Genomic DNA, 72,089 nt, shown 5'->3' on the forward strand with positions numbered 1-72,089 from the left:
CATCCTCAATCAAAAACCAACCAAATGTGCAAAAAAAAAAAAAAAAAAAATATGTAAAATCAAACCCTCATATTGAGATGAGAAATCTGCCGTGAGGTTGAAAAAGATTTGATATTTAAAAACTGTAGCCAAAATCAAGGAGTCGCCGGAAATGGAGAAAATTGAAGATTTACAAGAAGAAGAAGAGAAAATGAGAAGTGAAGAAGAAGAAAGACTTTGAAATTCTTATGGCAAATTTGTAATTTCTTTTCTTGAAAACTTGAAGAGGTCCAGAAATATAAATTTTTCAAAAATGGTTTAAAATTCCAAAAATAACCTTGAAAAGGGTTAAAAATGTCAATTACCCCTTCCTTGAAAAACACTTTTTTTATTGAGTTATTACAAACACATATTTGTCTTCGAAACTTCTACATCTATTGACTAACTATCAACTAAAAAGATTATAATTTTACGTTAATTGACATTTTTCTTTCATTGACGTCGAATATCCAAATTTCAATACTCTCCTACTTTATCATTTAAAATCTTTTTAATATTCACCCAGGGAAAATGTTTTAGTTGAAATATATTAAAATATATTTGATTAATTCGAAACTTTTTGAATAGTAAAGCCTGAATTGAAAAATTAGCATCAAAATATAAGGAAATAAAATATAAATGCAGCCTTTTTTACATGGTCATCTTACTCTTTACGCAATTTCGTACGTGTATAATACATATAATTTGTATTAAAATAGTAGATTGACTTTAAATTATAAATAAACAAACCACGTGATGCACGTGGCAAGGATAGGCAGTATTTTAGAAATTATTGTTATTATCATTACAGATCCATCCAACGTCCACATATTATAATAATTAGATTAAAAGTCATTTCAGGTCTGAATTTTTGTAGAGAATAATATAGTCCTTTTAATCTTTTTGCAAAATTTTTTTATTATATTCAGTGCTAGTTAGTTATCGACCCATAAATAATTTCATTAAATCTTAACCATCCGGAATAAAACATGTTTGGTGAAGAGTCATTTGCATAAAGACAATTCAATAAATTGCTAAATATATGTTCTTTCTTAAAGTACGAACTACTAAAAATATTTTTTATCCTCAAATATTTGGATATTTTACAATCTAATCTCTTACTTTTTGAGGATTTTCAATTATACCAGTTTAATTAGTAAATTGTTAGCTTATGTGAGTATTGAAAAAAAATTAAAATGAGGAATTAAACCACTTAAAACATGAAAAATAGAAAATAAAAAAAAAAAAATTGCTCTTATATAAATCTCAAAAGAAAAATTTAAAAGTTCCTTGTTAGACAGTATAATTCGTCACCTTAATTCCTATCAAATTAGTAAGTATTGTATTGCATTAGATTATCCAAAATCAATTTTAACATTCGCCGATAATAAGAATAAAATCGGAACTCTTGATATCGAAAGAAATGTTGAGACCTTAAATTTTAATGAAAATGTTAACAAAAATTTAGTACCATGAAGACACGTTTTAGTCAAGTATCACGTGGGATGGGAAATTAAAGGAAGATTTGGGGAGCACTTGGTAAAAGAGTAGGAAAACAGGGACTGAAATGAAATTGTTTCAACAAATTCAATCGGGTTGTCTTTTAGCGCCGTGAAACCTGCCAAATAAAAGTCGCAAGAAATGGCTTGGATGGTAGTCAAATACAGAAGAAACCGTGCTGATTTGGGTCGTTTCTTCTCCAATTTCTTTCTACGTTTAATCTGTAAGAAACCCAGATTCTTCCTCAATTGTTCTGCATTTAAATCGTCTGATTCTCTAATTTAATCGACTTCTTCAGTGTGAATTGAGCTTGATTTTTGTTTGCAGTTGATTGTTGCAGAAATGGCTTCGGATCCTAAGGTTTTCGTCTTTGATGAAGTGGCTAAACACAATCACCAGCGGGATTGTTGGCTTATAATCTCTGGAAAGGTCTGATATATGTAACAATCGCTCTTATTTGTTGGGTATTTTGTAATCTCCATTTAGTAAAATTGTTTGGTTAGAACTTAATCGTATTTCCCATTGGAACAGTAGACTCATATGTGACCAGATTGAGGGATGGGAGATTAAGCTTGTTTGTTTCTTGATCTTCCTCCTACCCATCTTCACAAATTGATAATCAATGTATTCGATTTAAATATTATTTTGATCCGTGTACGGTTTTGACTAATTTCAGTCTACGTACTTTTAACTTTCCTTCATGTTGGTCACTGTAGATAGGAAATTGAATGCACAGAAAAGCTATTAGCTAGCACTGTAGAGACTGATTTCCTTTATTTCTGAAACAACTAATATACATTGTACTGAAAACAGACAGGAAGTTATTTCCTCATCTTTTCTTCTACAGTGAAAACAATTGTTCAGGATTTAGATATTAAACCTATGTAGATGTGAGACACATTTCATGGAACTCATTTAACAAACACTTGTTGGCAAGACTCTGGTATTGTTAACTTTGCAATGAGTAAGCTCCAACAATCAAAGAAGAATGTTAGGGCCTTGAAGTTATTTGGAGTTTAACTACATAATATGAATGCATATTCAAAACTCTGACCTTTTAAAGGTCTATCTTTAAAAGTCTATCTTTAATTTAAAACTCTGACCTTTTAATAATATTAGTGATTCTATCTTTAAAGGTCTAGGTGAACAGAAAGTAATACTTGAAGAATATATCCCAAAACTTCAATTAACGTATTCTGTATAGAACATTGAGATTTTTTTATGGATCATCGGAATACCCTGTTCAATGCTACAAGTCTTGGGGATGGAAGACACATTGCAAGCCATGGCAACATATCACTACAGAGTGTAGTGAAGTTGCAGTTTCTGAAATTGTTTGTGCTGTTGTTATATCAGTACTCATCTCCCAGATATACATATAATCAGACCTTTCCAACTTGGGTGCATATATATATATATATATCCTTACTCCTTGATATTGTCATTGTGTTTCATTGCTTTGTCCCTGTGCATTTCCCATTGTAGGTTTATGATGTCACCCCTTTTCTGGAAGAACATCCTGGAGGTGATGAAGTCTTGTTATTAGCTACTGGTAAGTTTTGGCTCAACATTTTTTTCCCAACTTGACTACTTGTTACTGTATTTCAACATATCCAGAAAAGGTTATTGCATCAAGTTATGAATGATTGGAAAAACAATCTTGAATCTTTGCAGAAAAAGATGCAACCGATGACTTTGAAACTGTGGGTCACAGTTTATCTGCAACAGAGGAAATGGAAAAATATTATGTTGGGAATGTTGACATGTCTACGGTTCCAAAGCCAGTCGATTATCGACCAGCTGCTTCCCAATCAGCAAAGGCATCAGCAACGGCAACAATAACAACGTCGTCAGCTCAATCTTCAGGATCTTTGATAAAAGTATTGCAATATCTGATTCCCCTGTTGATTATAGGTGTTGCATTTTATCTGCAATACTATGGCAAAAAACAGTAATCGAATTTCTCAAACCATAAATGTCTTGAGTTTTGCAATAAGCCAGAGCTGTGAAGACATTCTATCACTTTCTGTTGAAGACATTCTGTGTCATCTAGGTTTATAGGTTTCTTCCTAATTTTTTAGCAGAGAATTTCAATTTGTTTCTTGTTCATTCATAATCCTGCTTTTCTGTCTTTTGTTCTACAATATTCGACTTTCTGTGCATGATTTAACACAATTGACTCATCAGATATATCAGGTTGAATGAAGATGAAATAATGGGTTGTCTGAATTGAGATTCTTTCCCACTTGCCAACCCTTGTTGAGGGAATTATACTGGTGTTTTAATGAAGTGGCTTTCAAAGTACAGAGATGAGAATGACAAGCATGGTTACTGATTCTGATAGGATTAGAGATATTGAAAATTGATCCAAGTGGAAATTATATTTTTCCCTTGGTTCAACCATTGCAAGAGAAAAAAAATTAAACCATTGATCTTTGAGGTGGTAATCCGTACCAGATTGACATTTTAATTATTTTAACTAATTTAATTAAAGTGCCTAAAATTTTTAAACTATATAAATTTCATATAATATACCTTTTATAACAATAAATAAATAATAGGTAAAAATATTAATATAACATCATTAATATAATAATAAATAATAAGTACAAATATTAAATCAAAGTGTCCATTTTATGACAACTCTCACCATCTTATGAGGCCTTTAGTGGATCTAGTACAAATATTAAAAGTAGCTTTCTCATATTTATTATTATTATTATTATTATTTAATTTGGTTAAGAATTTAACTATTGTAATTTATAAATATGCAAATCATTGTTATAAAGAAAAAAGAAAATAAACTTAATTTTTAAAAACAAAAACAAAAAAAACGAAATGGCTACCAAATGAAGTCTAAACTTTCCAAAGAACTTTGGTAAATGTAAAAATCAAACCTTCAAGGCTCAAACTAACTATCTTAATTTCCACCTCTCTTCCTCCATTATTCATTATCTTTCCTTCAATCCCCACCCTACTCCTCTCTCCCTCAGCACGACATCGATCTCCCTCGTTTCCTTCAATTGTTTTCCATCTAACTCAGCGTATGTGTTATTTTGCAACATTGTTGTGAACAAAGTACGGAGGCGAAGGAGGCATATACGCTCACTAGATCGGAAGATTATTCCACTTCAACCAAGCTCCCTTTTTTGTCGCCTATATTTGCTAAAAAGCAATAGAAAGAAAAGGCGTTAGTTAATTTTAGCTATTCATATTCTATCAATTATATACTCTGGGAATTCCTTCTTACAAGGACTTCCATTTTCTTATCATCCCACAATCAGAAAAAATTTATAAGAAAACATTCAAATGATTCATCAATATCATTAGTCAGAAAGTCCTTCTCTAAAAAAATAAAACTAAGAAGAGTACAGCTTGGCTAACACTGTAAACAAAGTTGGAAAATAAACTAAAAGCTTTAATTGGTTTAGTTTTTGTTTTTCTAGTGACTCTTGTACAGCAAAACCAGCAATAACGAAACCGCTATGAGCACCCCATTGCCGCCAATGGATGGAAATAATGCTTTTGGGACCTTTCAGCCACTGCAGACTGTCCAACCTCCTCTTCCTTTCAGATTTTAGCCTTAAAAAATGACAGAGTACCAAGGGAGAGTGGCGTTGGTTGCGATTGAAGGGAGGGGGAGAGGTGGAAATTCGAGAGAGAGATTTTGGAGAGATAAATTAAGTAAAATATAAGGGTTTAATTTTCAAATTTATTAGAGTTTGAGGGTTTGATTTTAACCTTCATTAAAATTTAAGGGTTTAATTTTTCTACTTGAGAGGGTTTAATTTTTCTACTTGAGAGTTGAGGAGTTTAATTATTACTAATTGAGAGTTGAGGAGTTTAATTGTTACTACCGCTATAATTCAAATGTAATTTTTGCAATTTGCCCAAAAAAAGACTTAATGTTACATATGTATGCTTTAGAGTTTAGATTCTATTTAAAAGAGATTGATCTCTTGGTTTGGGAAATATTGAGAAGTCACATAAAAAGTCATCCTTTCAAAACGAGTACAACGAATGTTATAAAATGTGAACCTCTAACTTCAAAGGAAGAAGTACATACTAATTACTAGAGCTATCTCATCATCAAGTTGGCAACATATTTTGGTTAGCAACTAAAAGGTTTAGCTGAGATGGTTGATTTCCACAAAATTAATCAATGTACATTCAAGTAGAATTTGTAGTTGACAGAAACCTATAGAGACGTGAACAAATGTAACTCTGGAAACTGAAGGAGTAGAGAAAGATGAACTAAAAGAAGAATAAAGTCACTAAAACAAAAGGTTAGGAATTCTAGTGGACTTCGCCTCTCATCCAAAATTTCCATCCAAAATTTCCATCTACAACATACAATCCAAGCTTCATCCGTCAGCAAACTGTTCTTGATGACATATCGATCCCTGACCGAGCGAAGGGCCAGTCGTCTGTGAGACCCCAAGAACTAGTCCCTCAATATGAATGGGAAGAAGAAGTTTCCGCCATACACATCCGGTAGAGATTACTTCTGGAGGTTGAACTATTGTTATATGACCGTTATTCCTATGCAATATTCCCATTACAGAGACAAAGCCGCCTTCCTGAACATATCTGCTAAAAATATATGGAATTAGCTACTAAAATTATGGCCAAACGTAGTCAAACAAATAGGTGTTATCACGATAAGTGGTTACCCTTCTTCAAGTCGAAGCATTCGGGCTTCAGTAGAAATGTTTCTGTCTCTCAGCCATTTTCTCAAGGAAGGAGACAGAATCTTGCGGTGTCTTGTAGTACTAACAAGCTTGCTCTCCATAATAAGAGGAACCAGTTTACTACCAGGGCCGGCCCTTACCATAGCTCTAATACCAGATTTTCTATCAGTTATGTAGAAGTCAGTGGTGAACCTCTGCCAGGTAGAAATTTGAGCACGTGATATCAAAAATCTAAAATACATACCCATGTCGAAAACAAACAGGTGCAAGCTCTCTAGATTTCCAGATGGGAATAGACACGTATTCCTACCTCATCTTAGATGTCTAAAAGGGAAAATGATATAAGGTATATCATTGATGCATCAGATTAGCAATACAAGTATAATCCATAAGATTCTTTTACTGTATTCTTTAGAACAATAAAGATTGAATTTGATCGTTTAGAAAAAAGGAAGTTACATTAAAGAAGTATAGTTTTTCAACTTTATACATTCCTTTGAATTTGATGGCTTAGAAAAAAGGAAGTTACATTAAAGAAGTATAGTTTTTCAACTTTATACATTCCTTTGAGCAGTATGATACCAAGGCTTCCGGAGAAAGAACAACAGCAAGTTACTTTGAAAATATTATGCTAATCCTCCCAAATTTGTTTCTTCATATAAGAACTCTAGACCATAAAGGTCAACGATGGAATAAGAAAACTCAAAATTACATTTTTGGTCTGACATAGAATCTAACTCAGCTATGCTTCAGCTTCATTAAACAGCTCAAATAAATATCAAAATGAGCAGATAAGAGTATCGAGATAATGAAAACAACTGGAACCATATGACCAATAAAGAAAAATGAAGCTAAATGCCACTTCTTTCACTTCATGCAGTAGCTTCCAAACAACATAAAGTGCCTAGCCTACTGAGCTAGGGAAAGAAAAAGTATGCAGAAAATTTAAAAGTTCAGGAAAAAAACAAAACCTCTATTGCTTTATAGTTGCAAAATAACAATAAAAACAAAGAAATGAAACGTTTCTTGGGAGTAGAATTTGCATACCTCACTATATACTAACCTCCAACCACAGTAAGGTTGAGTTATCTTTTGAAAAATCAGAGGCATTCCTCTACATTCATATAAAGAGGTAGATGCATAAATGCACCCAGTAGCCTTTTCATAGGATGATTCCAAGGAGACCGTCCCGCACGAAGCATACTGAATTTAAAAAAGCAGTGGAATATACTTAAGAACAAGAAAGAATCAAACCCCAAACAGGTAACATCAAGCCCATGTAGGAAGTACTTCCGACCATGGTTCATATTATATACATGGTGGAATAAGTTCAATTCTAAAGTCAATTCCTTTAAATTTATAATTCCAATTCATCACCTGGATGATTGGTTAGTCCTCACAAGAAACTAAGGCTCAAAATAAAATTTTCCCCAATGAAGTAGCTAGCCGATAAATAAAATTGAGCTCGAGACGAATTCTCATGAAAATGCTTTTAAACAAAACACTTCTCCCATAAACACTATCGTGGAAGGAACACCTTCAAAGTATTCTTCAAGTATTCTAGGATTTACCAAAGGACTTTTAAATATCTTTAAAAGTGATTATAATGAGCTTAATACACTTTTCACCTTTTCAAAAATCATTCCAAACTCAAAGGTTTGAGTTCCTAAAATATCAAATTGTCACAAGAAAGCATTTCACAGGTAGGATAACACATTAAAAAACACAAGAAACTGCCTGCCTCGTATTATATCCAAATGCAAACTCACTTTAGGATAAGCAAACCTACTTAGGATACCAAAGCGTATTAACAATTATCAAGTCTACAAAACGTTGGCTACTCAACAAACACATCAAAAAACAAATAATAAAAAAAGGTCCTCAACATTCACTTCAAAGCAGAAGTTAGCAGCCTCTCATAGCAATTGCTGAAAGGGGGAAACAAAGATATGCAGAAACAAATCACACCCATCAGTCGCATCAATTGAAAAGATTAAATACAACCTACTTACAAATATGATTACAAAAAAGGGAAATGGGATTAAAGAGAAGGAATACCCCTGTAATCTTAACGAGTTGACCATCGCGAGCGAGTGTGAGGTCGGAGTCGGGAAAGGAGTGAAGAAATGAGTTAATGGCGGCTTTGGAGGAGAAGTTGAGGTTATTCCAGAGGGCGAAAGCAGAGAGGAAGATGGATAGAAAGAGAAGAGAGAGGAAGAAGAAGGCGTTGTGAACTACAACAAGGACGAAAATGGAGACGGAAAATCCCAAAATGAAAAGGGGTATGAGAATGTAAAGAGCTGCAGAAGGAATGGGGCTGCAGGCGCTATAATGGTGGTGTTTTACGGTTGGAGCTGCAATGGAGAGGTCACTCATTACTCGCTCCTCCTTTCTCAGTGAAACCCACCGCTTTACTTGGTGCTAGTGCTACCATACCATACTCAAACGGCTCATTCTTTTCCTCTCTCGTTTTAATTATTTTTTTAAATAAATATTTATTATTTGACTAAATTATCCTATTGTCCAATCCTAATGGTTTTAAGCAACATCTCAAGTTTCCCCCATAGATTTCAAAATCATGCAAAATATTATTTGATATCATTTGTGCTCTCGATGAGTCATTGATCAATATTTAAGAAACGAAGAATGTGGTTGAGCTTGTCTTCAATCTCACCAAGCAGGCAAGTGTTGTTTCTTTAATTAAATGTTGTTGATGACAAATTTTGACCAAGCAATTGTACCTGATCTTTATGGGACAATAACGATAAATTTGTTATTTAGGGAAAGAGAGCTCGCGTGCAAGCAAAAAAAAAATTGGACACCGGCGTGGTGTAAACCATAGCCAGGTTGGAAGGAGATGAGAGAATTTGATACTGGTTTTTTAGAACTTACCCCTCGTTTACATTCTTCTCTGTCTTATTTATAGATTTTGACCCTCCTCCTTATTCAATTAGGGATTTTGACTAGGTTGCCTATTTAAGAATTCCAAAAGGTTGAGGCCGACCAGCCCAACATTCTTACCTGACACCTTTAGGATTTCATCCTTTTTTGGCCAAGCTTATGTTGGGCCAAATGACCTTAGGTCATTTCTAATAGGCTCGGCCTCAACAAACTTATATCCCTTTTGATCTTATTCTTCTCCTTTTCATTTGTTGTTTATTGACCATTCTATCCCTGGTTCTAGAATCCACCCACAACATCAGTCCCTACTCCCAAGTTAGGGTTTGTAGTTTCTTGGACAAAGCATATTTCAATTCTCTGAACCTATCTTGGGAGAACAATCTCCCTTTCAAACTCCACACTACCCTGTTGTGAATAATTGGAACTTGTTAGGAGCTTCTAGGCATATCAAGCAAACTCTTTTAAGGTTCAACCGACTTCCAACGCACTTCTCCATCTTATGATGAAGTTATGCGCCAAATCGCGTCAGGCCACCTCTTGGATAGCCCCCGACAACTGGTTATTGCTCAACTGGTCCTGGATTGCCCTTGGACCAATAGTCTATTGGGTTTTATGCCCTAAAACTCATAGATAGTAAGTGTTATTAAATGATCGTCATCAATAAAGAGTTATAGCTTTTAATTCAATAAATGTTATTGTGTTGTTTTCTATTTTGTCTTAATAACCCTAAATCCAATAAACTAACATCCAAGGTTGCCTTATGAGTCTTGAACTGTATGTGGAGACATATAGGGATCAATTTTCAAGATACCTTATCCTGGTGACACTATGAATATGATCCACTTTATATTTGATACAAATACAATGATCCAACGCGTTCATGTAGATGACATGCGAGTGGAGGTATCCTATGCAATGAGTTTGCATAAGAACGGACAGCGAAATAGTGACCACTAGATGTAACACCATTAACTAGTTAGGTTCTTATTTCAATAGGATGACCTAAGCAACTTAGTCTTAATCTTGAGTGTGAGGAATTGTCCTTTAATTTGTATGGCTGAGGGTGGCCAGTTCGCCTACTCAATATGCCTACCATTTTGGGGACAAGATCGAGTGGGGAGCTGGGAACATAATAATAAAAGATAGAATTCACTTCTTCCTTTCTTCGAGTTAAGTAGATGAGTTTTTCCTTAAGTGGTGTCTCCAGGATTTTAACAAAAAGCTCTATCCTCTCATTGTCCCTATAGGGATTTCTGTTTATTGGTTGGACCATAAATAGGTTGTTCATTAAAGGAGCACTGGTATTTAAGGAGTCAGAGGTAACCCAAGGGTAAAACGATAATTGACTCAGTTGGAGTTACGAACACTCGTGAAGGACTAATTTGTTGTTTTGATCTATATCCATGGACACAGAAATATATCTATAGTGAAAAGAGTGCGGTTGTGGGTCTTTAGTGGAGTATACCCACAGTTAACGAATATTGGTTAACTTGGTTAATGAGTTTAGCCAATTAATCTCATATCGTTAGAGCTTCTAATTTACGTGTCCATCAAGTCCCTTTGTTAGCTCATTAAAGGATATTAAAGAGGGATGATTTGAATTGTTCAAATCAATTTAAGGAAATTGTATATTAATATGATTAATATGCGGTGAACCGTGAAGCAGACGCCTGATTAACTTGATATCCATCAGACCATCGATTTCCTCATAATCATCCCTCAGAGGGATGCTCCCGCGTTTACACAGCGCACAGATCAGCCAAGGGAAGTAAAGTTGTCCTCGTGGTTTTGTTTTAATGGCTTTGATTTGGTCAATTATTATCCTCCCTACGTCTAGAGGAATGCACTGCATGATGCAGTAAATGGCCAGGACGCGTTCTCTTGATAATGTTTCATCATGCATTGTAGGCATGATACTTTTCTTAATCAAGTAATACTATAAGTTTGCGTTTGGTTTCAGATTCCTGGAAGCTAAGATCTTTACTCCACTTCTTGATGTTTGTCATGTGCTTCTAGGTTTGGCTACTACTCTTAACGCATCTTCTATCTGGCTTGGAGTTGGATGTTCCAAGATGCAGTTTCCCTCTGTGTTCGGGTTGCTTGTAATATTGAATACTTCATTAATTTTGTCGGCTGAGAAGCGCACCAAAACACCATCAACGAACACTGTATTTTTCTCCATATTAAACTCACTGCTATAAAATTGGCGGACAAGGTTGGGCCAAATCCTCGTGTGCCCAATGCATAGTTGACCCCAGCCTATTACGTCCACAGTTTCGATTATATATGGCAGCAATAGGTTGCGTTCGGGGAGGAAGCCCTTCTCGGCAAGGATGTCACTAAATTGCCACTTCCTTCCTTTGATATTTTTAGGTAACACGATAGTTACCTTGTGTTTGCCCGCCTCATGTGATTTGGCTTCCCGTGCCAGCTCCCTTAATTCATTTTCCAACTCTTTTTGGAGGGCAGACTTCCTTCGCCCCTGTCATGCAGGTTGGTACCACTCCAATTCCTTTTCCAACACTCTAGACCTTAAGCAGCTCTCATGCGTTGCACCCTTAGGACCAGATACGAACTGTTATTCTTCATCCTCCAAAATTAATTTTCTTTTTCTCATCACTCTCTTTTCTTTCGATGGCCCTTCATCCACGTCAGATTGACAAGGTTGCGATGCGTCCGGGCCAACTTCCCTTTCTCTTCTTCTTCCAACTTTGCTTCAAGCATCATCACATAACGCTCCGCTTCATCAATTTCAAGTGATGCGTCAGTTGGGTCAGGACGCATCACTTGTTCCTCTTCGACTTGGCCCTGATTCAAACTTGCCAAAATTGCTCCAAAAACTTCTTGCTCGTCTCTTCGAGCCAATTCCGCAAGTTCCGTGCTATTTTACTCTGACGCGAGACTATCAGAGTTGGGTCTGGGGGGAGTGATTGGTGGGATGCCAGATGGGGTATGCGGCAACCCGAGAGATGAAATGATAATGGGTGAAGGCGGCTGAAGAGGTTGGCTAGTCCTTTTGCTTCAATGGGGTAAATGGTGGCTAAGGGTTGGATGGATAAGGGGGGAAATGGACGCACGATGGGCGATGGTGCGGCGTGGAGATGGGCGGGAATAGGGTCATGCATCGTACCCACCGGCGTAATAGTCAGAATAAATGGTGGTAGGGCGGGTTGTGTGTAGGGCTTCTTGGCAGCTGTAGAGGTAGAAGGGCGTTGCCGCCTTGGTTTGGTGGGAATTTTGGGTTTAAGATTAGCGGTAGTTTTGGGTTTTTGGTGGGTTTTAGAGGATTTCAGATTTGTGGTGGTTTCGATAGGTTTCACTGAGATGGTGGCTAGGATATGGAGAAGGGTCCGTCGTGCGAAGGCTTGGTCGGAAAGGGAGGTTTTGAGGTTCGGTGAGGGTTTGAAAGAAGTGACATTGAAGCAGAAGAAGATGAAAAGAAACTTACCAGCGACCCACCTCCGTAGCTCAATGACTGGTTTTGGCTGTCGGATGCTGAAGACATTGTTGCTAAAGGCTGACCGGAGTAGCGAACTTGATCGAAGGGGCAGTAAAGCTTCGGGAGCTAGGGTTTTTGCAAAGTAGGGTTAAAAGAGGTAGAAGAAGAGAGAATCTCGAAAATTTGCGTTTTATAGGTCTGCGGGAGAGGACGTGGTGACGTCAGGCGGCACCTGACATCCTCATTTATTATGCAAATGAAAGGACGTGCCTAGAGTTTCTAGGTAATCGAGTGCTTTGTGCTTTCGAGATGCGTCTTTTCAGTTTGGGCTATGCGTTGGCTTAAGTCCAACGCGTTAGTTTTATTCCCATCCTAAGCTTCTTCCAGTTGTACACAGTTTTTTTTTAGATTAAATAAATCTCTTAAATAAAAAATCAATAACAATCATTAATTAACTTAAATCGTAACGCAAAGACAAGCAAACAAATAGAGTAAACACAAAAATATATAATGCAAAAGAAATGAAAGTAGACGAAACGTCCCTGGAATATGTGTCGATGTGAACGCAAGGATGCTTCGACGCAAGCCTCAGTTGGCTTCGCGTAATATGAGGGATGACTTCTGTCATTCTACACCATCTTCAAAGTAAGGCTTCACTCTTTGCCCGTTTACCTTGAAGGTATTTGTGCCATCCTCCCTCGTCAACTTTACTGCTCCGTGGGGAAAGATTGTTTTGATAATGAATGGTCTTGACCACCTTGACTTTAATTTTCCTGGGAACAAACGCAATCATGAATTGAATAATAAAACTTTTTGGCCAACAACAAACTCTTTCTTACTAATGCGTCGGTCGTGCCAACGTTTGGTCTTCTCCTTGTAGAGCTTGTTGTTCTTGTATGCGTTCAACCAACATTCCTCAAGCTCATTGAGCTGAAGCTTGCGTTCATCGCCCACAGCGTCCAAGTTTAAATTCAGCTTATTTACTGCCCAGAAAGCTTTGTGCTCCAATTCTAAGGGTAAGTGACAAGCTTTTCCGAATACTAAGAAGTATGGAGACATACCTATGGGAGTCTTGTAGGAAGTCCTGTAGGCCCAGAGTGCTTCATCCAACCTCTGTGCCTAATCTTTCCGCGATGCGCTGACGAATTTTTCCAATAATGATTTTATTTCCCAATTCGATACCTCAGCTTGACAGTTGGTTTGCGGGTGGTATGTGGTAGCGATCTTGTGCCTGACATTATATTTGGCAAGCAATTTTCAAATGATGCGGTTAATGAAATACGTACCTTCGTCACTTCACTAGGGCTTTTGGTGTTCCAAAGCGTGTGAAAATGTTTCTGGTGAGAAACTTAGAGACAGTCGACACATTATTTCTGGCAAAGCTACTGCTTCCACCCACTTTGATACGTAATCTACTGCCAACAAGATATATTGTTGACTGTAGGACAGGGGGAAAGGTCCTATAAAATCGATGCCCTAGACGTCAAATAATTTGACTTCAAGAATATTATTCAAAGGCATCGTGTCCCTTGATGAGATATTTTCAGTGCGTTGGCAAGTGTCGCACTTGCAAGCATACTCCCTTGCGTCTTTGAAGAGGGTAGGCCAGAAGTATCTGCTTTAAAGAACCTTCGTAGCAATTCTTTGCCCTCCGAAATGCCCTCCGTAAGGAGAGTCATGAAACTAAGCCAGGATGCGTTGTGTCTCTCCCTCCGGAATGCATCGATGCATGATGGAGTCGGAACCTTATTTGTAGAGAAATGGTTCATCCCAAAAATAGAATTTGCTATCGTGTACCAACCGTTTCTTTTGCTAAGAGTTGAAGTGTTCGGGGAATTATTTGGTAGTTAAGTAATTAACTATGTTTGCGTACCAAGGTTCCCTGCCTTCAACTTTGAATAAGCTTTCATCAGGAAATGCATCTTTGATTTCATTTTCTTGGTCTTGTATTTCCTGATTCTCTAATCTGGACAGGTGGTCGGCCACCTGATTCTTAGTCCCCTTTCTGTCCTGAATATCGATGTCGAATTCCTGCAATAGCAGCACCCATCTAATTAATCTTGGTTTCGCATCCTTCTTACTCATTAGGAACTTAATGGCTGAGTGGTCTGTATAGATGGTTGCTGATGCACCAACTAAATAAGATCTGAACTTTTCGATGCCAAACACTACAGCCAGTATTTCTTTCTCTGTGGTTGTGTAGTGTTCCTGAAAGTCGTTCAGTGTCTTGGATGCATAAGAGATGGGGTGTATCAAATTTCCTTTTTTCTACCCCAACATGGTGCCTACTGCAACATCACTTGTGTCACACATTAGAATGAAACGTTGCGTCCAATTTGGTGTTATTAGTACTGAAGCTGTAGTCAACGCATACTTCAGTGTTTCAAATGCGTTGCAGTAGTCGTCATTCAATTTGTAGGGCCGGTTCGCTTCTAATAATGCGCTCAGAGGTCGCGCAATTTGAGAAAAGCTTTTACGAACCTTCGGTAGAAGCCAGCGTGTCCTAGAAAACTTCGTTGAGCTTTTACATTTGATGGCGAAGGAAGTTTAGCTATGACATCTACCTTGGCCTCATCAATTTCCAACCCGGCTTTAGATACCTTATGGCCCAAAACAATGTCTTCAGTCACCATAAAGTGACATTTTTCCCAATTCAACACAAGATTTGTTTTCTCGCATCGAGCGAGGACGGCCTCCAAGTTATCTAAGCATGATTGAAATGAGTCTCCAAAAACTGAAAAATCATCTATAAAAACTTCAACGGTCTTTTCCAAGAAGTCAGAGAAAATTGGCATCATGCACCTTTGGAATGTTCCAAGTGCGTTGCATAGTCCAAAGGGCATGCGTCTGAACGCAAATGTTCCAAAGGGGAAAGTGAATGTCGTCTTTTTTTGATCTTCTGGGTCGATTAAAATCTAGTTATAGCTGGAGTATCCATTAAGGAAATAATAATATTCTTTTCCAGCTAGTCTATCAAGCATTTGGTCAATGAAGGGAAGAGGGAAGTGGTCCTTCTTGGTTGCCGCATTGAGTTTCCTATAATCCATGCAAATGAGCCAACTCGTGACAGTTCTTGAAGGGATGAGCTCATTATTACTATTGACTATCACTGTTATTCTTCTTTTCTTGGGGATGCATTGAACTGGGCTTACCCAACTGCTATTGGATATAGGGTAGATTACTCCTGCGTCCAACCATTTTAAGATTTCTTTCTTGACTACTTCCTTCATTATGGGATTCAGCCTTCGTTGAGGCTCAATCGATCCAGTCTTCCCTTCTTCTAGCCTGATTTTGTGCATGCAGTAAGATGGGCTGATGCCACGGATGTCAGCACTTTTGCAACATCTGCAAAAAAGAATGTTCGTTAGGCTCGGAAAGATTTGCTGAAATAATTATAGGTAAGGTTTTGTTTGTTCCAAGAAAAGCATATTTAAGGTGGTTAGGTAACAATTTCAGTTCTAGTTCTAGTGGTTCTTCTAATGATGGACGTGTTGGTTTCGTCTGCCGCTCACTCAGACTTGGCGGCTCAAGTTCCTTCATGTTTTCTTCCAACGCGAGAACCTCACACACTTGGGTCGCTTTTTCTTCAGGCAACTCTATTTTGTTCAGTTGACATTCTTCATTATCTGAGAAATTTAATGCGTTTAACACATTAAACTTCACTTTCTGATTGTCTACACGCATGGTCAGTTCTCTCTTGTGCACGTCTATTAATACTTTCCAAGTGGCTAGAAAGGGTCGTCCAAGAATGATTGGTACATCCCTGTCTGCTTCATAGTCTAGGATGATGAAATTCCCTGGGAATATGAATTTGTCAACTTTTACCAGAACATCTTCAATCTTTTCTTCAGGGTATGTGATCATCCTATCAGCGAGTTGAAGTGGGTTGTGCTTCACCAATTCCTAATTTCTTGAAGATTGAGAGTGGCATGAGGTTAATGTTTGCTCGCAGATCACACAACGCATGTCCTACCTCCAACCCTCCGATTGAGCATGGGACTGTGAAGCTTCTCGGGTCCTTATGTTTCTTGGGTAATCTATTGCTGACTAACGCATTGCACTCTTGCGTTAGCGCAATTACTTCCGTCTTGCTGATTCTTCTCTTCTTTGTCAAAATATCCTTAAAAAATTTGACGTATTTTGGCATTTGTTCTAAGGCTTCTACAAGTAGAATATTAATGTGCAGTTGCCTCAGGAGTTCAAGAAAACACTTAAATTGCTGTTCATCATTCTTCTTCATCAAGCATCTAGGAAATGGTGCGTTTAGCTGCACTGCAGGTTCTCTCGCGTTAGACGTGCTTGGCTTTGAATGGCTTGTGGATTCAGGCGTCCTTTCTTCTTGATCTTCTAATGTCGTTAGGCGTGTGTTGAGTTCTTTTGAAGGATTGTTGGTTCTTGGGTTCATGGTTCTTTCTGCAAGAGCTTTGCCACTTCGCAATGTCACCGCATGACATTGCTCTTTTCCGTTGTTATTTCCTGGGAGTTTCCTTGTTGCTGGACAAGACTCTTGGCTACCGATTCTTCAACTCACTGGCAATCTGCCCCACTTGTATCTCCAGATTTCTGATGGAAGACGTCTGGCTTTTTAGCAATGCGTCGTTCTGGGCGATATATTCCTTTAAAAGGTTTTCAAATAGAGATGCTGAACTCGACGCATGACCTCCTCTATTAAAGGATTGTTGGTGCGGCTGCTGTATTGGCTGGAATCCAGGTGGCGGTCTTTGCTTTTGCTGCTAGTTTACCCTGGGTGGTATGGCTTCTATTGATTACCTGCCCAAGAGAAATTTGGATGGTTCCTCCATCCGGGATTATAGATGTTTGAGAATGGGTTATTTTTAATAAAGCATACCGATTGCGGATTTTGTGAGCAATCAGAGTAGGAATGGGGATCTCCACAGCCCACACAACTAACAATGGGCTGTACGAATGTTTCTACCTTATTTACCTTTTACGGGTTTGATGCATTCCCCAGTGACATATTCTACAAAAGGTTTGTCATAGTAGCCACTTGTGTAGAAAGCGTGGCTATTGCATTAGAGTCAATAGAATTCACATTCTGAGACCGCCTTTTCCTTTCTGCTCTTGCGTCGTAAGTGTCATCCACCCATTCCATATTATGCTTGGCTATGCGGTCCAGTATTTCCTTAGCTTCATTATAAGATTTGTCCATAATGCCGCCAGTTGCAGCTGTGTCGACTGCCATTTGAGACGCTCTGTTTAATCCACCATAGAAGGTCTCCATCTGGATGGTTAACAGTAATCCACGATTGGGGCAATTCTTGACTAATCTTTTAAAGCGCTCCCATGCGGCACTTAAGGTTTCAAATTCTTCCTACTCGAAGTTCATGATCTCTTTCCGCCTCCTTGCATTTGTGGTGGGTGGGAAGTATTTCTGCATGAATTTCTCCACCAACTTTTCCCAGGTCGTGATCTCTCCAGGCTCCAAAGAACTTACCCATTGCTTTGCGTCGTCACGCAGAGAATATAGGAATAAAGATAGCCTGATAGCTTCTAGAGTGATTCCAGGAATCACAAATGAGTTGCACGTCTCCAGGAAACGTTTCATGTGGGCGTGAGGGTCTTCTCCCCGAGCACCACCAAATTTTCTAGCTGTTTGGAGCATTTGTAACATCCCAAATTTCATCTCAAATCTTGTCCCATCTATCGTTGGATATATGATCCCTGGTGAGAAATCATACAACACAGGAGACGCATACTCCCGCATGGGACGCGTACTACTGTTTGCCATTATGATAGGATTTTACGTAGTATGGGCTAGCTGTTGAGCTAAGTTATGATTCGCTTGTTCGTCCGCCATTTGTTGTTGTCTGGTTTGTTGTCTAAGTAATTGTTGCCTTAACCTACAGCGATGATTAGATTGATTTCTTCGTCGAAAGGTCCTTTCAACTTCGGGGTCGTATACAAGTTCAGGAGTGCTTTCCCTGCTCATAAACGTTTACAAGCTTCGGCTTAGCTTGTAATACTCCCTCAGCTACAGTTTTCCTACAAAAGATACAAGCAAAATTTCTAGTTAGTTTTGTTGTTGAATCCCTGGCAATGGCGCCAAAAACTTGTTCGTTGATTTCGGGATTCGAGTTTAGGAGTATATTGTATAAAGTAATTGGAAAAATAAGTGTAAATGTGAATAATGCATTGATACGTTTATGATGCGTTAGTGACGCGTTGATGCATTAATGATGTGCAACAGGACGCATGACACTCCTCTATAGGCGTTCAAGTTTTCCTGAATTAGATCCAAGTATAAATCCAACTCGGGTTCCTGGTAAGTCCAGGGTCGAACTCAGGGATTCAGATTAAAGCTAACGCAGACCTTGCATTGTAACTGTTGTAGAAATATCCTAAGTGAATGTAGAAATGAGTTATTTACACTAGCTGCTGTGTGCGTGCAAGAAGATACAAAAGGGTCAAGTAGAGAATAAGGGGTTGTGTGAAAATGGAGTTTGATGCAAGTGATATGCGTCGATCTAAGTTAGATGTACATGCACAAGAATATGATGCGTATGAGATGACTTGCTTATCTTCGTTTATGCGTTAGACTTCTATTCGGCACTTATCAATGCGAATATCATACAATACCTGTCTCTAGGATATATGAGTCAGTCACAGGATGCAATAAAACACCAATGCATCTATCTCTAGATGTACTAAGCGTTTCTAACTTGATGTTGGCTTACTTATTCTATCGAATAATTTAAGCTAAAGCTGCTTTTACCAATTGATTTAGTTGGTTTAAGCGTTTCAAAATGGAATTTTGCATGAAGTTATAGATGCATCCAACATAAAACAAGAAATAAACAATGGCAAAGTATGATAGATCAAATATGTGAATTTATAAAGAAACTGATTGTCTTTACAAAACCAACACTTAATCAAATGAGAAGATGAAAACGATAAATAGATGAAATGAAAAGAGTCAAGCCGCAGAGTACAACCTCTTGTCCTCTTTGGCTCAATTCTAGTTCGTGTACAACCACTTGTGGAAGAATTGGAAAAAATGTCTCTCTCGAGCTCAGCTTTCTCCGCTCCTTGATTGGCGATGGTGGTGGTTCTCTTCCCTCTTGTTCTTCTCTTCACCACAGCACATCTCTAAGGTCTCAAAATTTCAAAATTATGCAATGAGCTAAAAGATCCGTTCATCTGGTGGGATTTCTTCTATTTATAGATGTCGGTCTTCTCCAACTTGATGATGGGCAGCATTAAATTCCATACCCTAGTCAGCCGCCTGACATGCTTTTCAGACACCACTCGTTGCAAATGCCCATGCTTGCAAGTGGTGATTTGACACAAACAGCCTCAATCAATTAATCACGTGCCCCATGCGTTAGACTTTGCCTACGACACTTAGAATATTTGTTGAGATCCTACAATATCATGCGTTAGTGCTGTAGTATTTTAGCAATAAACATTCTTTTGCATGTGTGTTATAGTGTTCGAGTAATTCAATGCGTTTTCTCTAAAAATGATGAGATTTTATCATTAAAGACTCTAATTGTTCCAACTTTTGAGCTACAATAACTTGTATTTCTACAAGTTATCAATATGTAAAAGAATAAAAAGCATGGAGTTAAGTGCAGCCAGACTTTATTTAATCATTGTTTTAAGTACAATAACTACACCATGGAAGATCGATGTTTTTGACCTTAAATAAGGAAGACCACGCGAATTAACATGAGTTAAACTCACTTCTGCTAAGTTGATTATATCTTTACCATTATACAATATTGATCGTGTTACCACTCAATTTTTGCTCGCTCTTCGAAAAAATTATTTTCAAATTCGCTAAAATTTTATATTCAAAAGTGAGATAATTATTGTAAGTAGTTTAGTATTTTTTATTATTTTTTTCAGGAAAAAAAAAAAAAAAAGATTCCGAATCCGAATGTAGCCTTGATCGTCTATATTAGGTCCAAACCCGCGCTTATGTATTGCGAATTCCAGCGGGAAATCGTGGAGCAGCGGCGCCTCATATTTCTATTATCGAAAGCAAAGAAGTTCCCAATCTAAGGTTTGATCCTCCTCTTCCATCATTTTCAAGCTGCCATTCAAGCTTTATATCATGAAATTTCTATAACGAATACCGATTAACTTATGTGATGTCTAACTGTTCTTATTGCATTGATTTTCTTTTCGGCATGTTCCTTAGAATCTGAACGAAATAGAATATGATCTAAGTTAGCAGATAACGATTTAGGGTTTCATTCATCGCATAGCATTGGGAAACTGGAATCTTGGCCGTGAATGTGGCATTTAACTATCGTCCTAGAATTGAACTCACTATAGCGATTAATACTGCCATCATTGAGGTTCCCCGTGACCCTCTAGAAATTGTGCTCATAAAAAGTTGTTTTAGTATACAGTGAGCAGAGCATTTAATATTGCTGTACCACTTGATGACGTCTGACTTATCGCATTAAATCCGCATTGAAAGAACCCTATCCATTTACTATTTTTTAATCCAAATTGCTTCATCTCGCATTGGATTTACTTTCCTTCTGTTTTTCTTTTCTTTTTTTTGTCCCTTTTGAAAACTGAAAAAGTAAAAGAAATGAAAAGGACGGTTGGGGGCTGCCTGTGAAAGGTAGAATTTTAAATAATTTTTCATTCAAATGTGAATCTCAAGTGAACTTCTGCTTTCAAGAATTGGGTCTTGTTTTTCCCCCTTTTTTTTTTTTTTTTTTTTTTAATTAAATATGATCTTACTAAATTTCGCAAATATCTGAATTGTTGTAGAACTGATCAAATTAGGAGAACTCATGCTTTCTTGTGAATTATAGTGGGCTATTATATATTATAAATTGACTGCTGAAAATGTGTGATCAGGATCATACATAAGCTTTTGGAAGTTGGAGATAGTCTGCTTTATTTTGGACTAGTAATGGAACTGAGCAATTGTAAATTAATCAGTGAGAAAAGTTGCAGATAGAATTGTACTTTAAAGCTCTAAAGTCCTAATCATAGTTTATTAATATCTTATGTTTAAAAAAAGAAAAAGCAAAGAAAAATTGCCTGTTATCAGATTTATTTGACTTTGTTTACATTAAATTCCGGAGTTTTTATTGAAGCAGTACTCGTGACTTATAAATTATCACCATACGATTATTGATTTAGCTTTCCTCCTCCTGATATTCGCATGCGTATAACGAAGTTCTGGATGAACTTGACTCTGTTTCTTTTTAGGTTATTAGTTTCCAGTAGCAGCAATGAAGCTGGACTGCTGCTTTTTTCGAACTGAAATAATTGTTTCTCTGCCCTTTGTCACATTAAAAAATTCTGTTGTGCTGTCACTGTTTTTTTGGTTACATGATACATCGTTTTTATAACTTATCAGTGGACGTGACTAGGTTGATATAGATTGAAGTAGAGTGGTACAAGAAAAGGGGGGAAGGGAGGTTAAGAGATAGAGATGGGGGAGAACTGGAGAGAATCAGGAGGGGGGAAAAAGCAACAGTTTAATACCACTTGTTTTCAAGCGTGAGTTCTTATCCACACGGTTAATGTTATTTTAAAAAAATGGAAATTTATTCAGTGTTTCAAGATTTTAGAAAGTTTGATTCAAAATCTTACTTCTGCGATTGGTTTTTCAAAAACATGATTTATTATATTATTTTCAAGTAATTCTCTAAAATTTGCTTTCTTATCTATGGTTAACATGAACTGAGCTAGTTGAAAATTTGAAATTGAAGAAAGGGGATTATTTATGCTTAAAGTGAAGAAAAATGTTTTTAGTGGACAAACAATGTATGCACATAAATAATAGTTAGGGGTGTTTGGAGTGCTAAGTTATATGTTTGGAGTTCATATGTCTGTAGAGTTGAGTTCATATGTCTGGATATCTAATACAGTTTTTTGAACTCTAAATAAAATATGCTTTTATAGTTACTATTTTTGTTTTGAAACTTTTTTATTTAATAATTCTATCCATCTTTGTTTGAATAAAATATAGATTCAATTTTTTTTTGTTCATTTTTAAAACTTTTCTTTCTTTTTTTTTTGGACAATAAACGACAATTAACCTATTACTTTTCTTATAGAAATATGGTTAAATAAAATGAGAAACTAAAGTGAAATCAAAACTTTTGATTTTGATTGATTTTTCTCCATAAATTTTGTTATTATCTTCTTCTTTTTCTTCTTCTTCCCATTGTTGCTCTATATTTTTACTATGTTGTGAATTTTTTTAATCAAATCTCCCCCATCATCGTAACAGCCAATGGAATATCACCATATTTTTTCAACAGTTTCACTTTCATTTCCTCTAAATTTGGAGGATCATCAGAGAACAAATCTCTATTTTTTACTAATTCTTGATGAAAAATGTTCCAGATAATAAATTTTCATTTTATAGTTTTTTTTTTGTTTTATATTACATATTTTTCAACTACATACATACTTTTTGTTTAAATATTCTTAATACTCATTTAATATGTGAATTCATTACGTATAAATATTGCATTTAATGCAGACAAAATAATATTTTTTATATAATCAACAACTCTACAACATACTTTAAGAGTCATCAGTCTTATAGTAGTTGGAAGTGGTTGTCAAAGTTGATTAACGAAGATGATTTTTGCTGGAGTTTGTAGTCAAAGGTGGTTGTCAGAGCCTGAAGTTGGTCACATGAAGGTGTATTGGAGTTGGTTGTCAAAGTTTGTCATCAGAGGTGGTTTTTGAATTTCGGAGTTGGTTGAGCGAAGGTGGTCGTCGTAGTTGATCATCGAAGATGATTTTCGTTGGAGATTGTAGTCGGAGGTGACTGTCGGAACCCAAAGTTAGTCGCATGAAGGTGGTATTAGAGTTGGTTGTCGGAGTTTGCGTCAAAGGTGGTTGTCGAAGCCTCAAGTTGGTCATCGGAGTTACTCGCTCAAAGGTGATCATCGAAGGTGGTTTTCATCGGAGTTTGCAGTCGGAAGTGGTTGTCGGAGGTGGTTTTCAGAGGCTAAAATTTGTTTTCGAAGTTGGTCGCTAGAGCTGTCATCGGAGGTGGTTGTTGGAGTCCGGATTTCATCGTCAGAATTGTTATCGGAGGTAGTTGTTGGAGCCCGGAGTTGGTCGCCGGAGTTGTCAACGGAGTTAGTTGTCGGAGCCCGAAGTTGGTCACCGGAGTTGTCATCGGAGGTGGTTGTCGAAGCTCGAAGTTAATTCTCGGAGTGTGACAGTGGCCAATGGGTGGAGTCATTAAAAACATAGGAAGAAGGGGGAGTTGAGGTGAGTTGGTAAAATATACCAACTCAACTCCACCAATATTTAAAGTTGGTGGGCCAAACAATGAATTGGTATATTATACCAACTTAACTCAACTCATGTCGGTGAGCCAAGATGAAGTTGTACAGGTCATTACATATGTGGACTCGAAAATTCAGAAAATAGATGAAGTGTGTAGCAAAATGATCAAGTACAAGGGTAATTTTTGCATTGCGTTCATATAAAACAAAACTTTAAATTCATGATGTAAAGTTGGAGTTCCACGTCTTATATTCCTTATGCAAAACAATCATTTGCTGATTCGCATTCAAAAGCCTTCGCTAACTAGGATTTTGCACCGGTTAGTCAAAATGGAATCTCACAGTTTGATGGTCTGCCTCTAAAGTGGTTTGTGTCTTCTCATACTTGCTTCGTATAGTTGAAAATTTCCGGTTTTAAGTGTACATGAGAAAAGTATTTAAGATGATAATATGCTTTAATATTAAGATATATGGAGAGGGGACAAGATAAAATGAGATTGGAAGGGTCAAGTTATCCACCTTAGTTTATGGAAAAATGTTTGGTTATTTTTTAGCTACTTCAGCCTTTTAGTTCTTAGTGGCCGAATATGAGTTACATTGACTTGCTAACGGGTTCTGTTTTATTGGTTTCATTAGATGATATTTAGGTTATCTTACATGATTAAATTATCTATATCTTACATGATTAAATTATCTATGGAAGAACCTCCAATAGAAAAAGATGGACATCTTCTAGCTATTTTCAGCAGAGGAATAATCTCCATGATATCAAATTGGACCATTCAAAATCTAGATTTTACTGACATTATTCCTCTAGTTTCTTATGGGATGGATTCAATCTTTTGTTAGATCACTAATCAAAAGAAGCATGAAAAACCTGAGATTCTTTTTGTATAAAATGAGCACTAGTTCTAGTTCATAACTGAGCATATGAATAAAGAGTTTCATAGTCGTCCCCCATCCCTACCCCAAACCAACCAAACAGAAAAAGGGGAAAAAAACAGAAGAAGAAGAACTCTCACACACTGAAAACACTCCAGACTGCATCTCTGTCTGCATATGAGCATATATTTTTTCAGTTTTCCAAGGCAACACTCTTTGCAGGTGGTATTTCCTAGAGTTGCTCACCGAATTGTTTGGTTTTTTCTGAATTCCATCTGAAATTGTGGTGAATTTGGAGCATCAGTGCTTGAAACAACCACATTTCAGTCATTGCTATCCTTGATAGAAGTCGTTATGCTCTTAACTGTTCCTCGTCCTGTGAGCCAAAATCATTGCTAGGATGATCTATTTAAAAAGTTGGAATTTTATTTGTTTACAATTCCTCTATAGTTTCTTTGGGTGGCTCTACTTTTCACGACCAGAAATCCCACCACTGGCCATTGGTATTGGACTGACTGAAAAGGCCTTCAGAGTCTAAATTGCTCCAATTTGGTGTTGATATCAAGGAGCCTTGAGTAGGTTCCCTGAGCTGGGGATCCTCTAATCCAAGATATGCTTCCTTTATGCCACTACCATAGTTGGAAAGAACCTCTAATTCATGTCCTGATTTCTCCTCAGCTGACACACAAGGTTTTACTTCAGACTCATACTTAGTTCTGTGGCCATTTTCTGATTTGCCATCAATGGTTTCTACGGATAGACCTCCCCTGCAGCTCTCAGTTTCCTCCATAGACCTCTGCACCAGATTATTTAGCTTCTGCAACTGCCCAAATAAAAGAAATAACAATGATTAGCAAAAACAAGTAACAGCCAGTATTTTCCTAGAGAAACAAAGAACAAATACCTGTATAGTCAAAGCTTGCTTTTCCTTCTTAAGAGCTTCAAACCGGGAAGCTAGAGTGTTGTAATTAGCTCGTAAAACACTGTAGTCTCGTTCAAGTTGCTTTGACTTCCATCTAGCTCTTTTGTTCTGGAACCATATTGCAACCTGGCGTGGATGCAAACCCAGCTCTCCCGCCAGCTGCAACTTCTTTCTGGGCTCAAGCCTCGACTCAGACTCGAAAATTGACTCCAGTGATTTGATCTGTTCTTCGCTGAACCTTCTTCTGTTCATACTCTTCTTTCTCATGGCCAAAGCCTCTGCCATGGAAGCTGGAGGAGAATATTCAGCATCATCATTTAGCATGCTGCTTAAGATTCAGTTTGGTTACCACAAGGCTTTATTCCTAAACCAGGTGTTACGAGAGTGAATGATTTGTACTATCACTAATATATTTGCTCATTTATTTTATGCCTCATATATATCCAAGGCTTGTGGGGTCCTTGAGAGAAAGAGAGAATTTCTCCCCCCCTTTTAAAAATTAAATTAAATTAAATTTTAATTCTTTTGGCATTTGCTTTGCTTCCTCGGTTTTTTTTTCTTGATACTTTTGAAATTACTTTTAACTTTTTTTTCCCGTTAATTTTAAAAATTACATGAACAGTGGTTTGTCATTTGATATGAGATTCATATGCATCTGATGTTCTCAATTTCCATTGTTGATACACAAATTTCTTCTGTAGGGTTCATAAAGTCTTACGTTTGCAGATAAGAACGAAGGGATGGGGACTCGACAAGGAACTGTGTGATGGTTGAGTGAGGTTGAACTTGTAATTTACTTTATGATTTATTTTAATTTTCTTTTTGGTAATAGGATCTGATTAGCCTTGTGAATGTAATAAGGTCTGCATCAGAAGTGATAATTTTCCCCCCTTTTTCTAATTTGTTTTAGATCATATTTTGCATAGCTTTTCATTAAAAACATTTATACAAGTATTTTACGATATTTGACTCTACAGTTGAGGCCAAGTCGTAGATCTGATCGTGAGACAACTTGAGGCATATGAGAAATAATGAGGTATTTCATTTCGTAATCTTATTTTTATATAGATTCATGATTTTTTTTTAAAAAAACATAATATAGATTCATGAATTGGTTGCAACATTAACACTTCTATTTGTGAATTCTTTTTATTAAATCTTTAAAAGAAATTTCCTTTTCTTGAAAACAAAAAGGACGTAAAAATAATCATGAGTGATCTAAAAAATTAATGAAAATACTTTTTTTTATTAAATATTAATTAAAAGTAGTTTTTTTAGTTCAACAATTTTGAGGTGGGATCAAACTTTTGACTTAGGAATGAAGTACATTCAATTAGGTTAAACTAAGTTCACTTTGACTAATAAAAATATTTTAACAACTTAGAGAAATTGATTAAAGTATACGTTAACTCCAAATCACTAACCTTATTGAATACATTGTCACAAAGCTTTTTTTTTAAAAAAAGAAAAAAAACTATATTTCCATATTTAAGGGACAAATAAGAACTTAATTTTTGTAAGGAAACCATAAGTTCTGAGTAAAAAAGTTCTGAGCTTCAAAATTATATATTTGCCAAAAAGGGTGGACGTGGTTTGGCTTAAAACAGCCAGATTTTTTTTTTTTTTTTTCCTGCTAAATTTGAGGATGAAAATAACAAATTGTTAAGAGAATTAGTAATTTTAAAAGAAAAATAATCAAAGCACGTGTGATATATTGAAGTGAAGAATTGTCTTGATCTTGAGACTCAAAAATATTTTTCTATAATGTAAGTATTTTAAATGAAAATAATTTTCGTCAATTAGGTCCATATCTCTATAATATATTAATATCATGTACATGAATCATGTCGTTCATGTCCTCTCACACTCATATTTCAATATTAATATTTTTATATACTATTTAATTTGGAAACTGTTATCAATTTAAAATTATTATTTTCAGTGCAGAATTGTCTTGATCTTGAGACAAAACTATTTTTCTGTTTAATATTATTGAGTTTATAATTAAAAGGAAAAAATGGTTTCTAGAGTTTTGTAGTTTATTTTTTTAAAAAAAAAATAAAGAAAGAATATTGTCAGGATTAGGTCGAGTCACCAAAGGATGGTGCCCCACTTCAGCTTTCTTCTTTATTTCTTTTATTAAAAAAAAAAAATCGAATAAAACAACAATAATAAATTTCTCTTAAAAAATAATAATAAATTAGCAACCAATAAGATCAGTTGCCGAAGGACAAGTAACCCTTACCTGTCACATGACAGCCAATGAGGTGTTGCCACATGCCCAGAAGTCAAACTTAGCGTCTCAACACGTCGTTTATCATTTTGTTGTTTCATGACGTGGCGGACTGTGAGTGGCTGAATGGCAAGACATTTGTCTAACATTTGGACACGTTTTGGGGTCTTGCTTTATCAGCTTCCGAGTCGTGTAAGGTAATAAATTTACTCGAGTGCTGGTCTCTTTTTTTCTTTTCTTTTCTTTTTTTTTTCTCATTTACTTAAGCAACGTCTGTGTGCTCGCCACGTGGAGAATTTTGCACCCTTACCTTTCCAAAGAAATGTTGTAGATATTTTTAGTTCTTATTTGGGTTAAAACAACGTTTTGAATCTTTTCTGGTTTAAATACTATTTTAGTCTATTTATTTTTAATTTTAGTTTATTTTGATTTCTTTCCAAATATCTAATAGTCTGTTTATTGAATTTTCAAAAATCTTAAAATTAGTTCGTGCTAAGTTTTTATTAACATTTTAAAATTGTAAAAATATCTTCAATATAATGGTTTTTTTAATGAAAATTATTATTACTATTTAACTAATTTCAATGACAACTTAACTTTTGAAGGATTGAATTTAAGATTTACTAAAAGTATAAGAGTAATTTTAAGATTTATTAAAAATACACCTAGACTGAAATTGGACCATTGAAAGTCTAGAGACACTAATATTTTAACCCTTTTTTCCCCCTTATATACTATGGGGTTTTTGACATTGGGTTTGAACTCCATCCTAGTAATCAATTTAAATAAACAATTTTAAATTTTCAAAAAAAATCAAAATTAATTATGACTAGGCAAGTTCAATGAATTTTCACTACGTACTTTCAACATTCTAAATCACATCTAAATCTTGATAAGTGTTTTAATCTTACTTTAAACTTAAATAACTATTGCAACTTTTATTTTCCGCTAGATTTTCATTTGAAAGGTTGACAATTTTGAAATATTTTCATGTACACTAGTGTATAGTATTAAACTAATGACATTTAATAGAAAAGTAAACCAAATTTAGATTTTTGTTGAAATTTATTTTGTGAGTTAATTTCAAAACATTTGTTCAACTGTCAATTTTGTATTTCAATGGATTTAATTTCGTCCAAAACTTAAAAAGACTTTTGCGAAATGGGTGCGTTTCTAAATATTTTATTAGTTTTTGAAAAAATGGTGGGTGTATGTAACTGAAATTAAACTCAAGTATTGATATAATATGAACCTAGTGCAATTGACATGAATGGATATTATCAATTTTGAGGTTTCAAGTTCAATCTTTTCACCTTACATATTATAATTTATAATATATATATATATATATATATATATATATATATATATATTATAAAAGTAGCGAAATATATAGTTAAGATTTTACTTTATAACGATTTAGTTTTTAGTTCTTTATTTATCTTTAAACAATATAATTGTTTTTTCATAATTTCTTTATCATAGTTTTTATCTCTATTCAAGAAGCAATTAAATTTTGGTCAAATTTAAAAAGTACAATACAAAATTTTAAAAACTACTTTTTTTTAGTTTATAAAATTGGATTGCATAGTAGATACCAAAATAAAGAAGCACATTGATAGAATTGGAAGCAGAAGTTATATGTTTAAGTAAAAAAATCGAATAGCTATCAAAATGAGACCTAAATATTTATGTTTTAAACACCTAATAAATGTTTATTGAACTCCAACTTTGTTTAAAAAAACATGATTTTTGTTTTTGTTTTTGTTTTTGTTTTTTTTTTTGAGTTCAATAACATATGAATTAAAGGATTTGAACTTCTGACCTCGTAGTCGGGAGTTTAAATTTTATGTCAATTGAACTAAGCTCATGCGTTGGGCAAACACGGGTTAAATGTTTAGGATATATATATATATATGAGTTCAATAGGATTAGGAAGAATCGAACTATAAACCTTTTGATCGCTATCACATCCGTGTGCTAGTTGAGTTATGCTTGTTTTGACAATGTTTATGATTGGAACTTTCAAGTTTCTGTCTAATTAATTTTGTTCCTAATAGGTCACAATTGATGATGAATTTTGAAGTGTCTAAAAAGCCACACAATTTAATTTTGTATTTAATAAGCTACTATCATATTCAACATTTTTTAGAATTCACAAATCTATTAAACATAAAAGTGAAATCTCAAGACTATAAGACACAAAAGTAAATTATGTATATAATAGATTAAGACTGGTTAGATACAAAATTTGTAGTTTTAAGATATATAAAACATTTTTAAACTCTAGGGATTTATTAAACTCAATTAAAATTCATAAGCTTATTTTAGCTTTTTTTTAAAGATCAATGTTTTATTAGACACCGTTTTAGTTTTGAAAATAATAACATAACAACTAAGGAGAAGAAAATAGCAAGGCAACTACCCTTTTGCAGAAGTTGCTTTCAATAGATCAAATCATTCTTTTTCCCTGAACTAATAAAGTTGAAAACTATGGACTATGTGGAATTCTTATTAACTCAATAAGATAACAACTCAGCTCCTATAGATAAAAGCAATTAAATTATTTTATTTTCCACATTATAAAAACCATAACTTGAAGTAGGCTGTTTTAAATTTATTAAGAAAGTTATGGCATAATTCATCATATATCAATAGATGCAACTAATCCCAATTCCGAAGATGTTGACATCATCGATATTGGAATTTGTTAGTGAAAATTTAAGTTTTAAAAGAAAAAAAGGTATTTTGAGAATCCCATGTTATTAACATTGGGGAGTGAGACCTCCTTTTTATACTCTAATCATGAGTTGTGGATTTGGACCTCAAGAGATACCTATGTTTTAGAGGAAGTGGAGAGATAGATAAATGTGGGTATAGTGGACATCCCACATGCGTGCCATTGTTTTCTGGTTAGGTTTGATCATCTCATTTTTCATCCTTCACATTCCATTCTCTCACGAACTCTTTTTCTTTTTTGTTTTCTGAGCATCTTAGCTCTGATGAGTGTGAGTTTTCCAATTGGGTACAGTCCATCTCCGATCGAGACAATTTTATATATTTTAGGTTTGGGCCTTAAGAGATACCCATGTTTTAGAGGGGGTGGAGAGATAGATAAATGTATAGTGGACATCCCACATGCGTGCCATTGTTGTTTGATTAGGTGCGACGCGTGTGTGATTATTTTTTTATTATTAAAAAATCATTATTATTTGTTTATTATTTAATTAAATAAAAGAAAAGGTCGCAAGCCTTTTAGCAGTTTGATCATCTCATTTTTCATCCTTCACATTTCACTCTCTCGCAAACTCCTTTTCTTTTTTGTTTTTCGAGCATTTCAATTTTGACGAGTGTGAGTTTTCCGGTCGGATACAGTCCATCTACGATCGAGACAGTTTTATATATTTTGGGTTTGGGCCTTAAGAGATACTCATTTTAGAGGGAGTGGAGAGATGGATAAATTGGGTATAGTGGACATCCTACATGCGTGCCATTGTTGTCTGGTCAGGTGCAGCGTGTGTGTGATTATTTTTTATTATTAAAAAATCATTATTATTTATTTTTTATTATTAAAAAACCATTATTATTTGTTTATTTTTTAATTAAATAAAAGAAAAGGTCTTCTGCCGGTTTCGTGGTTCGAGCAACTTCCCGCGTCTTACTGTTCCGGTTTTGAGGCCTATAAAAGGCGCAAGCCTTTTAGCAGTTTGATCATCTCATTTTCATCCTTCACATTCCATTCTCTCGCGAACTCCTTTTTTTTTCGTTTTTCGAGCATCTCAGTTCTGATGAGTGTGAGTTTTCCGGTCGGGTACAATCCATCTCTGATCGAGACAGCTTTGTATATTCTGAGTTGTTTTATCATGGGGACGACGTGGCCATTTCGTAGAACTGCTTGCACACTTGGGAGAGCCTCGAAACGTTTTAAAGAGAGCGAGATTTGCGACTCATCTTGTAATAAGTTTCTGTTTTTCAGGTTCTATTTTGTTGACGACTGTTGTTTGTGACTGTTCATTGTTGTCAAATCTTGTCCATTGGAGGGTAGCGGTTCCAACAATTTTAGGGTGCGTTCCTCTGCCATACTGTGATTGCCCTTTCAAATCAGAATGACATTATGAAATTTGACCTCAATCGTCCATTCTGGTTTAAAGGAGCGAACTTCAAATGGTGGAAGTAGAAGATGCTGTTTTTCCTCACAGAGCCAATGGTCCCAAATGAAGATCCGACTGAACAACAAATAAAAGAAGTTGTTGATTGGCCGATTGTTGTCTGTTTTTCAACAAATAAAACAAGAGATGCCCATGTTTTAAAGGGAATGGAGAGATAGATAAATGTAGGTATAGTGGACATCCCATATGCATGCCATTTTTGTCTGGTCAAGTACGGTGCGTGTGTGATTATTTTTTATTATTAAAAAATCATTATTATTTTTTTATTTAATTAAATAAAAGAAAAGGTCTTCCGCCGATTTCATGGTCCACATAACTTTCTGCGTCTTACAGTTCTGGTTTCGAGGCCTATAAAAGGCACATGCTTTTTAGCAGTTTGATCATCTCATTTTTCATCATTCACATTCCATTCTTTTGCAAATCCTTTTATTTTTCGTTTTCTGAGCATCTCAATTATGATGAGTGTGAGTTTTCTGGTCGAGTACAGTCCATCTCTGATCGAGACAGTTTTATATATTCTGGGTTGTTTTATCATGGGGACGGTGTGGCCATTTTGTAGAACTGCTTGCACACTTGGGAGAGCCTCGAAACATTTTAAAGAGAGCGAAATCCGCGACTCAGCCTGTAACAAGTTTTTGTTTTGCAGGTTCCATTTTCTTGACGACTATTGTTTGTGACTGTTCATTGTTGTCAAATCTTTCCCATCGGAGGGTAGCAGTTCCAACAATTTTAAGACGCGTTCCTCTTCCACTGCTGTGATGGCCCTTTCAAATCAGAACGATATTATGACATTTGACCTCAATCGTCCATTCCGGTTCGAAGGAGCGAACTTCAAATGGTGGAAACAAAAGATGCTGTTTTTCCTCACAGTCAAGAAGATTGCCACGTTTATATTACGAAGAAGCCAACGGTCTCGAATGAAGATCCGATTGAACAACAAATAAAAGAAGCTGCTGATTGGGAAGATTTTTTTTTTTTTTTTGTGTAAAAATTTTAGATTAAATGGTTTGACTGGTGATCTGTATGATTACTACAGCACAATGAAGACAACAAAGGAAGTTTGGGACGCCCTACAGAAGAAGTACGATACTGAGGAGGTCGGATCGAAAAAATATGTTGTCAACCGTTTCCTTAAGTTCCAGATGACGAATGACAAATTTGTAGAGCCCTAGTCCCATGAACTGCAGAAGATAACCCATGAAATAATAAATGAAGGTATGTTCCTAAATGAGCAATTCCAAGTTGTCGTGATAAGTTGCCTCCTTTGTGGAAGGATTTCAAGAACACCTTGAGGCATAAGACCAAGGAGTCTTCCTTGAAGAGTCTGATCACTCGACTGAGGATTGAGGAAGAAGCCCGAAAGTAGGACCAGAGGGAGGAGATGAATATTGTTTCTGGGAAAGTCACCTCTACCGTGATGAAGCCTAACCAAAAGTCCAAGGGAACCAAGACGAAAGGTCAAAACCGTGGTTCTAGCAACCAGAACAATCAGAAGAAGCAAAAACAACCCTCGAGAGAAATGGTATAGTTCCTTTGCTTTAACTGTAATAAACCTGGACACATGGCTAGACATGGTAGGAACAAACATCGTTCTGTTAGTCAAGCGAACTTGACAGAAGAACCGTTAGTTTCCATGATCACAGAAGTAAATGTGATCGGTGGTTCTGAGGGATGGTAGATAGACACTAGCGCTATGCGCCATGTCGACAAACCTTAGTCTCTTTAAAATTTATACTGAAATTAAGGATAAGAACATTCTGTTGGGGGATCACCATTCAATGAAAGTTGTTGGAACCGACGAGGTGGAGCTGAAATTTACATCTAGGAAGACTCTCACCTTGAAAGATGTCCTACACACTCCGGAGATAAGAAAGAATTTGGTCTCGAGCTATCTTCTCAACAAGGTCAGATTTACCCAAACAATAGGGGCAGATTTATATACCCTTATTAAGAATAATGTATTCGAAGGGAAGGGTTATGCAACTGAGGAAATATTCAAATTAAACCTAAACATAAATAAAATGAAGTCTTCTATTTATATGTTGTGTTCTTTGAATGTTTGACGTCGTCATGTTAATAAGAAATTAATTAGTAACATGATTAGGTTGGAAATGATATCTAAGTTATCCATGAATGCGAGTATTGTAGTCGGGCTAAAATAACTAAGACTCCACATAAATCTGTACTTAGGGAATTTGCGCCTCTAGATTTAATTCATTCTGACTTATGTGAATTTGATGGCATCTTGACTACGAACAGTAAAAAATATTTTATTACTTTTATTGTTGATTGCTTTGATTTCACTTTTGTATATTTGCTAAAAAACAAAAGTGATGTGTTTGATGTTTTCAAATTGTTTGTAGCCAAAGTAGAAAATTAGTTTAATAGAAAGGTTAAAAGACTTCGTAGTGATAGGGGAATTGAGTACAACTCTTTACTGAGTTCTTTAACTCACATGGAATAATACATGAAAAGACTGCACCTTACTCTCCTGAAATGAACGAAAAAGCAGAAAGGAAAAATAGAACTTTAGCTAAATTAATAGTTTGTATTTTACTCAATTCAAGAGCTGCATCTTATTGGTGGGGTGAAATCATTCTTACCGTGTGTTATATCCTAAATAGAATACCAATATCTAAAAACACAACTTCACCTTACAAAGTCCTCAAGAATAAGAAATCAAACTTGTCATACTTTAGAATATTGGGATGTCTAGACTTTGTAAGAATTCCAGACCCTAAAAGGAGAAAGCTTGCTAGTAGAGCCTATGAGTGTGTCTTTATAGGTTATGCCATAAATAGTAAATCCTATAGGTTTTATGACCCAGTAAACCAAGTGATCATCGAGTCAAATGATGTTGACTTCTTTGAGGAAAGATTTCCTTTTAAATCGTGAAATAGTGAGGCTTGGGATCTAGTAGTCTAATCCTAGTTAGAAATCCTACTTTTATAGAGGAAGCCGACCAAGAACTTAGAAGAAGAAAAAGAACTAGATCCTTCAAGGATTTTGGGGATGACTTCTAGACCTATAATGTAGAAGAAGATCCTAAAGACCTAAAAGCTGCCCTGTCCTCTGTAGATGCCAACTTATGGCAAAAAGCTATAAATGATGAGATAGACTCTTTTGAGTCAAATAGGACTTGGCATTTAGTAAACCTATCTCTAGGATGCAAAGTAATATGTTGCAAATGGATCCTAAGGAAGAAACTTAGACCTGATGGAACAATTCACAAGTTTAAAGCTAGGTTAGTAGCAAAGGACTTTAGACAAAGAGAAAACATAGACTTTTTTAACACCTTCTCTCTGATCACTAGAATTACCTCAATCCATGCTTTTTCTCTCTCGCTGCCCTTTATAAACTCGTAGTAGATTAGATAGATATAAGGACCGCCTTCCTAAACGGTGAAGTTGAAGAAGAGATTTATATGGAACAACTTGAAGACTTTATAGTCCATGGCTAAGATAACAAGGTTTGCAAGTTAGATAAATCTCTTTATGGTTTGAAACAAAGTCCTAAGCAATGACATGAAAAATTTGATAACCTAATCTTATCTAAAGGTTTTAAGGTTAATAAAAGTGACAAATGCATCTACCACAAGTTTGGAAACAATCTTTGCACTATCCTGTGTCTATATACTTGTTAATATTTGGGTCGAACTTGCACATCATAAATGATGTAAAATCTATGTTGAGTGCTAACTTTGATATGAAAGACTTAGGAGAAGGGAGTGTAATCTCAGGCATAAAAGTGACTAGGCCTAAAAAGAGAATTTCTTAGATCAATCTACTATGTAGAAAAGATTCTAAAGAAATATAATTACTTTGAATGTAAACCAACATGCACTCTTTATGATCCTCGTGTTAAGTTATTCAAGAACACTGGTGATAGTGTTAATCAAATTGAGTATGCAAGCATCATAGGCAGTCTCAAATACGCTGCTGATTGCACCAAACTTGATATAACTTATGCTGTAGGATTACTTTTGTTGGTTTACAAGCAAACCTAGTATAGAGCATTGAAATACTATAGAAAGGGTTATGCGGTACTTGAGAAAACTCAAAACCTAGGATTACATTATCAGAAGTTTTTTGCTGTCCTAGAAGGGTTCAACGATGTTGACTAGAACTCCCTCTCGGATGATTTAAAGGCTATAAGTGGCTACATTTTCAATATAGCAGGCGGAGATTTTTGGAAGTCTAAGAAATAGACTATCTTAGCCCAATCTATGATGGAGTCAGTAATGATAGCACTAGCAACGACTAGTGAAGAAACAGGCTGGCTTAAAAGTCTGCTATCAGAGATTCCCCTATGGGAAAAGCCGGTACCAACTATATTGATCCATTACAATAGTATTGTAGTAATCGCAAAAGTTCATAACTGTTATTACACAGTACCGTTAGAGAGTTCCTCACTATTGATGCAGTTACAGTGGATCATATATGGATTGATGAAAACTTGGCAGATCCTTTGACGAAGGGACTGGCCAGAGAGAAGGTTTTCAAAACCTTAGAATGGATGAGACTCATGCCTATAGAGAGATGAATTACCTGTGAGAAAAACCCAACTTGTAGATTAGAGATCCCAAGAAATAGGTTCAACGGATAATAACTGATCACAAGTGATATGTAGTGAATCATGCTAAAACGAACACAAAGTTCCCTTCCTATGAACTAGAGTCTGAGCATGATATCTTGAAGCGTAAGAAAGGTTGAACTTAGTTCTTAATGAGATCTATACTTAATGTCAAGTGGGGTACCTAGCTACAGGAGTACTCTTGATAGACTCACCTATGTGAATGTGGAAATGGAGGCCGCTTCCTATGGAGTTTTAGCCAAAGTCTCTAGAGCGTTCACTAAACCAGGATACACTGTTAGGCTTTAAAGCATAGGCTTTTGAACTACACTCTAATGATGCTATGTATGAGATATTGTTAGAGATAGGCTTCAAAACCATGAGTTACTTTAGTATATTTTGAATCGTCTACATTACGTAAAAGTTTAAGTCATAAGACACTTTTGCTTATGCACAGTGTTGTATAGACTGATATTGCTCAATGAAAAATGCTTTTCTTATGTTTTAAATTTTCTAGTGGGGGATTGTTAGTGAAAATATAAGTTCTAAAAGAAAAAAGGTATTTTGAGAATCCCACATCGCTAAGATTGGGGAGTGAGACATTGCTTTTATACTCCCACCTTGAGTTATGGATTTGAGCTCCAAGGGGTACTCATGTTTTAAAAGGAATAAGAAAATAGGAAAATATGAGTATGGTGGACATCCCACACGTGCGCACCGCTATCATTCGGGGTTTTGTGGTATGTGCAACTTCTCACCTCATTTGAGGTTCACGCGCACGTTCCATGGTTGCGAGCGTGCATAATCTCATTTTCATCCTTCACCGTCCTTTCTCTCTTAAAATCTTTCTTTTCCCTTTATCTTAGTTTTGACGAGTGTGAGTTTTTTCGATCGAGTACAGTCCATCTTCGATCGAGACAGTTTTACATATTCTAGGTGGTTTTATCCTGGGGATGACGTGGCAATTCCATAGAACTGCTTGCACACTTGGGCAAAGTTGCGAATTAAAGAGTGCGAGATCCGCGATTCAACCTGTAACAAGTTTATGTTTTGCAGGTTCTATTTTCTTGACGACTGCTATTTGTGATTGTTCACTATTGTCAAATCTTGTCCATCAGAGGGTAGCGATTCCAACAGAATCTTATGTGTGGGAAATGGAGGACTAAAACAGTGATTGTTTTTAGAATTTAAAAGGTTGGTAATCTTAATTGTAAGGAGGTGTTTATTTATTTATTAAATGAATAAAATTAAAGAAGACAAAATCACACATTCACACTAAATTTTAATATACGTTTAGAATTCATCAGTTTCTTGCAACTTTTACATGTTTTGTTATGAATATGAAGGTTGGTGATATATTTCCATCATAAAATCAATTGACAAGGAGAGGAATAACTAATCTATCTTATGCATCGTATGAGGTACCTTGATTTTTCCAATGACGGATCCTCAAGATTTTGCCTCCTTTAGATTCACCATTTTTTAATCGAATCCCAATTTTATTTTTGGACTGAATGTTCATTTAGGTTTTATGGGCTCTTGATACTATAATAGAGAACATATGATTCCATCATAAAACCAACTGATAATGAGAGGAGTAACACATCTATATTATGAAAAGTATGAGATTTTTCTAATGTACGATCCTCAACATGATAGAATAATAGAATTCTCTCACATTATTAGATTATATTTTTAGGTTAAAAAATATCTTTTGGTCCTTAAACTTTCATAAAATCAACAATTTAGTATCTAACTTTGGTATGTAAACTATTTAGTCTATGTACTTTTAAAAAAGTAACAATTCAGTTGATGAACTTTAGTATATAGGGATTTAATCCTTATACTTTAAGTTTATAACAATTTAATCCCGACCGTAACAATTTTCATCAAAATTAAATATCGGTTTCTAATGTTTAACAATCTAAACTTTGTTGTTCATAAGCATATTAAGTTCCTCATTAGTTTATTGATCTACCTAGGGAAGAAATCTTAATACTTTCCTGACAGGGCCTAAATTGTTATAAATTCTAAAGTACAAGAACTATATTGTTACGTCATACTAAAGTTTAGGGGGCTAAACTGTTACAAAATAGTAAATATTTGGACTAAATTGTCACAAGTGAAAATTTAGAAACCAAATTATTACTTCCATGAAAATATTAGGAACCAAAAGTGACATTTAATTATAGTTTTACGATACTATGTGTTAATTGACTTGAGATTATGTTGTATAGGAGTATGGAGAGATCTTAACCTCTAATTTTAAGAAAATGAGTACATGTCAATTACTGCTGATTTATGGTTGGTTAGGTGAATTAAGATTAAGTTTAAGTTCAACATATTTGGATTCGTTTATTTCACACTTGAATTACGTTTTAATCACTTAAAATAAAATCTCTCACAATTGTACGTCATCTTCATCTCTATTTCTCTAAGACTAAAAAATTATACCAAAGACTTTTCTTAACAAGTAGTCCTAAACCCTCACAAAAGGCTTCCATCCATTCCTTGGTCCTCCTTACTACTACACTAAGAAAGTCTATTTGCCTACCTATACTTAGCTACCACATCCTAGCATATTCCTCAACAACACCATTGGGATGTTTGTAGCTCCAAAATTCTTAGTCTTCAGCCCAATATTGTTGGTTGGGGATAGATTCCAAGAAGTCTTGGCTTGGATTATTTTGACCAAACTTCAACCTAGACTTGTATAAAGTCTTGGCGAGTGGGCAGCACAAAAATCCAGAAAGTATAAAGAAAACAGAAAATTCTCTCTCTCATGGCCTATTAAAGGGCTTAGCTAGGTTGTTTGATAATGAATGACGAATATAGCTTGATGTCAATAGTTGAAGTGTAGTGTAATCTTATATCTTTCATTTTCACAAGGGCCGTGCCTCTTCTTCTCTCCCATATTCCACTCTCCAATTGTCAGCTCCTTAGAGGGAGAGAGAGAGAATGGCGTTTGTTTTTATTTGTATTAGGAGGTTTTGGTTGTGAATTGTGATAAATTCAGATCACTTATCCTGTTTTTGCTTTGAGGTAAGATTTCAGAAAACACAACCAATCTGAATCCTCAGAGTGGCAACCACCAATTTTTATCCCAAACAAAAGTCAAAGTTGTGTGCTGGAGATGAAACGCAATTAAAAATTGCCACTTGAAAACACCTCCCCTCCCAAAGGACTGGATTAGGTTTCATGGCGTAAAGAGAGAGCCGTTGCCTTTTTTGGGCTTACATCTCTCTTGGTTTGCTATCCATTTGTCTACGATTAACCGGCGGAAAATGATAATGTTACCCATCCATACCTCAAAACCATTCACTTCATCTGAATGTTTTTGTGTTTTTGGTTGTTTGTTTCGTTACTTTTCTTGTTTTTTCATCTTGATATGTTCTTTTCAGCATTTTCTACTGCTCTCTCGAACAACTTTTATTTTAGAAACTGTGGGTTATGTTGATGGCTAAAGTGGTTTAAAGATTTATATATATTGTTTGGTGAAGCGGTACTCAGATATGGTTTAAGATGGGACGTTTCTTATGGAAAAGTCGGTATCCTTTGGAATTATAATGAGCTTTAGATAAAGTTTGAGTTGATGAAACAAATTAATACATTCTCTCCCCCACAGTCGACCTTGCCAAATCAGAGATAACTCAATTGGTTAACGAATATGTTCTGGAAGAAAAAGTCAGAAATTTGAATCTAGGGATGGACAACATCTCTATTAGTATGAGATTTTTTTGGTAAAACTAAAAGCAAAGCTACGAGAATTTAAGAGTAAATTGAACAATATCATCTTAACATTATAAAGTATATGTGAAGATATGTGATGATCCATTGTCCTAACATTATAGAAGTATATAAGATCAAGGTTTGATGAGAAAAGTATAGGAGAGTTTAGAAAATTTTGGCACTAGAAGGATTTGTTGTGAGGACTTGAATAGGGAGCAAAAGGGAAGTCTCTGGGGGCATAATGCTTCAATAAATAGCAATTATTGAGACAAAGGACTTCCAATCGCTCTCACCCAAATAGGGCAATTAAGGGTTTGATTAGATTGATTTGAGAAAAAAATATTTTTCAAAAAATTCACTTTTATTTAAGCACTTTTGATAAAATTTGTTAAAAATACATTTTAAAAATTATTTTAAATATTTGTCAAACATTTCAATTTTTTCTAAAATGACTTATTTTTTTAAATTAAACACTTGAAAATGCATTCCAAATACATCATAAATCATGCTTTAGAAACTAGACTACAACTTTCTTTATATGCACCACATAAAAGCCTCCTTCGAATCTTATTTTATTCTTTTTTTTTTTTTTTTGGGTTAAATTACAAGTAATCTCTGAACTTTTAAGTCTTTTTTAAATAAGTTCTTGAAGTTAAAAAGAATTTAATTGGTCTCAACTTTTAATTGTATTCATTAAATTTATGAGAACCTTGTTTTTTTTTTTTTTTTTTTTTTTATTATTATTCTTCAAAATTAATGAATTTATTAGGCATAAAATTGAATTTTATATCTACTATAATATTAAACTTTTAATTTTCTGTCTAATAGGTTTGTGAATTTACAAAATATCAAACATGTTGAAGATTTCCTAGATGCAAAATTAGAAGTCCAATGGCATATCAACACAAAATTGAAAACTTAGGTCTCATTTGATAGTCATTTGTTTTTTTTGTTTTTTTGTTTTTGTTTTTAAAACTTAAGTCTATAAACCCTACTTCCATTCATTGGTTTCAAAGTTTTGTTATCTATACTTTTACCAGTGTTTTCAAAATCAAATCCAAATTTTGAAGATTAAAAAAAAAGTTTTCAAAACTAATTTTCAAATAATAGTTTTGTTTTTTTAAAGCTGACTAAAAATTCAAATGTTTACATAGTGAAATATGAAAACCATGAGTAAGAAATTGGGAGAAAACAAGCACAAATTTCAAAAAAAAAAAAAAAAATTACCAACCGAAGTCTTGGTGACTTAATATGAACAAATAATTCACCCTACGATCTCCAGACAATTTTTTTTTTGTTATTCAACTTGGCTTCACAGTTGAGTCATATACTCGTTTTCAAGTTAGAGGTTGAGGTTCCCTCCTACCTTTATTATAGGAAAAGAACAAATTTTTGAACTTGAAGGTAAACTTTAAATATCCCTTTTTTTACCGTAATAATATGGGGCATGTTATGATTTTGGTTGGCTAATAATATTTCTTTTATTTTATTGGATATTTTGTCTCTGAATTGGTGTTGGTACTCTTTCCTTATTGGTGGCAAAGTTGCTGGGGTTATCATTTCCTTGTTTAAGTTGTTGTCGTTGGTGGTTTTCTTATCTTATGAGGATTGTATTTATTTGTCTTCTCTATGGTTTTAGGGTAAGCCATATTTTTGTCTCTGGGCTGATCGATTGTAAGTTAGAGAATCTCGTGTGTTTTGTGTGACTATTTTAATAAGTGTGATCATTAGAAGTCGTGCGGTTCTTTTAAGCTTGGTTTGACCAAGTAGATTCTTTGTAGTATGGTGGTGAAGTGCTGGTTGAATGTTCTTTCAACTAGCAGGTGAGAAGGAGTGAAGTCGTTGCTGTGTCATCAGATTTAGGGAGAGCCTAAATTTAGACTCATTGATGTAGTATAAATGTTAGGGGGAGCCTAACTTGCTCGCTATTATTCAGTTATGAGTAGATTTATTTTATGTAATCTTAGTTGAATTGCATGTTGTAAAAACTAAGTTATATTCTAGTGGATCTCTTTTCACCCAGGCAGAAAGCCTCCCGACGTAGTTGTGATTACACTGACTAGGTTAACAAGTCTCTGTATGCATCTTCTCTACTTATTACTTCTGTCTATATTTCTTTACTTTCATTAGTGGTATTTTTCTTAGGTTGTGGTATTATTGTGATTCACCTAATTTTCACTTAGTATCGGAGCGGGGTTGACTGCTTGTTCATTGAGTCCTTAATGGAGTCGATCAAGGAAGGTGGATCTATAACACGTCCACCAGTTCGTGATGGCAAATCTTTTTTGATTGGATGAGAATGCCAATTGGAAAGTCTGAATGGCCGCCTTCCTTAAATCTATTGACAGCAAGTCTTGGAAGGCGGTTCTTAATGATTGGTTATGTCCAACAGTTACTAACAAAGATGGGATTGTCAGTCAAAAGCCTGAAAAGGATTGGTCTAATGAGGAAGATCAAGCCTTTCTTGGAAACTCACGAGCTTTAAATGCTATCTTCAATATTGATCAAAACGTTTTCAGGTTAATTAACACGTGTGTTACTGCTAAAGAAGCGTGGAAATACTTGTTATGGCCCATGAAGGAACATCAAAAGTAAAGATATCAGGGTTGCAGCTCTTGACAACTTAATTTGAATCTCTTAAAATGTGTGATGATGAGAGTGTTACGGAATTTGATGTGCCCTTTTTCGATATTGCTAATGAATCTTTTGCTCTTGGAGAAAAATTTTCAAAAGAGAAACTTGTTCGTAAAGTGTTACGATCTTTACCTAAAAGATTTGATATGAAGGTTACTACTATAGAATAGGCGCAAGATATTAGTACCATGAAAATTGATGAATTATTTGAATCTCTTTGAACGCGTGAAATGACTTTCGATGATGATACGGAAAGAAAGGTCAAAAAAATTGCTTTGCAATCTTCGATGAATATAAAGCTCATTAATTAAATTCAAAGAGCCTGATAAGAATCTAGTAGAACCTATATCTCTGTTAGTAAAACAATTTGGCAAAGCTCTTAAATGATGGGACAAGTGCTCTACCTCCCGAGGCCCCTATGTTCCCCCACATGTCAAAGACATAAATAACAACAATAATAATAATGTTTTAAGACAGGGAAATCAATTTTTCAAAAAGACTGAAAGCGACGAAGGAAGCAGTAGTGGTCAAGGTGCTCGCGAAAGGAACTTCAGGTGTCATGAATGTGAGGGTTTTGGGCATTTCCAAGCTGAATGTTCTAACCTTCTGGGAAGGCATAAGAAGGAATTTTTAGTTACCTTCTCAGATGAGGAAATAGACCATAGCAGTGAGTTAGACGGTGAAGTGCGTGCTCTAGTGGGAAGTCTCTCCCTTGTCTGTTTTGAAGACTGTAAGACATCTTATCATGTTGATTCTGCTTCAAAAACCCAATTTGACAAAGCTACTGCTTCTTGTGACAAATTGTCTTATGAGGAAGTTCATTAGATGTGGCATGAATACTCAAGAGCTTTAGCTGTTCAAAAGGAGAGAATCGAGAATCTAATTGCAGACAACTGTCGTTTGTTAAACACCATATCTGATCTAAAGAAAGAGTTACAAGTTATCAAGACTGACCTTGAGACCATGTCAAAATCTATCCAGATGCTCAACTTTGGCATAGATGATCTCAAGAAAATACTATCCTTAGGAAAGTCTCTAATAAACAAGGTATTGGATTCGAAAAGTCTGGGAATCGATTCTTTAAAGAAGAATCCTCTATTTTTAAAATATTCATTCCTGCTAAAGATATTGTGATGTTCGAGTCAGTGTCTAAAGCAGGTGAAAAAACTTCGATCCCCTGAAATCAATCTGTAAAAAGAAAGTGGATTTGTCACCACTGTAGGAAGGAAGATCATATTCGACATTACTGTTATCAATTAATAAAAAGAATGAGTGACATGCTATGATGGAATTATCCCAGGTTCCTTCCCCGAGGGAGATATGTTCAGAAATCCAAAATGGAGTGGAGGGTGAAAAAAGGTCATCCTAAAATTGATGTTAGATGCCATGTTGCTTTCACCTCTTTTCATGCCTCGTTAAAAGAGGATTGATACTTCGACAGTGAGTGCTCAAGACACATGATAGGTGTGGAATCTTTTATTAAAAATATTCAACCTTGTGTGTAACACCCGAGCCCTCGCGAATTTCCTTAGAGGGAGAGAAGAACTCAGAGTTCAAGTTTTGGAAGGGAAGAGTTTAACTAAGTACCTAGACTATGCCTTGGAGAAAGGAAGATTTTTAAGTGTTGAATGCATAATAGTTTGAAATAAAAAATTTGACTAAGTGTCCAACTATGCTATGAAAAATAAGAGTTGGATTCATAGCATAGGAGAGCATAGGAAAGCCTGATGGGTGCATAACACATTTAAGGGAGAGAAATTGGCTCACCACAAGTGGAGGAAACCCTAAAGAGGGAAGGGTTGGACACATAAATGGGTGCATGCTTGGAGGAAGAAGAGAGACAAAAAGGACACATGGCTATGCTTTGAGTGGAAGGAGTAAGCTATGCTTTGAGAAGAAGATAGAACCAAGGGAGAAGGACGATGAAGAAGGATGGGCGCATAGGACTAGGGTTTAGCACATAGAAGATCTTGTGAATTCTATTATGGATCTATGAAAAGCAAGATGAAAGCATAAGACAAACTTTTGTGAGAGAGTTACACCAAGGAAGCTCAAGAACCCTAGTGAACACATACCTAGGAGGGGAAAATGTAAGGTGGATATATACCCTTGCTTTAAGTTAAAGAGGGAACTATGTGGTAAGTAGGAATCAAGTTGGTGACATAGTTAAGAAACCATACGCCAAACCTAAAAGAACATGTGTTGGAAGCACATTATGGATGCATAGAGGAGATTATAGATGCATCTAGGGTTGTTGGTGAAGCCACCATGCAGCCAACCTAGGTCATTATGCATCGATTTGGAAACTGGGAAAGCAAGGTCAGATTGACAGCAAAACGAGGAACGTGGCTCAACCAAATGAAGCCTCGGTTGAGCCTAGGGTGAGGTGGACACATACTAGAACATGCAAAAGGCTAGAATGATAGCTCAGGGAGGGCCTATGTGTTGGACTGGTGGAGACACCTCAAGCTCACATGCAAATAGGAGGTGTCAAGGACCTATGTGTTGGACTTTGCATGGTGTTGACACTTAGGATTTTCATGCAAACATGTGTCATGTGTTGGTGGCCTAGGAAGGGTGACAAGGACATCTATGAGGGCCTATAAATACCCCGGAAGAACTTCATTTTAGCTTGCAACTTAATCCTCTTCCAACGAGACTCAAAAAGAGAGTTTTAGGAAAAAATTAGAGTTTCGAGGTAGGGCCATGAGGATATTTTAAAGTTAATTTAGCCCTAAACACGGGATCCTGAAGTTATTCTTGTTGGGTTGTATGCCCTAAAACTTGCAGTCTATAAATTTAAACATATTCTATTTGAAATAAAGATGTTACTCAATAAATATGTTATTGAATATGTAAATTGTGCTTGTAAATGCCTAAATCTAATAAACTAAGATCCAGACTATTACATGAATATTTGGACTTTTGTTGGAGACATAAAATAGATCAAGTTCGAGTAGATAGCCAAAACGGTTTATAGTATATGAATAAGGTTGGGTACTTTATTCTAGTAACACTATCGGATGTGAACTTTGTATCTAGTATAAAAAAATGTGATCATGAATCGTTCATGTGGAGACATGAAAGTGACGTATCCTATGCAAAGAGTTTGTATAAGACCGGACTAAGAAATAAAGTCACTTTTACTTTATAACATTGTTTACTGTTTAAGACTGACTATTTTAGAGTGATGACCTAGGTAACTCGACCTTAATCCTGAGCTAACTATGAACTCCTGTTTATTCGGGATTATCCTTATATTTGTATGGGCGGGGGTTAGTTTAACAATGCCAGCTCAATAAGCCTCCCATTTCAGGGGTAAGATCGGGTAGATAACTAAGGACATGGGGGTCCAAGACGGAATTCACTTCTTCCCTCTTTGAGAATTAGTAGAGAGGTGGTTCTCTTAAGTACTGATTTTAAGTCTTGAACATGGGGTCCCACCCTCTCACTGGCCTGAGAGGGACTCAGTTTGTTGATTGGATCACAAATCAATTGTTATCAATGATACTTAAGGAGCAAGATGTAATCTCGGGAGTAAAACAACATTTGACCCAATCGTTATTACGAACAATCTATGAAGGGTCGACTTACTGATTATAATTAAATCAAGTGGATAGAAATATATCTATAAAGAAGGGAGTGCAACTACTGGGTTTTAGTATAGTCAGCTGGTAGTTAACGAATTTTGATTAATTCGGTTTAAAGAGTTTAGCCAACTAATCTCGAATTGTTGGAGCCCATGATCTGTAGGTCCATTAGGTCCTCTACTAACTCATAAACGAATTAAACCTTAGAAGTGATGAGTAAATTTGAAACAATCAAATTCGAATTAAGAGAATTGGTAATTATATATGATATAATTACACGTTTAATTATCGAATTAAAAGAATTTTGAGAATTGGATAATATTTAAATATGATTTCACTATTAATTACATGAATAGGATTCATGATTGTGGAGTTGATGTTTAAATAATTTAATATTTGATATTAATTTAATTTAATTAATTAAAATTATTTAAATAATTATTAAGAATTAATTTTAAAATTAATTATAGAATTAATTTTAAAATTAATAGATTTTATTTAATGTTAATTATGAACTAATATTTTTTTCATTATACAATTGAAATTTGATTTCAATTAAAAATTTGATTTTGTTTGAAAATCAATTTTAAAATCCCAAAGTGGGTTTACCCCACATTTGACTTGCAAACTCAAAATTCCACTTAATTTCTCAAGGAGGTGGTGCCACTAGTGGATGGATTTGGTATGCATGCTGAGAAAAGGGTACATCAATTGAGGGGTTGAAGAAATGGTTCTTCTCTCTCTAACAGAAGTCGGTTCTTCTACTCTCTAAATTCCCAAAAATTCAGTTCATTTTGAATCCCACAATTCAATATAAGATCCTAGAGAATAGTAGAGAAGATCAAGTGGTGGTCCACAACCATTTGCTGAGGAGAATAAAGTTGGCTTTTGAGGATTGAAGAAGTTCTTCAAAGGTAAACTCTCAAAACCCTCTTTCATTTTATGAACATGCTTACTTTGATGCTAAAATTGATGAATTAGAGTACTTAATGATTTCAATTTCTTCTGCTAATTGCATACTAACTCCCTCGATTCTGACTCAGTACAGGCTCGAGATTCAAGGAAAAACTCGAAAAGCTAAGCGAAAACCTAGGGAAAAGTGTGAGTGACATGTCTTTCAAAATGAATTAATGATTTCATGATATAAGCTTATTACATGCTTTACTTAAGAGTTTTCCCGAGCATGCTATTTGTAGAGTTTAAAATGAGTTTTATGTATGCTTTTCTTATAAAATTTCTTAAGCATACTTGAGTTTTAATGCTCAGAAGCATATTTTACAAAGTATTCATTGAATTGATTTATTCCTCAGTAATTCTATATTTATGATGTTTATGCTACTGGATTGCTTGATGTTTTAAGATTGAGTACTTAAATAAATTTGAGGTTTTATGATGTTTTAATCAGGAAACCCGATACTGAAGGACTAGGATAAGGTATCTGGGTCAGTTATTGAGAAACCCGATACTGAAGGACTATGAGAAGGTATCTGGGTCCCCTGATACCTAAGGTATAACGGTATCAAGGGTACACGTAGGTGTTATTCGATATTGGTTGTGTTGAGATTACTCCGCACCAACTAAGGACTCCAACGTTGAGCGATTGAACAAAATGGCTCTCCCTCAACTAAGGCTAGAGGATGATGTTTATCAAATGTTTTTAGGGTTCTATAACATTTTTCTAAAATGTTATACCTTATGTTCAAATTTAAAACCCTGAAATTCATTAAATTGATACTTGAATACGATGATGTTTTGGAAACATGTTTTTAATGTCCATCATCGGGCGTTAGCTTATTCTTTTCCATTCTTACACTTTTTCCCCAGGTAGCAGTCTACACCCCCGAGGCTAGTTAATCTGTCAGTATGCTACTCAAAGACTCAAAGTTGTAGGGAATCCAAAGTTTAAATAGTTAGGTGGTTGAGTTTGTAAATTAATATGTGCATGTTAGGGATAAGGATAAACCTGAGAATGGTGCTTTGTAATATTAACTATTTTGGAAAGTATATATAATATAAATCATGTTTTTTAAGATTGTTGCGTAATTTGTTTAAGGAATATCTAGTTAATCGCATGTTTATAACTATTATCGGTTGCAAGGGTGCAAGTGTCTAAGGTTGGAGAGGACAATGGCTGTCACGAGAAGGTTGATATTTGCTGTCGTCACATCTTCTCCTAGGTTAGGAAGGTAATCTGGGAGGGGGTGTGACATTATAGTTCTGGTCATGTTACGTTTGGAGATAGAGCAACAGGAAAGGTTCTTGGAAAGGGCAACTGACATATCCTAGGCTTCCCTCTCTAAAAAATGTTATTCTTGTGCAAATTTAATCCGTATAAGTTTGTAGCTTTCCTTAAAGACAAATGCCTTGTGACCAATGTAGAAAATGTTGCTATCATGACATGTATGCGCTCATTTGATAACTTTACCTTTGGACTCCTAATGTTTGTTCTGATGTCTGTCACACAACTCGAAATTATGGTGCTACATTTGGCATACGCGGTTAGGACATGTTAATCATTGCCTATCAAAAAGGTTGTATCCGAAAAAGTTATTCTAGGGCTACTCTATTTATTTGGAGACAGAGATGTAGTGTGTGTACTATCAATTGAGTCTCGGAATTACTTCACATGGATCTAATGGGGTTTATGCAAGTGGAGAGCTTAGAGGGTAAACGATATGCCTTTGTCTGTGTTGATGACTTCTCTCGAAACACATGGGTGCGCTTTATCAGAGAAAAATTAGACACTTTTCAAGTTTGTCAGACTTTATGTCTCCAACTTTAGAGAGAACAAAAGGTACAAATTGTGAGGAAGGTCTGATCATGATAAAGAGTTCGAAAACTTTCAATTTGAAACTTTTTATAATTTAGAGGGTATTCAACATAAGTTCTCCTCTCCTATAACCCCTTAGCAGAATGATGTAGTTGAAAGGAAGAATCACACTTTTCAGGAAATGGCAAGGATAATGTTGCATGCAAAACGTGTGCCTCTACACTTTAAGCAGAAGCTTAGAATACAACTTGTCACATCCACAACCAAATTTCTATTCGCCCTGGCACTTTAAGTACAAACTATAAAATCTGGAAAGGACGCAAGCCAAATGTTAAGCACTTTCATGTGTTAAGGAGTGCTTGCATCTCGCAGATCAATATTCTAGAAAGAAACGGGATACCAAAGCAGATGAAGGTATCTTTGTTAGGTACTTTTCTAATAGTTATGCTGATCGTGTCTTTAACAAGCGCACTCAAAATTTGATGGAATACATCAATGTCTATGTCGATGACTTGCAAAATATTGAGCATCCCCATTGAAAATGATGAAGATCAAGGTGATACTCCTTGTGTTCACCTGATGCAAGTGACATCGGTTCCCTCATTCCATATTGCAACAATATGTGTGAAAGTAGTAATTCAGACCCAGTTGTTGTTGAGAACAAGGTGTTTTCTATATCTAGTCATGCTCAAAAGAATCATCCTCTCAGTAACATAATTGGTGATTTCAATACAATTGTCTGTACTCGCAAAAAGGAAAAATTGAACTATATCAAACTGATTGGGAATGTTTGTTTCCTCTCCCATCGAGCCTAAGAATGTCAATGAGGTTATGAAAGATGAATTTTGGATGATTCTATGCATGAGGAGTTAAATCAGTTTCAACGAAACGCGGTACGAGAATTAGTTCCTCGTCTAGAGTCTGCAAATGTCATTGGAATAAAATGGATCTTCAAAAATAAATTCAATGAACATGGAACAGTTACTTGCAATAAGGCTCAATTTGTTGCTCAAGGATACACTCAGGTGGAAGGTGTTGACTTTGATGAGACCTTTGCCCTTGTGGCTCAATTGGAGGCTATTCGTCTTCTTCTTAGAGTATCTTGCCTGCTCAAATTCAAATTATACCAAATGGATGTAATAGGGCCTTTCTAAATGGTTTGTTGAATGAAGTGGTTTATGTTGAACAACCAAAGAGTTTCACAGACCCGTCTTGTCCTCAACATGTGTACAGACTTCGAAAAGCCTTGTATGGTATAAAGCAAGCCCCAAAGGCTTAGTATGAGAGATTAACAGAATTCTTGATACAAATGGGGTATTCTTGATGCAGTTTCGAAAAAACTCTGTTTATAAAGAGAACAGGAGGAGATTTTATAATCGCTCAAATATATGTTGATGACATTGTGTTTGGCAAATCACCACAGTCCTAGTAAATCAGTTTGTTGATTAGATGAAAGCTGAATTTAAGATGAGCATGGTGGGAGAGCTAACGTATTTTCTTGGTTTTTAAGTTAAACAACTTCCTGATGGTATATTTACATCCCAAAGTGTATGCCAGAAATATGCTTCAAAAGTTTGGCCTTGAAAAAGCTAGTCCCAAATGCACTCTGGCCTTAACTTATGCAAAATTTACCAAAGACTCCGATGTTGTAAATGTTGATGAGAGCTTATACACGAGCATGATTGGAAGTCTTCTTTATTTGATAGCTAGTTGTCAAGACATTGCTTATGCAGTGGGAGTTTGTGCTACATATCAGACTAATCTAAAGACAAGTCATCTAACAAGTAGGGGTATTCAAATGATTCGACAACCCGAGCAACTCAGATTACTCAACCTGGTTAGTTTTGTTCTTGGATTGGTTTGGGTTAAATATTTTCTATTTTGTTCGGTTGGGTCGAGTTGCGGGTTGGCTGAAAAAAGAAATTGGGTTGACCTAACCCAACCCGAATTATATATATAAAAATAAATAAATACATAAGTAATATATATATATATATATATATATATAGTTGTCTTTGTTTAAAGTTTGATTACTTTGTATGTATTAATTTGTGAATTTTTTAATATTTTTCTTTTAAAATTGTTATGATATTTCTCTTTGTTTTAAAGTTTGTAATAAATATCATAGATATTTATTTCAATTTTAGTTACTATTCATGTGTTGTAGATAAATTTACATATTTTTAATTAAAAATAAAAAATAAATTATAACCCGACAACCTAACCCAACCCAACTCGAATTTTAAGGGTTGGGTTGGGCTGGGATGGAGACTTTATTTGAGTCTTTTGGGATTTCAACCCAACCAACCCGAATTTTCGGATTGGTAAAAAAGATACCCTTAACTCAACCCTACCCATGTACACCCCTACTTGAAGGAACTTGTTTTATAGAGATCCTTGAGCGGAAGCGGATCGTCCAAATTTCATCTTGATTGAAAACTAAATTTATAGTAAACATTCAAGATATGCATTCATAAACAAATTACATCATGTTTTTTTACAAGGAAAAAGGATTCAAGAGATATTACCTTTAAAGAACCTTTCTTCTTGTAAATCCCTCGCATAGTCATGAACTCAGGAGTGGTGGACTCTGACTATTTTGGTTAGGAGGGTTTGTTTGAGTTTGGAGAATGAAGAAGATTGAAGCACACACAAAACATTTATGTGATTCTCTCTATCGTATAACAATGAACTTCAATCGTGTAGTGTTTTCACGTTAGTCTAATAAGAAAGAAGAGAAACTAATTTCTTTTATTCTTTTTCCATAAAACCAATTAACCACCCATTAAAGTGGTTGGAGAGAAAAGATGGGGAAGTTATTATTCAAATAATAATAAATATATATATATATATATATATATATATATGATAATTAACTTATCATATTATATTTATATTAAATTATATGTTATATCAAATATAACATATAACCTATAGTTTTAATATTGTATCACATACAGTATAAACTATAGTTTCTTTTCTCTATTTTATGACATTTAATATAAATTATATTTATATTAAATTCGACAACTATGAATCTCATATATAGAAAATATATTTGAATCTCACTCAAATATTTATTTCCTCCATTTAAACTATAATATATCAAATACATTATAACAATTATATCATATATAATCGAATCAATTTAATTATATAATATATAATTAAATTCCCTCTTATTAATTTGAACAATTCAGATTAACCCAAAAACTGATTCTCAACTAAATCTACCAAGGGGACCTTATGGACAAACTCCAACAGTACGTGAATAATTAATTAAACTCTTTAGTTACATTATCCACCATTTGTTAACTATCGGGCACTCCACTAAAGACTGACAGCTGCACTCTTCGCATTACAAATATAATTCTGTGTCCATTGGATATAACTAATCAACAGTACGATGACCCTTCATAAATTGCTCGTAAGTAAAACTAGGCTAAATTACCATTTTGCTCCTGTAGTTACATCTAACTCCTTAAGTTCCACTGATCCCTCTAATGAACAATGGATCATAGTCCTACTATGACTAAACCCCTCTCGAGTCAAGAGAGGGTGTGGCGCCACATTGTTAAAGACTCGGGTCAGCTCTTAAGAGAGCAATTTATCTACTTACCTCTGCTTCGGGAAAGGAGTGAATTCCATCTTGTGTAGCTGTGTTCCCAACTTCTCAATCAGACAGATCCTAAAATGGTAGGCTTGTTGAGTCGGTGATCTGGCCACTCTTATCCATACAAATCAAAGGACTGTCCTCATAGACAGAAGTTCACAACTCACTTAGGATTCAAATCATATTGCCTATGGTCATCCTTGTGAAATAAAAGTTTCTATTACGAACGGTGTTATAATAAGACTAAACATTTCGTGGTCCGGTCTTATACAAACTCCTTTGTATAAAATATCCCCCATCGCATGTCTAATACAAGAATGATCAAGATTAGATCATTTGTAGCACTTTACAATAATTGTAACACCTACAAAGCGGGCCATACTCGTAGTGTCACTAGGATAAGGTACCCAACCTTATCCATATACTACAGACCATTTAGGTTATCACTTAAACAGAATCCGCCTGTATCTCTCCACATACATGTTTAAGTTACAAGATAACCTTGGATGTTAGTTTATTGGTTTGTGGTTAATGCAACTAAAATATCACATATTTTATAGACAAAGTGAATAAAAATATCATATATTATTAATCACATAAGAGTTTGTTCATACAAAATTTAGAAACTATAGGACCCTAAGAGATTTAGAGCATCAACCCCAACACTACTAACAAGTGCTAAACGGATTCTCAAATATATTAGTGGTATAGTGGATTATGGTCTTCTTTATTCCTCTTATACTAATAAAGTTCTTGTAGAATATCGTGATGCTGACTGGGCTGGAAATTCAGAAGATAGAAAAAGCACCTTCGAAGGATGTTTCTTCCTAGGAAACAATCTCATATCTGTTGGGTTTTATGTCCTAAAACTTGCAGTTTGTAAAATAATAAACATTTTCTATAATCAATAAACTTGTTATTGATTTCATAAACTGTATGATAGTCTAAATCCAATAAGCTAAGACCCATGACTATTGTATGAGTACTTGAACTTTATGTGGAGACATAAGAGTGGATCAGGTTGGAGTAAATAGTCAAAATGATCTATGGTACATGAATAAGGTTGTGTTCTTTATTCTGGTAACACCATTGGATGCGGCCTACTCTGTAGTTGTTACAAAGAGTTGTAAAGTGCTACATACGATGTGATCCTAATTCGTACATGTTATGACATGAGGAGTGGGGGTGTCTTATGCAACATGAGGAGTGGGCGTGCAATCTATAGAGAATCTTAGAGAAAATTCGAGTTGAAGAAAGGGTTCTTCAACAAGGTTGTTGCAGTGAGCTTTTCTCCTTCATCCCTTGATTCAAGCTTATTTTGAGTCCCACAACTCAATCTAGAGCACCAAGAGAATAGTGGGGAAGATCTTGAGGTGCTCTGCAATAAGATTTGGAGAAGATTGCAGCTGGAGAAGGAGCTTTGAAGAAGTTCTACAAGAGGTATGTCTTGAAACTCGTTTTCTGCAAGAGTATGCTTTATATTTTGCCAATTGAGTGCTTAGATGATCATTATGCTTCCACTGTTGTTGATACAATCCTACAATATCATGGTTCAATAAGAAGCAGAATTGTGTTTCCTTGTTTACTGCTGAAGCTGAATATATAGTTGTTGGTAATAGTTGCACCCAACTTCTTTGGATGAAACAGATGCTTCATGGGTATGATGTTATCCAAGATGTCATGACCTTGTTTTATGACAACATGAGTTCTATTAACATTACCAAAAATCATGTTTAGCATAGCAGGACTAAGCGCATGATATCAGACACCACTTCATTAGAGAACTTTTTGAATCTAAGGTTATATCTTTTGAATATATCAATACTGATAAACAATTTGCTGACATCTTTCCCAAACCGTTGGATGCTTTTTAGTTTGAATCCTTGCGTGTTGCTCTTGGGCTTTGCAAAATTGATTTATAGCAATTAATTTCTATTTTGGTAAGTGGAAAGATTAAGGCCAAAATTCAAATTTTCCAACCCATAATTAATTCTTACAATATTTCATATAATGTGGTTTTCCCTTTGAATTTAATTTTTTTCTCTCTCCATTAACAATTCAATTTCTAAATGATTGTGGTGTTGGTTTTTACCCTATTTTTTCGATCACATTGAGTTCACATGTCACCCTATATTTCTTCCTTGAGTCTACAGTACCTCATGGTGAACACTCGGAGTGATATTCATACTTCCAGCAAGAGAATGGTTAGAATGAAGTAAAAAGCTAATTGAAAATGATCTGCTTCTACTGAAGGACCTTTAATCGGGTTTCTTCAGTTTAAGCTACAAAAGATAACCTTGGATGTTAATTTATTGGTTTGTGAGTTAATTTTACTAAATGTCGAATAAAACATCTCATATTTTATTAAATAAAATAAAAAGTTTGTACATTACAATTACAAACTACAAAACTCACGAGATTTAGGGTATCAATCCCAATACTTCTATTATCTCATCCTAGGGATTGAGGGATTCTACTAAAGATGTGCCAATTGTTCAACTTTCCTTGCATGTTGGAGATTCCGGTCAGTTGAAGGCTCTTGACATTCGCCCTCTTACTATGGTTCTGTGGGATGGCTCTAATGTAAAAAATGCTGAAAATGATGTGACTGAGGTTCATTCTCTATCTATTTCCATGCCTAAAATTGACCCTCCTCTGACCATGCATAGGTAGTTAAATGATAGTACCTCTGTGCCTGTGGTTGCTTTTAACTTAGAAGCCGAGTCTGTTCTGAAAAGTGACATCTTTGTTCCCGCGACCTTTGTCAGTATGGATGTTTCCCTTGCTGATGTTTAGCTTCCCGTGAGTTCTGCTGATGACAGAGCCTATTAAGTACACCTGTTGTTGAAAAAGGTGCACTGGTTTCTACTAACCTTCTCTCTTCTGCTGCTGCTGAGAAGGATTCTAATGTTATTTTAGAAGTTACTGACATTCCTCTTATCATGGGAGATTCTATTGTTCGCTCTGAGCATAGTTCTACAGGGTCCTCTTCAGTTGCCTCTCTTCTAGTACAGGTTATCAGGTTTTGGCTTCTTCCTCCTCTGTTGATTCTGATGTTGGTTAATCTGTTTCTGGCTCGAGTTCCTTCGAAAGGACTATGTCAATTTCCTCTGATGATAACGAGCAAGAGGAATATTATCATCAGAGGAAATTGACATAGTTGGGCAAGCTAAAGAAGAGGGCCTCTGTGGATGTGTCTGCTGACTGTGGTCCTTCTACTTGTACAAGTTCAAAAGGAACTTCCCCTAAGAAGAAGAGCCCTAACTCTGAATTAGAATCTTTTATGCAGATCTCTGACTCTAGCACTGAAGAAGACATGGCCTTTATCAAGGACAAGCCTCGTACAGGAGTTGACAATGTAAAATTCCTCCTAACATTTCTACTGTTCCTATTGATGGGATATCCTTTAATAGTGAGGAGAATGTTCGTAGATCGAAATATGTGGTGCAGCGATGTATTGCTGAAGGTTTTGTTTGACCAGACCAAGCCTTGTTTGGAAATTATGGACCTTTTTCAGCGTGTTGCTACTCAAGACTATTGTGGACCTCAGTCCCTTTTATCCCCAATTGATGAGGGAGTTCATTGTCAATCTTCCTTCTAAGTTCAATTATCCCAGTTGTCTTGATTATCAGAAGGCTCATATTATAGGCATGTGTTTCACCACTTCTCCTACTTTATTAATGTTTATCTTGGGTGTGTTGATTCCCTTCCTTTTTTGTGAACCCCATCTCTCCACATCGGATCTTATTGCTAAGCTTACAGGTGGTACTCGATTTGAGTGGCCTCCATCTCACCAATTGTCCGACTCTAACTTCAGGGTGAAGTATGCTATTTTATTTTGAATTGGCATTGCTAATTGGTGTCCTTCGACTCATAGGTCCAATCTATCTCCTTCTCTGGCCAATCTTCTGTATCATATTGGAACTCTGTCTACTTTTGATTTTGGTATGTTTGTGTATAATCAGTTTCTTCGACATGTTGACTCCTTTGCTATCAAGTTGCCTATCTGTTTACCACACTTATTCACTAGTATTTTGCTGTCTCAGTGCCCTGCCATTCTTGGTCCGAATGATGCCTCTGGCCTTGATCCCAAGTTTCTTAATTTGAGTCAAGATTTTTCAAGGTACTCATGTCCCTGACATTGTGCATAACATCCGCTCTCCCAAGGCTTCTGACATTCCTATTCTTGAGGATTTGCAAGTTCCGAAAGGTGATTTATTGATTCCTACTGAGCTTAGGACTCACATTTTTCACATTTTGGCTTCTAAGTCTCGTACTTTGAGCTGTATTATTCATGATTTAACGGAAAGCCTCCCAAACGTAAGTGTGATTACTTATTTTTGTTTCCCTTCTTTTGATAAAATTATCCTTTTAGTCCTCAAATTTTGAAGAATATGTGCATTTGGTATCTGAGTTTTAAAAATGTATCTTAGTAGTCCACAAGTTTATAAAAATAGGTCTATTTAGTCCCTAAGTTTTCAAAATGTATCTTTTTAGTCCCCAAGTTTATAGAAATAGGTTTAAAAGGTCCTTGAAGTATTTTTTGTTTTATTTTTTTAGAAATAACTATATGATATTTAAAATTAGAAAAAAACAGTTTTAGAGAGGATGTGATGTTTAAAAATTATTCTTCTAATTTAAAATGTAATATAGTTATTCAAAATAATAGTATAAAGTTATCTGAGGGACTTTTCAAATCTATTTTTAAAAATTCGAAGATTAAAAAGATACATTTTGAAAACTAAGTACCAAATTGATCTATTCTTATAAACATTGGAATTAAAAACTCAAAGACCAAATGAATCTATTCTTATAAACTTGGGGACTGGACCAAAGACACATATTCTTCAAAACTTGAGGACCAAAAAGTAATTTTCCCTATTCTTTTTCTTTAGCTTGTGATACTGTGTCTTTTCATTTAATAGAAACTCTATAGTTTTGAGCTTAGATGACTCTTTTGAAAAGTTGCGCTGAAATAAATGAAAGTGAAATCAAAGTAATTTAAGAAAAAAAAGCCCAAAAAGAAAATTGAAAAATTACAATGTGAAGATTAAGATTCAAATAGTAGATAATAAATTCTATATTAAGGTAAATAGAATTTTGAATTAGAAAAAAAAAGAAGTGTAAATTGATCAAGGATAAGAAGCTTTCAATACTGTGGGCATTAAAGATATGAAAGAAAATTAAATTAATTCTCAAACCAAAACCACATTTTCTTATTACAAATGGTTGTTACCGTATATAAATTTGTTCAACAACTATTTGGTTGTTTTATTTTTAAAATTTAAACTTAACACTATTACAAATGGCTGTTACCGTATATAAATTTGTTGTAAATTATCTTAATTTTTAGGCTGATTTAGTGGCTAGAATTGGTTTTTTTTTTTTTTTTTTTTTAATGTGTATTCTTTATTGTAAATATGAAGATTAATCAATAATATATCAATATATCAACATGGGCTTTGCAAAACCGCCGTCGAGGGTCCAGTTCATTCACTTCAGATTTATCGTCGACCACAGTTTCGCTGTCAACCTCAGTCTCACCGTCATCTTGTCCGTGATCCGTTCAGATCCGCTACTGCCCAGATCCCGTGCCGTTCAGATCCGCGGTCGTCTTCATCGTTTCAATCTAAATCTGAGGACGCCGGACCTTCTCCGATCTGTTTGTGGGTTAGTTTGCACTGTCCAACCGTCACTCGAGCTAGGTCGATTTGTTACAGATCCGCCAGATCCATCACCGACCTGTTCGGGCATCGTCATTCGTCTGAGACCATATCCGACCTGATTCGGCTACAAGTCTCTGTTTGTGCTGCCCAATCGATCCGATTCCTTCTGTACCGTTCAGACCCGCTCACCTCCAGATCCGTTCGTCTGAAATTTCTGTTCGCGTTGCCAACCGCCCGCATTCTGTGTGTTCATGCGAAGGAGAAGGCCGGTTCAGCTATTTCCATCTGGTCTGGTTCAGTTTGTTAAACCGATTTGGTCCGGTTCATTTTATTAACCGGTTTGGTTCAATTGAAATCGGTCTGATTCAGCAATTTGGCCCATTTGAATTGTTTGATTTGATTGCTTTAGTTCCCATGTCTAATGGCGAAATATTATGAATCTCTTCTCTACCACCTTGCATGTTAGGTAGATCTATGCAACCATGGAGCTTGAAAGTTGATTCCTCATTTATTGCTTCTGTTGTCTTTTCCTTGAATGATCCTTCTCCAACTAGGTTTTCACTCACTACCCTTCGAGAATTAGTAAAGCAGGTGATCTTGATAAGCAATTAATTGGTAATGATTAACCCAAGCATTAAATGAGTTACTTTCAAGCTAAACTTCCCAACAGAGTTGAAGAGTTACATCCTTTCATGCATCAAAAGGCAACTTTTCATCCAAAAGTCACAATGAATCTAAAAATTCATTATTCATTCACATCTTTAATGAATTATGTACCAATTTAATTTCATGCATTTATATTTATGAGGTAGTTGAAAGGTGTTAGATTAATCTAAACAATTAGGTGAAAGGGTATGTCTTTTCAAAGTGTCTTTTCAATTAATATAAATACTTATGTATTTTTGACATTTTGGTAACAAGAATTTGAATTTGAATGAAATATTCTTAGAGTTTATTCTCTCAAGTTTTAAGCTTTATTTGTATTCTTGTGCATATTTTTAGAACTTTCAATTTAATTTGATCAATTAGATTGTAGAGAGTTCGAAATCTTGAAGTTAAGAATAAGTTCTCCTTTCTTCTTAATCATCGATCAATCTTTCAAGCCAAATCTATTTAGTTTTCTTGGTGTTATCAACTTGTTTAATCGGGGTTATTCTTATTACTATCAATGACATCAAGTAGTTCTTGGCTTCTCGATTCTGTTTGTTGTAATCACATGACCTCTAACATTTCACTTCTGTCTTCCTTAACCTCTGCTTCATCACTTCCCTTCATTCATGCCACTAATGGAAATTGTATCACTATCTTTCATATTGGTAATATGGTCACACCCACCCAAACTCTTCTAGATACATATCATGCCCCTAACCTAAACATTAATCTTGCTTCTATCGGCCAACTTTGCGGTCATGGCCTAAATGTTTCTTTTTCTCCTAACAGTTGTCCGGTTCAGGATCCGCACATGAGAAAGATAGTTGGTACGGAATGCAGAGTGGAACAATTGTTTGAACTCACATCTCTTCAGCTTCTTGCTTCCCCATCCATCTCTACATCTATCACTGATTCTGCAATATATCAATGGCATCTACGTCTTGGTCATGCTTCCTTTGAAAAACTTTGCAAGTTAGTGCCTTCTGGAAATTTAAATAATATTTCAAAATTTTACTCATTTCATTGCTTAAATTGTAAACTTGCGAAACAACTTGCCTTGTCTTTCCCTAATTCCTTAGTGTGATTTGATACATCGTTTGACTTGGTTCATTCTGGGTTTGTTTTTACATTTTCGCTCGCCAGAAAGTTTGTGCACAAATATTAGGCCCTGGGGCTGTCCTGCTGGGCCCAATAGCCATTTAGGGCACCAAATGAGCTCCGTTCGCAAAACCGTTTGGTGCACGAATTTTTTTCATCGTTCTTAACCCCTGGGTACATCTTCACGTTTTCGCCCGTAGGAAAGTTTGCGCACAAAAATTGGGCCCCGGGGCTGCCCCGCCATGCCCGATATCCCTTTAGGACACCAAATGAGCTCCATTCGCAAAACCATCTAGTTGTAGTTTGATGCTCGCATGACACCCGTGGGGGTAAGCCAAAACGAAGTTAAGTCTCCTAGACCAATGTGTCTGATAACGGGCAGAAATGCACATTATCATAGTACTAAGTTCTTAAACAATGTTGGATTGCGTTGATGAAATATGTTAAATTACATCCATTAAGCATAAATTCTATAATATTGTGGTCGCATGCGTCTAACGCATTAGAGCAGTTGATCTTTATATTTTTGTGCAAAATATGCATTAACGCAATGCATATATTCCGATCATAGGAATACATTGGTCGAGCGCAACTTCACCGCAAGACTTTGTGTTGATCGTGCTCGCAAACATTTGCCCAAGAAGAATCAAAGTAACTTGGTCAGCGCAACATGGTGGACACATCCGGATGAAAGGATAATTAAGAGCGATGGGACAGAAAGGTGACGACAGTCAGATCCAAATTAAGTTGACAGCCGATAACGGTCACAAAGTACATTCAGCTTTATCGGTGACAATTATCCGACGCATCAGTCAGGAATTAAAATTGTCCCATCTATACAACCGAGAGAGAGAAGCCGCCTTTCACCATGGAAACTCTATAAATACCGAATGCATTCTTCAAAGAAGGGGTTAAGCAGTCGATTAGTTGATCAGTTAACAAATTCATCAGTGCTTCTATTCATAGTTTTCTTTTCCATTTTACGGCGGAGTAAGAGAAGAGTGGTGACGCCGAAGATCGCCCAGGGCAGCTCGAGAGAGAACATTGGGGCATAAGAGCAGAGAGTGGGCCGACTCTCGCAAGAGCGAGAATATCTTTGGAGCACGAGTAGAAATAGTGTAAACGCCTAGTAACAAGAAATTACTCCAGGCTCTTTACTATACTTGCATTGTTATTGGTACTTCATCTCATATTTATTCAATGGAAGTTCTATTTCTACATCTGCTCACTCTCTTAATACACATGAGTAGCTAAACTAGTTGAATGGGTTGAGAAGAACTAAGTTAACTTGACCTAAGAAGTTCATTACTTGCGATTGTCTTGTTGTGCAAAATACCCTTTAGAGTTACTCGAGAGAGAATCTAAAGACAGAACCTAATGTCTCGAGAAAGCTAGGTTAGAATCTGGACTCTAAAGAGCAAGATTAGGCTTGCATGAACAAGAGATAGGGACTTAGAGATAAGCTTTGTTTGTCAACTTGCATCGCATGCATCCTAGGAATGGGAATGATATTATGTGGTCGCATATTCGTGTGAATGTCATGTTGTCATCGCATAAATAGAAATAGAGGTTTATGTGTAAACCTTATAGACTTATCGCATATTTATCGCATGTGTTCTAGCCTTAGAAGCCGTAGCATTCACGCCGAGAGGTGGTTTACTGTTGTATGCATGTTGCATGATCGCAAAGCATGGACGTATTCTAGGGAGTGTTAGCCGAAACTTTTTTCAACCCGTTAACCACATATTAATCGTATTTCCCGTTTACCAACTCTTTTCGAACTCTGCCGCATTCATCATTTATTTTCATCAACGCAAACAACAACCCAACGATTTATTTAGTTAACTGGTTACCGCAAATTTTCATAAGAATCACCAACACAACTATTTTCACAAGTCTCTGTGTTCGACCCTGGACTTACTAGGAAACTCAGGGGAATTTACACTTGAATTCCGCTGGGGAAACTTGAGTGCACAACGCAATCCATCAACGCATATCATCCATATTTCCATTCAATAAAATAACGCATTAACATCCCAGAACTCCTCTCTCTCTAGTTTAAAGAAGTTGTATCCTGAAATGCATGCATGCTAGATATGAGTTTAGTTGTGAAGGGTTCTCACCAGTAGTTAGATGCTCGCATGACACCCGTGGGGGCAAGCTAGAACGAAAGTGGGACACCTGGAACAACGCATGGGTAATCGAAGATTTATACTTTTTCTTTTAACCGATATCTATTTTAAATAAGTATCTAATGCATTGTTGGTTTAGAAAAAATGAGAATGTTTTGAGAAACGAAAGGAGTTTTTGACGAAAAGCTTGCTGCACCTGAAATAAAACATTCTTCCTTTTAGAAAAGAATCAACTTGCATTACATTTCCAAACTCCAGTCTCAACCCTGCACACTAAAGACAATGGAGATAACAAAGAATTATTTGTGGAATGCTCGAGGACAAGCATTATTCAAATTTGGGGGTGTGATAACTTGTAGAAATACAAATTATTGTGGCTCAAAAGTTGGAACAATTAGGGTCTTTAATGATAAAATCTCATCATTTTTAGAGAAAACGCATGGAATTACTCGAACACAATCAAGCTCATACAAAAGAATGTTTATTGCTAAAGTACTACGACATTAATGCATGATATTGCAAGATCTTAATAAAGTCTAATGCATGATTAGGAAAAGTGTCGCAGGCAAAGTATAACGCATGGGGCATGCGTTGGAGGGATTCGACGCAAGGAAGATTCATTGATTCAGGCTGTTTGTGTCAATTCACCACTTGCAAGCATGGTCATCTGCAGTGGGCGACGTCTAAAAAGCATCTGAGTGTCAGGCGGTTGACCATGGTATGGAATTTAATACTACCCATTATCTAGTTGAAGAAGACCGACGCCTATAAATAGAAGAAATCCCACCAGATCAAAAGCTGAAGCTTGAATCTTAGATCTTTTAGCTCATTGCATAATTATGAAATTTTGAGATCGTAGAGCTGTGCTGTGGTGCTGAGAAAAACAAGAGGGAAGAGAACCACCACCATCGCTGATCAAGGAGCAGAGAAAGTTGAGCTCGAGAGAGACATTTCTTCTAATTTTTCCACAAGTGGTTGTACATGAACTTGAATTGAGGCAAAAAGGATAAGAGATCGTACTATGCGACTTGACTCCTTTCATTTCATCCTACTTACCTTTTTCATCTTCTCAGTTGATTAAGTGTTGGTTTTGTAAAGACATTCAGTTTCTTTATAAATTCACATATTTGATCTATCATACTTCACCAATTTTTATTTCTTGTTTTATGTTGGATGCATCTATAACTTCATGCAAAATTCCATTTTGAACGCTTAAGCCAACTAAATCAATTGGTAAAAGTAGCTTTAGCTTAAATTATTCAAGAGAATAAGTAAGCTAGCATCAAGTTAGAAACGCGAGTACATCTAGAGATAGACGCACTGGTGTTTTATTGCATCTTGTGATTGACGCATACATCCTAGAGATAGGTATTGTATGATATTCGCATTGAGAAGTGCCGAATAGAGTCTAACGCATAAACGGAGATAAACAAGTCATCTCATTCGCATCATATTCTTGTTCGTGTTCATCTAACTTAGATCGACGCAATGCATCAAACTTCATTTTCCACACGACCCCTTATCCTCTACTTGACCCTTTTGTATCTTCTTGCACACACACACAACAATTTAGTGTAAATAACTCATTTCTACATTCACTTAGGATATTTCTACAACAGTTACAATACAAGGTCTGCGTTAGCTTTAATCTGAATCTTTGAGTTCGACCCTGGACTTACCAGGAACCTGAGTTGGATTTATACTTGGATGTGAGTCAGGAAAACTTGAACGTCTATAGAGGAGTGTCATGCGTCCTGTTGCACATCACTAACGCATCCGCATCACTAACGCATCATAAACACATCGATTATTCACATTTGCACTTATTTTTCTGATTACTTTATACAATACACTCCTAAACTCGAATCACGAAATTAACGAACACATGCATTAAAAGTGTGTTATAAATTTTTATAATATATAATATGCATATATAGGGTTTCTTTTAATATAAATGTTATATTGAATGATGAATGCCTTTGATGTATGTTGTGGATGTTTAACATGACTAATTTTTGTAAGTTGTTATAAAATGAAATTAGACTTTAAAATCCATAACAAAGATACACAACATGCTCACTTAGATTAACAACTAGTTTTAACTGTTGTTTGCTACCTTATAAAATTTGGTTACAAACTCAAATCGGTTCATAAACTGTCTAAGGTTAGGGGTACTTAAGTTGACAATTTACGTAACACCTCCTACCTGGGGATTATAACCGAATTATTGATCGTTGTCAACTCATTTTATGAGCTTGCGTGAGTGGTCTTAAGTTTAAAACTGGTTTAAACACTTAGACCTTGTAAGGTTATATCAAAATATAAAAGTTATACTTGGATGACAATGATATAGACTTAGGTTGTTTAAAAGTTAGTCATTTTTAAACTTAAGTAAATAGATACCCAAACATTTATGAACATTTCAGTGGGAGATTAACAATATATTAGATATATAGTTATTAGCTCTGACGTCTTTAAGAGTTCACGCCGTGAGATCTATGCTCGGCTTCGTGTCGCTTTTACTGTGACTACTCCATTCGGGAAGTGTTTGCATGGGTCAACAACAAGGTGAATGGGGGAAGTAGTTTATAGTAAGTGGGTGAAAGAAATGTGTCAACATTATCCTACGGTCTCCTCCATTAGTTTGAATTATGAGATTCCTATGTTGAGCCTGCTGTCATTTTTAGGCCGCACTAGCTAGTCGTTAACCACGACGATCCCCACGAAGGGTTATAACATAGGATTTTGAACAACCCAAGCTTTAGTAATGAATAAGGTCTTATAGTTCCGTCTTGGGTATTGTCTTTTGTTGAATGCTAGGATTGATGCTAAAAAGATATGCTATGCTATGCTCGAAATGATGTGATACTACTTCTAGATATGTGTTAATTATGAATGTTCTTGTAGTATGCCATGCGTTGTCACAGGTTTCCTTACGTTGGAACAAAGTGTAATTCAACCGCAAGTTTCTCGGTGTGATCCGAGGTCGAACACAGGGACTATTTGAGGTTATTGTGGTATGTTTGTGATATATGCGACCAGGTTTTCCAATCTTTAAAGTGTGTTTTGTACAAGTATATAAAAGTGCGGTAAAGTAAAGAAAAGCGGTAAAAAAAATGCGATAATAAAATAAGTACAGTAAACCTAAGCTAGATGATACAAGATACAGGCTTTATGAAACAAAATGCTGGGGTCCAGGCTGGCTGTGAAGGTTATGCAAAGAACATAGAATGCGGCGGCAAGTCTTATGTACAACACAGAAAGAGAAAGATAACTAATATAAACAGCACAAGTTTCTTTAATACGTTGAAGCTATAAGTACAGTTCCGCTTTTCTCTTGGCGTACACCTTTCAATGATCAGCCGTGCTCCCACATGTCTGTGGTGAAACGGAGACGAACGTAATGAATGCAAGGTTACTTCCATGTCTGGAATTACTACTCGCTTTAGTTAACGCATTCTTCTAACCTTCTCTCGATAGATCAGAATGGCTTCTTCACTTCTGCTCTCACAGGTGAAAATGTCGTCTAACATGCCTTAGCTAAACACATTTACCTCTTTAACACAAGTTAAGTACTCATTTAATTCATATTAACTACCAGGGTATGAGGAAGACATCATGGAGAAAGTGATTAACGGAGGAACGGAAGTAGATAGAAAATGGGATATGAAAGCAATCGAAACATTTAATATATCTATTAAGCGTTTGATACATAGTGTGAATGAATAGATAAAGAAGGTGAAATACAATGATGAAAAGAGATAGAACAAATACAAACAAGTGCCAATGTCTTGGCACCGATTCGAGTGGAGATCTGCTTGCCGAATTGAATGGATCAGATAGATGGATGAGCTTCCCTCTCAGGCTTGCTCAATCGATAGCAAGGTTCTCAACACAGAGCTTCTCAATAGGTATTTGGCAAAATAGAACTGAGATGCACCTCTTGGCCTTGTCTCGTCTTCTTCCCAGATTTCTTTAGTTAAGCACTTAGCTCAACCTTTCCTCTCACACTTTAGCAGCAATTAACCCCGTATCCAGTAGCATATTTTTTTATCTAAAATCTATGGGGTATTTATAGGTGAGGATCTTTGACTCCGGCCTTGTTGTCCCTACTTGTTGTTATGGAAATTCCGAAGATGGAAGGATATTATTCCTTCTGTTATGCAATCAGACCGTCAATTCTGCACAACCGTTAGTTGTACACGTGTCTCAATCCTCCGCTTTTGCATTGCTTAGTTGCATCTTTCGATTGTGAGTTCGCATGCGGTGTTGTTTTTATTACTGCATGCGGTTCAAAGTCAGCTCTGATCGACTGTCGCATTGCGCCGTCATTGCGTTAATCGTCTTTTCATTGTTGATTGACGGGCGCATTGTGACAGAGATGCGTTGATCAGTTCTTCTTGAGCCTTGAGCGCAAGCGGTGACTTGGTTTCCTGCAAAACAGAGTAAAATCTCCTTTTCTTCCATCTGAAATATGTTAGTGAGTGTAATTGTGATAATTTATAATTATTGTATTTCAAAGCTAATTTTCATACAATTGGCGCATATTTATTCTCTTTTGGCCGCAATATCTAGATAAGGTAGTATAAATAACTTATATTTCTACAAGTTATCATTTTCCATCTTGGGGGTATATTCATACCGTTCTATAAAATTTGAAAATGGCAGGTCACACTTATAAGAATTACTAATCGTTAGTAAAGATCTTAACCGAAAATGATAACCAAAAGAACTATAGGAATAAAGAGTTATTCTGATATAGTATTTGGTCTACAATTATCTCACTTCAGTGAGGGAATTGTTGACTGCCCCATGGTAGTAATTTTTCTAAATCACTAAAGTATCGTTGCAAATAAATAAAGATTTTTTGGGTACTTCATTATTATTTGCTAAAATTGGATTTAGATGCATAAGTTTAATAGAATTTGTTTAATTTTTTTCAGCAATGTCGAATTCAATTATACAACTGCTTGCTTCTGATAAGTTTAACAGAGAAGGATATTCAAACTGGAAATCCAACATTAATACGATATTAGTTATGGATGATTTGAGGTTTTTGTTGATAGATGAATGTCCTCCGGTTCCCAATACAACAACAAACTAAAATGTTCGGGACATCTATGATCGGTGGGTTAGGGCTAACGAAAAACCCCAAGCTTATATCTTAGCAAGTATATCAGATGTACTAAATTAGAAACATGAGGTAATGCCCACCGACCATGAGATAATTGTTGGGGTTAATGCCTTAAAGTCTCGTGTCCTATCTTGTAATTTTACTCAGTTACTTGTTTTATTTCCCTTACCACAAACCAATTGATGGAGCACGAGACATACGCAGTGGAATAAGGATCTAATTACACTCTAATTGCTTTTAATTAAAAGAAAAAAAACATGCAAAAAATAGGAAAAACAGTAAATTAAAAAGGAGTAGAGTACAACCTTTGTAGCTCCCGAAAAAAGCTTTTCCTCGCTGAATCTTGACCCAAACTCTTCCGGACCACCACTAGAGTTTACCCGCTATTCTCTGAACTCAAAACCGGGTTGTGGGACCCGGTGAATGAAGGAATGAAAAGGGGAAGAAATTGTGGTTCAAGGTTAATGTGTGAAAGAAAGGAGAAATTTTGGTGAGAATTATTGGAAACCAAAAAGAGAAAAAAAAATTCAAGAAGAAGAGAAAAAGATTTCAAAAACCTCTTTTTATTAAATAATTACATGCATCTAGTGCATGTAAAAACTCACAAAAATTCAACACCTCACAAAGCACTAAACTAAAGTGGGTTATGTGTCATTTTATAATGTTTACACATAGTCCACTTTAGTTAGTGGGATTTTCCAACAAAAATGTTGGATAATTCCACTAACTCTCAGTCAAGGGCAAAATGGTCTTTTTCTATTTGGTCAAAGTCAAACTTTGACTTTTAGCGAAAAAGCCAACCCTTTGACTTTTTATAGTTTTGACCCTCTTGACTAATTTTGACCTCCTGAACATGAATCCACATTTATATTTTCGAAATTCAAATCACATTTCAATATAGAGCGCCATACAAAAAATCGATAGCGATATCGCATATACTTGTCGATTTTAATTCTTTTTCTTAATTTGAATAATTCAAAGTAATCCAACATACTGTTCTAAGTTTAATCCATATGAGCTAGCAAGGGGACCTAATGGACCTACAGATCATGGGCTCCAACAATCCGAGATTAACCTGTAAAATTCTTTAACCTAATTAATCAACATTTGTTAACTAATAGATCATTCCACTAAAGTCCCGTAGTTGCACCCCCCTCACTGTAGATATATTTCTGTCCATCTGATATAACCATAACAAGTAAGTCAATCTTTCACAGGTTGTTCATGGTCTTGGCTGGCTCAAAATACTGTTTTACCCCCTAGAACACTTCTTGTTCCTTCAGTCCCACTGAACCTCTAAAGAACAATTGATTTGTGGTCAAACCAACAAATCGAGTCCCTTTCAACCTAGTAAGAGGTGGGACCCCTTGTTCTAATTCCGAAGTTAGCACTTAAGAGAACAACCTATCTACTACCACTAGAGACGGGTATGAGTGAAATCCGTCTTGCATCTTATGTTCTCAGTTATTTACCCGGTCTTACCCCTGAAATGGGAGGCTTATTGAGCCAACGCTGTTGAGCTGCTCTCACCCATGCAGATCGAAGGATAATCCCCAATAAACAGTAGTTCATAGTTAGCTCAGGATTGAGATCGAGTTACCTAGGTCATCAAATTTGAATTAGTCAGTTTTAAACAGTAAACGACGTTATAAAGTAAAAGTGACTAAGTCGTGGTCCAGCCTTATACAAATTCATTGCATAGGATGCCCCCACTCACATATCTCTATATGAATGATTTAGGATCACATCGTTTGTACTAACTACAAAGTGGACTGCATCCATAGTGTCTCTAAAACAAGGTGTAATGCAGATTTTGATAGGTATGATTGATGGTGTTCTATGCTTGAAATGATGCAATACTACTGCTAGATATGCGTTAATGATGGGTGTTCACGTAGTATGCCATGCGTTGTCACAAGTTTCCTTACGATAGAACTAAGTGTAATTCCACCGCGAGTTTCTCGGTGTGATCCGAGGTCGAACACGGGGACTAATTTGAGTTATTGTGGTATGTTCATGATATATGCGACCAGGTTTTCAATCTTTAAAAATGTGTTTGTACAGGTATATAAATTGTGATAAAATAAAGTAAAGCAGTAAAGATGCGATAATAAAATGAAATACAAAAAACCTAAGCTAGATGATACAAGATACAGGTTTCATGTTGCAAGATGCTGGGGTCAAGGCTGGCTGTGAAAGTTGTGCAAAGACGTGGAATGCGGCGGCAAGTCTTATGAATAGAAAAGAAAGACAAAGACAAAGAATATAACAACGCAAGTTCTCAATTGCGTTGAAGCTACAAATGTTGTTCCGCTTTTCTCTTGGCATATACCTTTCAGTGATCGACCACTCTCCCACATGTCTGTGGTGAAATAGAGACTAACGTAATGAATGCAAGGTTGCTTCCATGTCTGGAAGTACTACTCGTTTTAGTTAACGCATTCTTCTGACCTTCTCTTGATAGGTCGGAATGGCATCTTTACTTTTGCTCTCACAGGTAAAGATGCCGTCTAGCATGCCTTAGCTAAACGCATTTTATATCTTTAACACAGATTAAGTACTTAGTTAATTCATAATGCTTATTAGGAAATTAAGAAGACATCATGAAGAAAATGATTAACGGGTGAACAAAAATAGACAGAAAATGATAAATGAAAGCTATCGAAACATTTAATATCTCTATTAAGCATTTGATACATGGTGTGTGAATGAAAAGAGAATGAGAAAGTGAAATACAACAATGAAAGAGATAGAACAAATACAAACAAGTCCCAATGTCTTAGCACTGATTCGATGGAGATCTGCTTGACGGATAGAATGGATCTGATGGTAGAAAGAGCTTCCCTCTCAGGCTTGTTCCACCGGTAGCAGGGATCTTTGCACAGAGTTTTTCATCGAGTGTTTGGCAGGTTAGATCTTAGATTCACCTCTTGGCCTTATCTTATCTTCTTCCTGAATTTCTTCACTTAAGCACTCAGCTCAGCCTTTTCTCTCAACAGTTTTGCAGCATTTACCCCGTATCCCGTAGCATTAATGTTGGGGACATGCGAGCGAGGGCGTCCTATATAAAGAGTTTGTATAAGACTTGACCACGAAATGTTAGCGTTTCGTTATATAACACCATTCATGACAGAGACTTCACTTCACTAGGATGACCATAGGTAACATGACCTCAATCCTATGTGAGTTGGGAACTTCTGCTATTGAGTGCGGTCCTTTGATTTGTATTGGTGCGAGCGGCCAGTTTGCCGATTCAAACCTACCATTTTGGAAGTTCGTCTTATTTGGGGGCTTGAAACTCTGCTATAAGAGATGGAATTCACTCCTTCCTCGAGGCAGGGGTAGCAAATAGATAGCTCCTTAAAGGCTGATTCCGAGATTTGAACGATGTGGCGCCATACACCTTCTTTTGGCTCGAGATGTGTTCACACATAATTGAACTATGTTGTACTTTTCATTAGAGGAATCAGTGCTACTTAAGGAGGGAGATGTAACTATAGGGGCGTAACGGTAATTTGGCCCAACTGTACTTATGAGCATCTGTGAAGGGTCATCCTACTCATGATTGGTTATATTTGATGGACACAAAAATATATCTATGATAAGAAGAGTTCAACTGTTGGACTTTAGTGGAATGCCTGATAGTTAACGGATGGTGGATCTCGTGGCTAAAGAGTTTAGTCAGCTATTCACAGACCGTTGGAGCTTCGAGCCACAAGTCTATTAGGTCCCCTAGGTAGCTTGGATAAAGTCGAGAACCAGTGTTTGGGTTAATTTGAAATGTTTAAATTGACAAGAGGAAGTTCAATTATATATGATATAATTGGATTGGTTAATTATATATGATATAATTGGCTAAATGTATGAGATACATTATTTTGGAGGAAATTAGATATAAATATAATTTATATCAAGTAGAGGAGAAAATACTATAATAGATATGTGATATCAAATTATAGGATAAAAATATAATATGATTATATTTACTAATTAATTAATTGGTTAATTATATGATAATTAAGCCAATTTTCACGTTCGAATGTGGGTTAGTGAGGAGCGTCGGTTAATGTAACCGATGAATAAAAATGAAAAAGGTTTTCATTTTGACCGTCCGTCATTAGGTTGTCCAAGAGAATTCGAAAGCACGCTGGCTCGAGAGACTATACGATAGCTTTTCTCTACCTAAACGATCGTCCACCTCGCGCTAATCGATCACACACTGTTTCCTACACAATCAGATAGCTTATCTAAATGATCGTACAGTGTATCGATTTAGCTAAACGATCGTATACCTTTTTTATGTGTTATTTTATGTGGTGAAATTAATGAAATGAATTGCGGTGATGGGAATGCATTGAGCAACAAGTTCTCTCAGCAGAATCCAAGTATAAACCCTACTGAGTTTCTTGGTAAGCCCAGGGTCGAACTCAGGGACTAGGAAAAATGGTATGCGGTGATAATTTTTAAGAAGACTTTGCGGTAACCAATAAATCAAAGAG

At 35.7% G+C, this 72,089-nt stretch overlaps 3 protein-coding genes, 2 long non-coding RNA genes and 1 other non-coding gene across 6 annotated transcripts; 4 read left to right on the forward strand and 2 right to left on the reverse strand.

Moving 5' to 3' along the window:
- The first annotated feature begins 1,603 nt into the window (after positions 1-1,603).
- Positions 1,604-3,627, forward strand: LOC150038229 (cytochrome b5-like). Its single transcript, XM_090311361.1, has 4 exons — positions 1,604-1,741; positions 1,846-1,947; positions 3,004-3,070; positions 3,193-3,627. The coding sequence occupies exons 2-4, from the start codon at positions 1,861-1,863 to the stop codon at positions 3,471-3,473; spliced, it is 435 nt and encodes a 144-aa protein (XP_090167487.1). The 5' UTR covers positions 1,604-1,741; positions 1,846-1,860; the 3' UTR covers positions 3,474-3,627.
- Positions 3,628-5,623: 1,996 nt separating this feature from the next.
- On the reverse strand, positions 5,624-8,679 carry LOC120089118 (protein SHOU4-like). Its single transcript, XM_039046541.2, has 4 exons — positions 8,268-8,679; positions 7,257-7,412; positions 6,192-6,403; positions 5,624-6,108 (listed from the first exon to the last, which is right to left on the reverse strand). The coding sequence occupies exons 1-4, from the start codon at positions 8,583-8,585 to the stop codon at positions 5,883-5,885; spliced, it is 912 nt and encodes a 303-aa protein (XP_038902469.1). The 5' UTR covers positions 8,586-8,679; the 3' UTR covers positions 5,624-5,882.
- Positions 8,680-17,807: 9,128 nt separating this feature from the next.
- LOC120070414 (small nucleolar RNA R71) lies at positions 17,808-17,911 on the forward strand. The gene has a single exon (XR_005479906.1). It is a non-coding gene; the product is annotated as a small nucleolar RNA R71 (small nucleolar RNA).
- Positions 17,912-20,254: 2,343 nt separating this feature from the next.
- Positions 20,255-26,573, forward strand: LOC150038230 (uncharacterized). Its single transcript, XR_016525348.1, has 2 exons — positions 20,255-20,575; positions 26,301-26,573. It is a non-coding gene; the product is annotated as an uncharacterized LOC150038230 (long non-coding RNA).
- On the reverse strand, positions 24,682-26,105 carry HB-12 (homeobox 12). Its single transcript, XM_039018877.2, has 2 exons — positions 25,582-26,105; positions 24,682-25,500 (listed from the first exon to the last, which is right to left on the reverse strand). The coding sequence occupies exons 1-2, from the start codon at positions 25,921-25,923 to the stop codon at positions 25,150-25,152; spliced, it is 693 nt and encodes a 230-aa protein (XP_038874805.1). The 5' UTR covers positions 25,924-26,105; the 3' UTR covers positions 24,682-25,149.
- Positions 26,574-31,593: 5,020 nt separating the features above from the next.
- LOC150038231 (uncharacterized) lies at positions 31,594-34,037 on the forward strand. The gene is made up of 2 exons (XR_016525350.1): positions 31,594-31,896; positions 31,984-34,037. It is a non-coding gene; the product is annotated as an uncharacterized LOC150038231 (long non-coding RNA).
- The last annotated feature ends 38,052 nt before the right edge of the window (positions 34,038-72,089 follow it).

Source organism: Benincasa hispida, chromosome 1 (assembly GCF_027475165.1).
Source record: "Benincasa hispida cultivar pf3 chromosome 1, pf3_genome.v1.1, whole genome shotgun sequence".
In the NCBI taxonomy this organism is placed as follows: Eukaryota; Viridiplantae; Streptophyta; class Magnoliopsida; order Cucurbitales; family Cucurbitaceae; genus Benincasa; species Benincasa hispida.

What these genes read in the sequence shown, in the direction of transcription:
- LOC150038229 (XM_090311361.1), top strand. Translation starts at nt 1,861, where the DNA reads ATGGCTTCGGATCCTAAGGTTTTCGTCTTTGATGAAGTGGCTAAACAC. An exon ending in GGCTTATAATCTCTGGAAAG is followed by an intron (nt 1,948 to 3,003) that starts GTCTGATATATG and finishes TTCCCATTGTAG; the next exon opens with GTTTATGATGTCACCCCTTT. An exon ending in AGTCTTGTTATTAGCTACTG is followed by an intron (nt 3,071 to 3,192) that starts GTAAGTTTTGGC and finishes GAATCTTTGCAG; the next exon opens with AAAAAGATGCAACCGATGAC.
- LOC120089118 (XM_039046541.2), bottom strand. Translation starts at nt 8,585, where the DNA reads ATGAGTGACCTCTCCATTGCAGCTCCAACCGTAAAACACCACCATTAT. An exon ending in AACTCGTTAAGATTACAGGG is followed by an intron (nt 7,413 to 8,267) that starts GTATTCCTTCTC and finishes TTTTAAATTCAG; the next exon opens with TATGCTTCGTGCGGGACGGT. An exon ending in ATGCTTCGACTTGAAGAAGG is followed by an intron (nt 6,109 to 6,191) that starts GTAACCACTTAT and finishes TATTTTTAGCAG; the next exon opens with ATATGTTCAGGAAGGCGGCT.
- HB-12 (XM_039018877.2), bottom strand. Translation starts at nt 25,923, where the DNA reads ATGCTAAATGATGATGCTGAATATTCTCCTCCAGCTTCCATGGCAGAG. An exon ending in AGCAAGCTTTGACTATACAG is followed by an intron (nt 25,501 to 25,581) that starts GTATTTGTTCTT and finishes TTATTTGGGCAG; the next exon opens with TTGCAGAAGCTAAATAATCT.